The following is a 70445-nucleotide window of genomic DNA, read 5'->3' on the forward strand; positions in this document are numbered from 1 at the left end:
TTTTTGTGATACTTATTAACCGTCAAAAATACTATTTATTTTGACACTTATTGACCATAAAAAATTCTCACCAAAATTTTTTTAACAAAGAATGAGATGAGATCTTAAAACTAAAGAATAAACTGAGATTTTGAAGATGAAGAATGAGTAGTATGATCCCAAACTAAGAACAACAGTGTGATGCCAAAATTATTGACGGAGCTTAACGAAAAAAAAAAGAATAATGGAGTATGTTGAAAACAAATAAGTGTCAAAATTGAGGAATAATTTTCTACAATCAAATTATAAATATAAAAACATAAAAAATTTGGCATTTGTGATATTTGTCAAAAATATATATTAATTTTTATACTTAACTATGGCTGTTAAAAAAAATCATGTTAGAATAGCTCTCTTTTCTTGTAGTGACCTTACCTCTAGTCGTATAGCGAAGGTTAATCAAGGTTACGACAATTCTAAAGCTTATACTTATTTATATATAGAAGAGAATACTATATTGTAGAAGCTTGATGAAGGATTAAGCTCAAAGACAGAATTACAGAAGCGTGAGACGTTCACATAAAGCTAACGCATAAGATACAAGGTATATGTATGAGAGAATAAAACATATATAAATATAAGAATATAATAATCATAGAGAACTAGCCGCAGCTTGCGGAGTTTAAGCCGACTAGTTACAAATAGAAAGATACAGAGTTTTAGAATTAAAACAACTTATATAACATATCTCTCAAATAAGCCTCTAAGGCCATAAAGATAAATATATAAAAGGTGAGAGAATACTATGATGAAAGTAAAATAGAAATAAACAAGGAACGAACCATACTCCGCTCTGTCACCATATCCACAATCTCACCGAAGTAGATTACGACCTGCATCTGAAAAACAACAACAAAGTATGGAATGAGAACCGGGGGTTCTCAATATGGTAACAGTGCCCAATGATGTAAGATGTAAGGCTCCGGGACGCCGAAGGCAATCCTAGAACTTCACATCACATCCGGATATTCAAACTTAGAACGAAATAAATAAATTAAGCCATAAACCATAAACAGGGTTATCTAAACTTAGGATAATTCTAACTAATACTAATCACACCGCTGTATCCCACAGCCTTCACCACCCTAACCTCCGTGCGATCCCATTGCCACCGCCTACCTAACCTCCTCAGCACCAAACAATCACAATTAATGCAAGCAAGTAAAACGCAGATAGTTTTCATATACAGCAAGTAATTCAAGAAGCAAATAGGCATGTTATACAATTAGGAAAACTCAAGTAATCAAAGCAAACAAGCATATAGAAGATGCATATGATGAATGTCTATCCTATTAGCTCGTGATATCACTTGTCGGTCCGTAAATGCCAACCCGACACATCCTCCCGGATGTAGCATTTTCTGCCACGCTAGGGATATAGTGCCCTGCACACTCATGCAGCAGCTCTTCTGCTATGCCAGGGATATAATGCCATGCACACTCATGCAGCAGCTCTTCTGCTTCGCTAGGGATATAATGCCCTTCACACTCATGTAGTAGGGACTCTACTACGCCAGGGATATAGGCCCCGCACACTTCATGCAGCAGAGAAGGAAATAACCATAACAAACATTCAACAAGTCATGCGACAGAAACATCTACCACGCCAGAGATATAGGCTCTGCACACTCTCAACAACAACTAGTCATGCAGCAGAACAATCTGCTACGCCGGAAATATAGGCTCCGCACACTATCAATAACAACTGGTCATGCAGCAGAACAATCTGCCACGCCGGAGATATAGGCTCCGCACACTACCAACAATCCAATAACTTCATCCTCAAATCATCACTAGACATCACCATTTCTCATTTCAAATCACTTTCAACAACATCTACTCATGCAGCAGAGAAACCTGCTACACCAGGGTTATAGGCCCTGCACACTTTTTTTCCATATCCATCATCAGTTCTTAATTCCATTTCGGATTCATTAGTTCATCAATTTCTCAATTTGTTGTCAGTACTCACCAAGTTGACTACACTTCCTTCTCCTTCAACCAAACTCATCATCAGTACACCAAAAACCTAAACTTCCGTTCGCTAACTTTTTATCAAATTACCAAGTTAAAATCACCTAGGACCTTCTCAACGTTTTGATATTCAAAAACGAACCAAAAGTCTTAAATAAGTGTCACAGAAATTTACAAGTCAAATTCTCCGTCTCTAGACTCAAATCGAAAGTATCCTATAGATTCAAACCCAGTTGAAATAGTTTAGTTGAATACAATAAAAAAAGCAAAACCATTTCTCTTGCAAAAACTGATTTTAAGTTTGAAATCTCTGCACCAAGACAGCAAGCTACCCTGCTCTTAGAAAATCCACCAAAAATCATATTTTTATTTGATGAATCTGAAATTTTTCAGAAATAAACTAGGCTCATAGATCTTTAAATCAGTTAAAGTCTCATAGAAAAATCATTTTTTTGGAGAGAGTTATACTGATTACAAGTTTACTTTCAAAAACTAGTTTTGCTGTCAAAATAGATAAGAGCTCTATTTTTAAAACGAACACAACTCCTTCCACAAAATTTATAATAGTCTGAAATTTTGAAACAAATAAGAAAATAGTCCAAGTCTCAATGTCCTTTTAGTCCCACTCAAAATTATGGTCAGGATTGGGAGATATAGGCTCGGAAAGTTGCTGATTTGATTATGTAGCAGCAGAAAATCAGTTTTAAAGTAACAAACTTCAAAAATTTATATCTCCTAATCCAACCGTTAAACTTTAACCAAAGTTTCCAGAACTTTTATACACATCACAAGGATTTGAGAAAAATTAATTCCATTCAATTGTGAAGGTTAGATCGTTTCCAAAAGCGTCCGTAGCTACTGCCAGAAAATAGATTATGCAAAATTTTGTCAAACCTCAACTTTCAAAATATTTCAACCAAAATCAGACCAAAACCATACCAACTCCAATTTACCTCATAACTCACCCTTTGTGTCACAACCTACCATTCATACCAAAGTTTTTATTCACCCTTCAATATCCTCAACCTCAAATATCAAATATATAACACTATAATCATTCCTCCACCAACCACATTCATCAATTTCCATTGTCAAATACATAACAATACATTCATTTTTCAAATCAACACATTAATCAAATTCCATTCCACCATTTCCAACAATTATCATAATCAATTTCGATCTCAACCATCAATACCATACTATCAACATCAACATTTCAATTCATCAAAAATCCAATCATCAATTTTTCTCAACAACATCATAATTACACACCAATACATACAATTCATAAAATCTTCATCCCACTTCACCTACCTCATACATAATCCAACCCACCATCAATACTCATTGACAAAAATAATTCCCAAAATCATCATCAATCACAATAATCCAATATAACTAACAATTAACGTCAATTCACATATAATTATTCATACGCCAACAACATTCAATCCTATCTTAGGGTCAACTAGCCTAAGTGTCCAGAAACATTACATATTACATAAAGAAAACCGAAACCATATCTTGTCCGATTTCCAAATGCTACAAATACCAAAATGAAGCCACCAAACTTGATCCAAAGCCTCGATCAACTCCAACAAACACCAAAGCTCAAACTAACAACACATATATCACTAAAATAAAAATCTAAAGTATACAAAACAACTAAACACAAGGATTTAGTGGAACCTTACCTTATCCAATGTGAGTAGGGATAAAATCCAACAATTATTCGCTATTAGAGATCACCTAAACAAGCAAAATTACAAAATCTACTCAAAATCCATAACCAAAATCGTGCAGAAACTTAGGGTAGAAAAATGGGAAGTGAGCTTCGAGTTCTTACCAGAAAAACTTAGATAGAAAGGAAGAGCTCATCGAGAGCTTCGCGTGGCCGTAAACGGCTCGTCAATCGGAGCTCCGGATAAAAAGTTATGGCTCCCGGAAGGTGGAGGTGAATAGTAACCACTCCCCTCTTCTCCTCTCATCTCAAAACCGCGGCTCTCTCTCATTTGGGGGAAGAAATGAGCTTATATATGTTGGGCCTTGGGCCCGGTTTGGGTCCGGTCCAACCCGTTAGCATTTTTAGTCCGTTTGGACCACTTTGAGCCAAAACCTTTAAGATTAGTGCCGGTTTTAAATTCTAAATTATTTTTGTCCTTTCAAAACAATAAATCAATCTTCAAAATATTATTTTCCAAAATATGCGGCACTGGACAGACTAAAGTCGGTACTGCCAGCTTAAGCGCCAGTATGCATTTTTTTACAAAAACTTTTCGAAAGAAAAACATTTTTTAACTCAGAATAATTCACTGAAATCAAATTTCACATTTATATTTTCAAATTAGAACTTCTAAATTTTGAATCCATCTCGAGCACTTAAGATTATTATTTTTATTAAGATGGTTTTGCGTGAAAAACCCCGATTCTTACAATAAGTGGTTTCATGATAGAAAAGATGGGATTGTTAGAAAGTACAAAAAAACTTTTAAATACTCAATATTAGAGGTGTAGACTAATTAGTTAGTTAATCTAGTTAGCAAGTTTGTTAGAATATATATATTAACCAATTCTGTTATAACCATTTTTCTTTTAGATTATTCTGTTAGTTTCAGTTTTCTATAAATAGTCTATTGTATTTTATCTTAACCTTTAAATTTCGTAATACATAGTTTTAAGAGTGATTAATGAAGTTCATTCTATTAGTTCTTCTTTTTCAAGTTTATTCTACTTCTATGTTTCTTGGGCTTAAGTTTCTTTCTTTGATTTATGTAATATTCTGAATACCTGAGGATATCAATATCCTTTCATGATATCAAGAACCTAATCTTCCTTTTTTTTTCGATTATATCACAACTCAATTCTTCTTTTCATCTTTCTTTGCCAATAATCTTCGTCATCCACTATAGAAATTGTTTTTTCTGATTTAATAACCAAGAAAACCTTCTCTCCCATAATTGATAAGCTCACCGAAGATAATTTTTTAACATGGAGGTACAATACTATGCTCACTATTTAAATGCTTATCATAGAGGATCATCTCAATCTATCAAAGGTGCCACTGCAATTCATTATTGATGAAACAACGAAAATTATCTCTGAATCAGAAACTTTCAAGACATGGAAGTTTCAAGATCTCACTCTCTCCACTTGGATTCTTGTATCAATGTCGACCTCTATCAAAAATAAGGTGATCAACTGTTTAGTATCCACATGAAATCTGGTTCAAGAGCGAACATCACTTTACTGCTATATTATCAACAAGGATCTAAAGTTTGAAATCTCAATTGAAGTCAATAAAAAAGACTGATACAACTACTGAGTAACTAGAAAGAATTCACAAGATAGTTGAGCCTTTGTTTGCAATAGGCTATGAAATCAAGGAAGATGATCAAATACAAGCTATATTAGATGCTTTATCTCAGGAGTATACTGGTTACATTACATCTTTATATTAAGATTGAGATCTTTTAAAATCATGGAAACTGAATCATTTCTTTTAGCATATGAAGATATGTTTGAAAGATTCAAATATTCTTTTAGTCACATTCCAGTGGCCAATCTTGTTCGATCTCAGTTTTCACAATCATTCAATAGAGGTAGTTCATTTAGAAGAGATTGTGGAGGTCGTACTATGGATAAAGGAGGCAGATTTTAATTTAGCACATTAAAACCACAACGCCAGCTCTGTGGCTGCCTTGGACATGTGGTGTGGAACTATTAGCATAGGTTTGATGCATTTTTTATCATAACAGCTAACAATAATGTTTCATCAATGTAAATTTCTTACAATAATGCACAACCTCCACCACCTCCTTCTAATTTTTACCAACCACAAGCATATATCTCTACTTCTTCATCTGTTAGTGAGGCTCATGGTTCCCAGATTCACGATCTAGTTATCACATCACCAATAAGCCTCAAAATCTGCTAATCTCATTATCTTCTCAAGACCAAGATCTAGTTATCCACCTTCCAAGCACCATTGCTCTACAAATCAACTAAAGAAAAATTTGTTTTAAATATGTGCACATAAAAAGTAAGCTCACAAAGTTTACCAAGAGGAGTCCACTCATCATACCAAATAGTAGGGGTGTTCATGGTTCAGTTTTTTCATAAACTGAACTGAAACTGCACTAAACCATTTTAAATAGTTTAGAAACTGAACCAAACTACTTTGTCAAATAAGAAACTAGCTTTAAACCAGTTTACAATATAGTGCACCAGTTTAAACCAGTTCATAAAAATAAAACTAGTTTTAATAGAAAAAACCAGTTTAAACTGATTTATAGGCTAAAACTAGTTCTAACTTTTAATATATATAAAATTAGTTACACTTTCTCTCTCCCTCTCTCTCTCTCTCTCCTTTTCTCCCTCTCTCTCTCTCTCCCTACTCTCTCTCCCTTCTCTCCCTCTCCCTCTCTCTCTCCCCCTCTCCCTCTCTCTCTCCCTACTTCTCTCCCTCTTTCCCCCCTCTCTCTCTCTTCTTCTCTCCATCTCTCTCCCTTCTTTCTCTCTCTCTCTCCCTCCTCTCTCTTCTTCTCTCCCTCTTCCTCTCTCTCTCTTCTTCTCTCCCTCTCTCTCCCTCCTCTCTCTTTTCCTTTTTCTCTCTCTCTCTCTCTCTCTCCCTCTCTATCCCTTTCTTTCATTCTCTCTCTCCCCTATCCATTTTCTTCTCTCTCTCTCTCCCTCTTCTCTTTTTCTCTCCCCTCCTCTCTCTCTTTCTTACCCTCTCTCTCTTAAAATATATAAAATTAGATTTTACATTCTCTTTCTTACCCTCTCTCTACTTCTCCCCCTCGCTCTCTTCTCTCTCTCTCTTTCTCTCTCTCCCTTCTCTCCCTTTTTCTATTTTCTTCCCCTCTTCCTCTCTTTCTCCTCTTCTCTCCCCCTCTCTCCCTCCTTTCTCTCTCTCTCTCTCTCACCTTCTCTCCCTTTCTCTCTCTCTTTCCCCTGTCACTCTTTCTCTTCTCTCTCTCTCTCCCCCCTTCTTTCTCCCCTTCTCCTCTCTTTCTCTCTCTCTCTCTCTCTCTCTCTCTCTCTCTCTCTCCCTTTTCCTTTTCCCTATCTCCTCCTCTCTCTTTTTATCTTCATCTCTCTCCCCTGCCCCTCTTTTTCCCCTCCCCTTTCTTTCTCTCTCCCTTTTCTCCCTCTATCCCTTTCTCTCACTCTCTCTCATATCCCTCTTCCTCTCTATCTCTCTCTTCCTCTCTCTCCTTCCCTCTTCCCCTCCTCTCTCTCTCCCTCTCTCTTTCTCTCTATCTCTCTCACTTTCTTTCCCTTTCTCTCTTTCTTGCGCTATTTCTCCCCCTCTTTTCTCTCTCTTTCTCTCTCTCCTCCTCCTCCTCTCTCTCTTTTTTCTATCTATCCTTCTTTCCTCTTTTTTCTCTTTTCTCTTTCTCTCATTCTCTCTCTTGTTTTGGAAAAAAGAGGGGGAGAGAGAAGGTTGAGAGAGAAAGAGAAAAAAGAGATAGAAAGGGAAGAACGAGAAGAAAGAGAGAGAGAGAGGGGAGGGAGAAGAAAGAAAGAGAAGAAGAAAGAGAAAGAAGGGAAGGGAGAGAGAGAAATAGGAAAGAGAAAGAGAAAAAAGGAAAGAGAGAGAGAGAGAGAGAGAGAGAGAGAGAGAGAAAAAGAGGAAGAGAAAAGGAAGGAAGAGAGAGAGGATAGAGAAAAACAAAAGGGGAGAGAAAAAGAGAGAGAAAGGGGGAAGAGAGAGAAAGAGAGAGGGAGAGAGAGAGAGAGAAGGAGAGCGATGGAGAGGAGAGAAAAAGGAAAGAGAAGGAGAGAGAGGGAGAGGAAATGGAGAGAGAGAGGATGGGAAGAAAGAGGAGAAAGAGAGAGAGAGGAGGAAGAGGAGAGAGAGAAAGAAAAGGGGAGAGTAAGGAACAGGAGGGAGAGAGAGATAGGAAGAGAGAAGGGAGGAGAGAGAGAGGGATAAAGAGAGAGAGAGAGAGAGACGAAGAGAGATGGGGGGAGAGAGAGAGAAAGAAAGGGAAAGAGAAAGGAAAAAGAGGGAGAGAGAGAGAGAGAGAAGAGAAGGAGAAAGAGGAAGAGAGAGAGAGAAAAAGGAGAGAGAGAAGGGGAAGAGAGGAAAAGGAGAGAGAGAGTGAGAGAGAGAAGGGGGAGAGAGAGAGAGAAGGGAGGGGAGGAGGAGAGAGAAGGAGGAAGAGAGAGACGAAGAGAGATGGAGGGGGAGAGAGAGAAAGAAAGGGGAAGAGATAGGGAAAGGAGGGAGAGAGAGAAAGAGAGGAGAGAGAGAAAGAGGAGGGGAGAGAGAGAGATAGAGAGAGAGAGAGGGGAGGGGAGGAGGAGAGAGAGAAGGAGAGAGAGAGAAAGAGAGAGAGAGAGAGAGAAGGGAGAGAAGGGAGAGAGGAGGGGAGAAAGAGGAGAAAGAGAAGAAGGGGAGACAGAGAGTGAAGGGAGAGAGAGAAAGAGTATGTAAAAACTAATTTTAGAGTTTAAATAAAACTAATTTTTATTTGGTTTAAAACTAAACTGAGCCATAAAAACTGGTTTTTAATAAACTGATTTTCATAAAAACTATGGTTTCAATTTAGTTTCAATTCAGTTCAGTGAAACCAATTTTTTTACACATCCATACCAAATAGATTGTTGCATATTCCCCACATTCCATCTAATTCCTTCCTTTAAAATATCATAAGCTTTAATAATCTTCTTCCAAGTAGCCGATAGAGGAATAACGAATGAAAATGCTATTTATCCACAATACACTTGAATTAATATTTTTCATTGTCTAGCTTTTCTCTTTTTTTTTTTTATTTAAGCCTAATTATTCTTTTGATTTTTATAATTTTATCAAATTTTTAATTAAATTTTTATAATTTAAAAGTTATAATTTAAATTTTGTAGATAAAAATTTTTAATTAGATTTTTAAGCTCTTTAGAATATTTGTTTTTATATATGATATATAAAAATTAAAACACATATTTTACAATAATTATGTATTTTTTATAAAGGAAAAACTAATAAAAATTTAATTATAAATGTGTATTTAATATAAGGACTTAATTATAAATTTTTAAATTATAGATACTTAATTAAAATTTTAATAAAATTATAAATATTAATAAAATAATTAAATTTTTTTGGAGTATAAGCACTCTTCAAAAAAATAATTAATTTTTGGAGTGAAGTGATGATTATTATTTTATTGATTACTTTCTTAGGTGTAGTTCTTTTGCAAAAATGTTATCTAAACAATTGTTGTTTAAAAGTATAGGTCATTTTCTTTTAATATTTCAATATATATATATATATTATTCAGTGTGGCATAAGCTATTTCTTCACATAGTCATGCGTCCACTTAGGAACTGATTTGGGCCTAGTGTTATTACTTCTCATTTCTGGCTCATTTTCCTCATGAACAGCTGCAACTATTGCTTTTTCTATTGGGTTTGTAGAAGAGGCAGTAATATCACTTAGGCTTACAATCATCCTTTCTTCCAAAATGACTTTGCCCTCAAGGTCAATCTCTAAAAATATAAGTTGTAGTTCTTAAAGATCAACCCAAGTGGCTTCCTCACGTGCGGTCAGATGTGGAATTAGAAGTGTGCAACATCCCACTGTGGATGCAGCTGTTTAAGCTTTTCAAAAACCACCTGAAACCTATCGAGGACCTCTTGTACCTCCTGTGGGGGCTGGGCAGCCGCCTCCCCGCAAGTTGCACCTTCTTCGAGCAACTTTAAATGATAGAAGGTCGCAGCGGGTTCTGTGTGAACCAACTTCTGGATTACTGAGACATTCGAATTGCAACAAGCATTCTGCTTACAACTTAATAGGAAGGCCATCGATTGTAAACTCCAAAGTAAGCAGCCTGTAGTGAGTAGTGACATATCCAAGACACAATTAACCAGTCAACTCCTTGTAACTCCAAAATATGTGTCTACAGTGAATTGAAATCCTTGCATTGCCAAAGAAATTCCCACACATTAGGCCTTGTACCCAATCTCATCTCCATTCCCCACCAGCACCTGTAACGAGGTAACTTGATGAACTGGTAACTTCAATTTCTTAGCAATGTTAGCCTTCACAAAATCGTAGGTGCTACTCCATCAATTAACACTATCAAGGTTTGCCCCTTATAGGTTCCTTTTAGTCGAAAGGTCGTAGGCTGGTACTATCCCACCATGGCACTAAAACTGATTTTCGGCTGTAGTAGCTGCACCATAACAGAGCTTATAGGTTCCTCCGATTCCACTAACTATGGGTTTGGTCTTTTCAAAATCTCTTCCATGTCCTCATTCCCAAGTAGGAGATAACAAGACAACTTACAACGGTGTCCGAGTGAGAACTTATCATCATAATAGTAACAACTAACTAAGTCCATTCTCCTTCTTTGCCTTGATCTTAGAGACATATAATCTCTTGAAAGGGGGTATGGGTGGTGGTAAGGACCTTAACGGGGGGTTGATATTTTTTTATGGTAAGATTTTTGTTTTGTTGGCTTATGGTCGAGGGGAGGGATAAAATTCTTTTGTAGTTGTTCTGTGTAGTTTGGTGTTTTTATTCATGTAGTTTGGGTAGTTACACTGCAGTAGCATATGTAGTTGGTTTAGTCAGTAATAATTTACATTTCAAATAGTCTTGCAATCTAGCAGTGAATAAAGAGATTAGCCATTTTTCACTTAAATCTGTGACCTGATTAGATAAATCTTCAAATTAATTGTGGTACTCAGTAACAATAGTGGTCTGTTTCAATTCTTTCAAAACTATTTTAGGGGCATAAAACAAATTCTGCCCAAAATATAATTGTAATGCATCTAAGAATGAGTTCCAATTGTATGAAATGTTATTATTAACCCCTCATCTATATCATGTGTATGCAGGGCCAGTTAGGTGGAAGGAAATCACACACATATGCATGTCCATGGGCACATCATACCATTCAAAGTATTCTCACACTTTAAACACCTATTCATTAACCCCTTCACCATCAAAAAGAGGGAGTTTATCCTTGATACCTTTCACAAGTGGATTGTTGTCGGATACACGAAGGGCATTTTCCGGCATGAATGAACGGCTAGCTGGCTCAAACTTTGGCTATTTCATCTCCAGAGCCTCTTTCAGTAAGCTACAGATCTCTTGCAGCAATTCTTCCATTGCAACTACACGATTGTTGGTAGTTTTGACATGACTGCCGATCTCAATTTGGTCACACTGAAGGGCAATAATCTCCTCCCGGGAGCGGCTGATTCAGCAGGATCCACCATGGCGAAAACTCTCAATAAAAGCATCAAATGTTAGTCTTCAAAATCAAGTGATTATAATGCAACAAAATAGCAAGAATGGATAGAAGTGTGTATTATTGAATTTAGTAAAAGAGTGTAAAAGAAGGAAAAGAAAGGAGTATGGATAATCCCCTCCTTCGAGTCAGGGATGGAAACTTCTCGTATACGACTCCATATTTCACCAATTGCTTAACAAACTATGCAGGAATCTCTTTCCCCGTATACTCTATAACTAACTATTAAAAAATATGATTCAGTATGGCATAAATTATTTTTTCATATAGTCCTACATTCACTTAGGAACTAATTTCAGTTTAGTGTTCTTGTTTCTTATTTCTTTTTTATTGACTTTTTCTTGAACAGCTCCAACTATTGCTTTTCCTATTGGACTTATAAAAGAGGCAGTAATATCACTTAAACTAATATTAACAATAATTATTAAATTAACATCTATCTATAAGCGATTTTTTTTCATATAATAAGAGATTTTTTATTCTAATTGATAAATTCAATTAATAAAAAATATTTACAAGACTAAATGTCCAAAATTCAAAAATAAATAGATAGAGAATAGCATTTCCATGGCTATCAAATATTTTTTAGCATTTTTTTCATCTATATCAAAATTTGAGAAATTATTTTGATAATTTTAATTTTTAGGTAGATAAAGTTAACCAACATAATTAGATATGGTAAATCAACAAGATTTATATTTTGTATAAAAATCACATATGTCAATTTATGGGCAATTTACACATATAAAATGATTGAAGAGAACGTATACGCAAATACAACATTGGCAATTTCCAGACGCAAATGAAACAAACGCAACTATATATAATCTGCTACACCCTGCAGCGGAACTTAATTGCACGTAATCCGCTACAGGTTATCGCGGATTACGTTGAGGGCGGAGTTACTCATAAACCGCTACACCCTGTAGCGGTTTATGACCAAATGGCGTTTCTGCATAATCCGCTACACCCTGTAGCGGATTATGAGTATAGTGGTGTGTCTATATATACCGCGTGAGGCTGTAGCGGAAATCATTTGAGTTATTTTGGAAAGAAAGTTAGAGAGAGAAAGTAGAGAGAAGGGAGAGAAAATTCAAATTCTTGAGTAGTTTGGAAGAATGGAGGATGAACGGCGGTTGTACCAGCTCGACGGCGTTGCTCACGTAGCCGGAACCATCGATGCAGAGGTAAGTGTCTGTATTTCTAAACACTATTTTAATAAATGTATATTTTATTCAATATTAAGGAAGTAATTCATTAATTAGATAGATAGAGACTTAGTTTAGGTTTTGGTTTAAAAATGAAAATTTGAAATATAAACTTTGACATTTAACATTTAATAGTCAAGGTAGAGAGGTAAATTAGTAATTTCAAAACCCAAGTAGCTTAAGACTAGAAATACAAGCTATAGTTTGGTTGGTGATGTTATTGTTAGAAATTAAGCCGGTGTTCTTTATTTCTGAAAATGCAGCCAACCCGATGTGTGTATAGCGTCCGTAGGCAACAGAATATGCCGTTACATGATAGGATCATACCTTACTTAGAGAGGGCTGGATTGTACCACCTGGCTAGGCTGAACGCGTATTGGTTCTGGTTGGATGAACCTCTGGTCAGCGCATTTATCGAGAGGTGGCGGCCTGAGACCCACACTTTCCATATGCCATTCGGAAAGTGTACTATCACGCTCCAGGATGTGGCATACCAGTTTGGGCTGCCCGTGGATGGCCAGGCTGTTTCCGGGTGCATGATAGACTTCCACATGCACATCGAGGGGGTCAGACTGGCATGGGAGTGGTTCGAGGAGTTATTTGGTGAGCTTCCGCCACCGGATAAGAGAAAGTTATACACAGTCCACTTCACATGGTTTCATGAACGGTTCAGGGTGTTACCAGCGGATGCTTTGGAGGAGACCGTGCGCATATATGCACGCGCGTATATTATGATGCTTCTGTCGACACAGCTGTTCATGGACAAGAGTGCGAATCGAGTCCACCTTCGCTGGTTGCCTTTTGTGGTGAGACTTGATGATATGAGCAGCTATAGCTGGGGCGCCGCTGCATTGGCGTGGCTGTACCGATGCATGTGCAGGGTGACGAACAGAAACGTCACCAACTTGGCTGGACCCCTACAGTTGCTACAGTCATGGATCTTTTGGCGGTTCCCCACGCTGAGGCCGCCGGGTTTTGATGCTTTCTCTTTTCCATTGGCATCCAGGTATACTTTAATTCATTCTTTCTTTCAAGTTCATTACGTTCTATATTTGAAATTACATACTTACGTGCTATTTCTGCAACTCAGATGGGCCACATATTTGTCCTCTTCTGATGGAAAGGAACGGCGGATTATACAGTATCGTCTGGCATTGGATCGACTGACTCATCGAGATGTAAGTATTTTATTTTTGTTTGTTGTTATTTTAATTCTTTTTTTCACACTTATATGTATACATTGGTATAATGCTGACCTTGCCTCCTGTCTATCAGATTGTGTGGGAGCCTTATGGTTCACTGGACGTACTGGCAGTCATCCATCCGGAGATACTGACCGAGGAGCACATCCGGTTATGGCGGGCTGTCACCAGCCTGATCTACTTTGCAGTTATTGAGTGGCATCAGGTAGACAGGGTCTTCCCACAGCTAGGGGGCGTACAGCATTTGCCTGAGCCAGTGCTCAACATAGAGTATCTTCATAGTAAGGACGGCAGGGGTGGAGATAGATGGTTTCCCACTTACTATAGGACATGGCGTCAGCATTGGGATGAGCGAGTTCGTTCTGTGTTGAGTGTCCAGAGAGTTCCTGATCCTGGTCCATCCCCTAAGTACCTGGACTGGTGGCACCATGTTGCACATAGGATTCTGTCACCAGGGATTGTTTTCGCCGACCCCAGGCCGACCCAGGTTCCGGACGATGCTATACTCAGAGGGTCGTCGCAGGCGCCGACTAGAGTGCCAGCATTCGATATGCCGGATAACAGACGTTTGGAGCGGAGACGACGCATCGGTACACGTGCCACTGATCGTGACTGGCGCTGGCTAGACGACATGATGCAGGAGGAGCAGGTTGGTGGTGATGACGAAGGCCAGGCAGATCATCGCCTTCGTCGATCTTCTGCTAGACTACGGGCTGCTCGTGGTGGAGGAGCACCTCCCGTCCACCACGATGACGAGGCAGGATCGTCCCGTCGGCACCCTACAGACACTCATGTTGGTGGCACCGCGGAGGCTAGTATGGGTGGTACACCTTTTACCCACGTATCTAGCTCTCAGGTACTACATGGGTGTAGCACACAGCTGTTAGCCGATCTTGCTACCACTTCTTTCACCATGGATTTGGACGATCAGTTGGGTAGACCCCAGTTCTATGCGGATTTTGCTGAGATCATACGGGGTGACGACGTTCATCAGTACCAGAGCCCGATTCCAGGCGGCCCTTCAGACCCTACGGAGTATAGGCCACAGCCAGCGGATACGCCTGAAAACCTGGTCCCTGAGACCCAGGTTCCTGAGACCCAGCTTCCGGTCGACTTGAATGAGCCCGCAGGCAGCCCGTACGACACTTGGTTCGGGATGGGGGGTCGCCACCATCTGCATTTGGAGTTGGGGCACAGGAGGCTCCGCCGGGAGATCGGCGAGCGGCTAGGGTTAGGTGTCCAACTCGATGTGGCACAGGCTCGCACCTACTTGGTCCATTCGGAGGCGACCATGATGTTGACGGTGACCAACAGTAGCGTCCGATTCTCTTAATTTCCGACAGTTATCCATGTATGAATTATGACTTATTTATTTTCTGTTAGGGTTAACGACTTGTGACAGTTATATTTGTATTAGTTATGTAGTTATACCTGTATTATTTTTGTACGAGTTACTGCGAATGACGATTATATTTTGTATCAATTCGTGCATTTTGTATCATGGGTTTTAAACCCTAACATATAAACACCACTATACTCATAATCCGCTACATGGTGTAGCGGATTATGCAGAAACGCCATTTGGTCATAAACCGCTACAGGGTGTTGCGGTTTATGAGTAACCCCGCCCTCAACATAATCCGCGATACCCTGTAACGGATTACGTGCAATTAAGTTCCGCTGCAGGGTGTAGCGGATTATATATAGTTGCGTTTGTTGCATTTGCGTCTAAAAATTGCCAATATTGTATTTGCGTAAACGTTTTCTTCAATCATTTTATTTGCGTAAATTGCCCTCAATTTATTATTGAAAGATTATTTTTTATAAATTAATCTCCAACAAATATAATTAAAAATTAAATTAATTTTTATTTGTTTGATGATAACACATGTTATAAATTATAAGTAAGTGTTTTTTTTAAATTTTATGAAAATAAAGAGAAAATAGAAAAAAATAATTTTTTTTATAAAATCTTAAAAACAAAAATATTTAAAATAAAAACACAAACTAACACACAATTTAAATTTACATAATGACAATTTTGCCCTTATGACCCCCCCCCCCCTCTGTCTCTCTCTCCAGCTAACAAGAAACAAACAAAAGCTCTTTAAAAATAATCTTTTTTTTCATGGAATTTGGGAAACAAAGCATTCATTCATTCATTTATTCATTCAAAGAGTCTCTTTTCACTTTGAGTTTGCATCATCACCATAATCATTATCTCACTTCTTCTTCTTCTTCTTCTTCTTCAAGTACAACACCACCACTGGTAAAAAAGTCTCTCCCTTTCTTCTCTCTGATATTATTGTTATTATTATTTGGTTAAGCTTTTTGAAGATTATTTATCAATAATAATAGCTTACCATACTTTATTTTCTTTATGAAACAGGCTTTGATTGATTATATATGAATGAATCTCCATGGATTGTGTTTTTGCCTCCATTGAGTCCTCTGTCTTCACCTGACACACTCTTCACATTCATTATCTTAACCCATTTTCCATTTCACGTGCTCCCTTCTGACACTTCTTTTCTACTCTCTTTCTTTCTTTTTTTCCTTTTCCCCTTTAATCTTTTTCTCATAATTATTGTCTCACTGATTGCAAAAAATAATTAAAAAAAAGGGTCTTGCTTCAGCTTCAGTAGGGATAATAGTATTATAGACAGTAGTAACTATTACTTACTTGTGTTTTGTTCTTTTTGAAGGCTCTTCAATGGTGTTCCTTCTTTTTGTTAACTTTACTCCACTGCTGAAGTAGTAGCTATTGCAAGTTGAGACTTTTTTTTTTTCTTTTGTTTCTGTTTTGAGTTTGAGTCAGAGTCTGTTACAGTGTTTTTAACTGCATCAATTGAGGTGGTTATACTTGCACTCTGATTCTTGCACTCTTTGTGTTTGTGTAATTGCCTCTGTGTGTGTGTGTGTGTGTGGCTGTGTGCTTATTCATGTTATGGAGTCTTGGAGTTATGTTTCTGAAGAGAAGGGTTATGTCTCAAACGATGCGATTTCCCCTCCCAACAGTGTTGGGAGGAACAGCAAAGGTTCCTTCTTGGGTTGGGAACTGAAAACCCCAGGTGGTTTTTCCATTGAGAATCAAGGTTTTGAGGAATTGGGGTTCCCAGGGATGAAACAATTGCCCCAAGATCCTAATCCAATTAGTAGTGTTCATAGCAGAAAGATTGATAATGACCCTGCTATGGCTACCCCAAACGCATTCTCTTCAAGAGATGATTTCAATTCCAAGATTTCAGCCTCTTTGGGGGACTCTAATGGTGGTGGCTGTGATTCACTTATTGACTTGAAGCTTGGTAGGTTTCCTGATCATGGTGATGTTGGTGTGGTGGTGCCAGCATTCTCCAAAGGGGCCCCTATTTTGTCGTCATCGGAGTCGTCCACGCCGCCGAAGAGGGTTCGAGCTTCTGGGATTCACTCTCAGACAGCATACTGCCAGGTCTATGGATGCAACAAGGATCTGAGTGGTTGCAAGGACTACCATAAGAGGCACAAAGTTTGTGAGGTTCATTCCAAGACTTCCAAAGTTATTGTCAATGGTATTGAACAAAGGTTTTGTCAGCAATGTAGTAGGTAGGCTGGTCAAGCTTTTCTTTCTTTTACATCTTTTGAATTTGTTGGCTCTTTTTTGTCTCCTAATTACATGTCATGTGTGTTTAAGAAGCTTTTATCTGCTCTTTTTAGCTTTTCATCCAAATTCTCTTCCTGTCTTTAGCTATGTTCTTCAAATCTGCATTATTATTTGGAGGGAAATAAAAATGGGGATTGGTTCTCACCAATTGTCTTATAGTCCAATTTAGGTGCTACTTTGTTTTCTGAAAAGGAAGAAACCACACTCTATGAATATTCTTACTAGGGGTGAGTTTTGTATGTTGGTAAAATTGGGGGAGAAACTTTAATGGATGAGATTTGTGTGCAATTGTACACATAATTCGCATCCATGAAAATTGCTGCATAACTTCTCCTTTGCCAAAATTTCTGCTTTGAGTTTTCTAAAAAAGGACAAAGTTTTGAAATAAGAAGCTTTAATATTATGATATATAGCGCTCCTGTAATGTTTAGCTTACTATCCAGGTTTCATTTGCTGGCTGAATTTGATGATGGTAAGCGTAGCTGTCGTAAACGCCTTGCAGGCCATAACGAGCGGCGGAGAAAACCACAAGTTGGTATACACTCTGGAAAGCCTGGGAGGTTGCTTCAGCCATATGGTGGTAATAACATGTTCTGGATTCCTTCATTATAAGAACACTTTTCTCCCTCTCTAACATTAACCTTCCTATTTCTGCATGCATATTCATTGATTACTTTATTAATTCATATTTTGCCTTTTCAACAGCTTTCTCTAATATGTCCATTCAGTGAAAAAGAAAAAATGAGTAAACCTTGGTTCACTATTAAGGAAATGTAGGCTAAGGTTTCCCAAGTTTCTATCTGATACTACGATCTTAATTTTCTATATTGACTAATGAGCTGCTTCATTTTCTTTGAGTTGTTCATAACCAAAATCTGGCTCGTGACATTTTCGATAACTAATTCTCTATCCTAACCTTTTCTTTAATTCCGCAGTCATCTTTTATTCTTAAATTTACTTGATTTGTAAATTTCTTAGAGATCCTGTGGTGCTTTTGCAGAAAGCAGATTCCAGGGAAACATGCTAACATCAGCATCTTTCATCTGCCAAGAGATACTCCCCGCTGGGGCCTTATCTTCTGAGAGATATGGAACAGGTGACTGGTGGAGACCTATAAAAACCGAAGACGGCTCTGGTTTTAGGCATCTTTCTTCTGTTCCTATCTCTAATGGACACCCTCAGTCACGACCTCTGTTTCCTTCATATAATGAGAAGCAATTTCCCTTTCTTCATGAAAATAATGATGCTACATCTGCTGGGGGTAGCATCTTCTGTGAAAATAATAGCTCATATCCACCTGCCATAGGAGGCCCGAACTCGGGGTCACAATCATTATTCCAGGACACGTCCATAGGAGGTGAGGACTTCAATGTTTTCGATACAGAATCGGCTGTTCAAGGACTATCGGGAATTTCAGACTCTGGTTGTGCTCTCTCTCTTCTGTCATCTCAATCACAAAACTCTTCAAGCCAGTCATCTGGAATTCCCATGGCTCGATCAATGGTCATTCGGAGCAGCCATAGCAGTAGCCATTATGCCATGAGCCAGGTCTCTGAAAAGATGATAGGAATAACTTCGCAAGCTTCGAGTGGAGTCTCCGATAGGTTTCCATCCGAGTTGAATCCTGCAGATGGAAGTCCTCTTAGCTCTGTGCTGATATCTGACACCAATGACATTGTCAACTTTGAAATGGCAGATGGAATATTCCATGGTTCAGATTTCGTGAATGTGAAAGATCGTCTCTCATGTGATGATGTCCCGACTATCGACTTGCTTCAACTGTCTTCGCAGCTTCAGCGAGTTGAGAGTGAGAGACAATCCTTGCAGGTGAAGCAAGAAAATGATTCATCGGTCTCTCTCCGGATTACTTAAGTTCCTTTCAAGAAGGTACTTTTCCCCTTTCATATTGATCGTTGAATTGTCTCTCTATGCAGTATACTTTAGCAGTTAACTGCCGGCGAAAATGCAACTTGGCATAGCTCATATTCACTACTTAATAGCTTAAGATCATGTTTCTTCCAAACCAAATCAATCATTTTTATTCTTTTAAGGGGAATAAAGTCTCATGTTATTGAGCTCATTGATAAGTTGATTCTCGAACGGAAAATGTGTTGCTCACTCCGTCTACCTTAAGTGTCATTTCTGGTATGTATTAGATAGAATCGAAATACATTCCAGAAATGACACTTCAAAACGGACCAAGGGAGTACCACTCAGAAGTCAGAACCATTAGATATCTCTGGCTAATTTTAATTGTTTTTCAAAAAATAATCAGATCAGTTTTTGAAAAACAAAATCCTGATTTAAAAAAAAATTAAGCTAATTTTTATAGAAACATGCAATGAGAATATAGATTTTGCTGTTTCCATGCATTCTGAATATCTTAACTAAATATTGATACAGGAGACAAAGTTGTGATTGTGCAGCATGTGATCAAAGACACAGAAAGACAGCAATGGCAGTGCAAGTGCCTACCATAACTCAACTATTTATTTGGACAGAATAGTCCTTCTCAGTCTGAAAAAAATATATATATATATGTATCTAATAACAATGTGAATATGTAATAAATAAACCAAAGAAGCCTGAGATGTATCAAATTAAAGTGTGCCTTCTCAATCCAGGCACACTTGAATTTCTTCATGAGTATTAGTTTCTGTATGAATCTAATTTTTGCTCTTAGTAGTGACATTAGGTGGACACATAACGACACACAATAGATGTAAAATTGGTTTTTAATGATAAAGGTGTGTATTTCTCTATTAGTGTTTTTGCAGTCAAACAAATTATATGTATTCATGGATATCTATGTATGAGTTTGTGTTTTTATTATGTTGAGAGAACAAATAAACACCACCTTAGCCATAAGTCCATTACAATGATGGTCATAAAATAAAGTGGAAATATTTCAAATTTTTTTTTTCTTAAATTGATTTTGTATGGTGTGAGATCACACATTGAGAGGATTCATTTTCCAAATAAAGCACTAGTCACTAGAATCAAGCAGAGAGGGAGGAAAAAAACAAAAAACAATGAGTCATCATCTTGTTTTCTTTAAGCCAAGCAATAATGCTAACCATGAACATCTAATTGGAAAAATCTGAAGAAAGTTTCTTACACACAACTAGACACTATTCAGTTCAAAAGGATCAATAGTTGTTTCCTTTAAACATAGTTGAGTTCAAATCTTGTGAAAGAGTTTTATTGTATTATTATAGGGAAAGAATGGTATATATTCTATGTCAATGTTCAGCAATAATTTTATCAAGGTAGTTTCTGTCGGTTGACAAAGGCACGGCTAGATAAAATAAAATGAGAAAGGACAAATGCGAAGCATTCATTTACTTTATAAAATAGATATATTATTTAAATTGTCTATGAAACATCAAAGTCGTTGTAGTATAGTGGTGAGTATTCCCGCCTGTCACGCGGGTGACCCGGGTTCGATCCCCGGCAACGGCGCGCTTTTTTATATTCCAAGGCTTTGGGCTTTTTTTGGGGACATTTTACGAGCGTAAACTAAATTGTAATGGACTCCTCCAGCAATAATTAGGTTTCGGTAGCATAACATGGCCGACATCTATGCTATTAAAAAAAAATAAATTACTTTTACCAAAATAAATAAATAAATTACTACACCACAAATGAAAAATACAGATTATTAGTTATACCTCTAGTTTATGGGTTGTATTATCAAATGTTCATGTTGATATTACATTCTACCATGAGAGAAAATGATACTCCTATTTCAATTGATCAATCTCAAATTAAAAAAAAATAGCCCTCCTGTTGCAAATATAATACTTAAAATTGAGGCACGTGCATTTGTCGGAGTTTTTGGTTGGAATAACTATAACAATGTTAAATAATCTTTTTAGATAATGTTTTGAATGATCGTACACCAAAAAGTATATTCCATTAATATCGGTAACACTTGTATTATGAGACATTGTCATATACAATTTTCGGTAAAAGCCAAAAATACAATAAAATTTAACCTTAGAAATAACAAAGAAACATAAATTTGTTAATAAACTACATGAGCTTGCAAGTACTGTTCTTCAGGTCATTGGTGTATGAGGTACAATTTGGTCTCCACCTATGTTATAGTATTTAGCAGCAGCAAGTAATACAAAACTGGCAACACTAATTTTAACCAAAGACATAGGATTGAACCCATTCTTTTTGCTCCTATCTAATTCCATATCTGAATCAAAATGTTTAGGAAAAGCTTGAGATGAGGTCTTCATAAAAGATGAGTATGAATCAATTTCAGCTTTTGTTAGTGCTGGGTTTACAGAATCTTTCACTATCTGGAAATGACGATCGCATACAACGGTGGCGGATATGTCTTCCCTTAGAGCCACAATTCCAGCTTCCCTGCATAACCCCTCCAGTTCAGCTCCTGTAAAGAGTTCAGTGTCTTCTGCTAGTAGTCTGAGATTGACGTCACTCGCGGTTTTCATATTACGCGTATGGACACAAAGTATCTCATATCGAGCCTCCAAATCAGGCGGTGGCACATAAAGAACCTGCCATTGCAGATACATGAATCAATGAGAGAATATCTTGACAACCCTTTTCAAGTTGCTATCAGTGTCAACAGTTTGAGAATACTTTTTTTTTTTAATGAAGTAAAGTTGCTGATTTCATGAAATTCTTTCATCATTTTGCATTGTACACACGCTTGTATCTTCCAACTGTGTATGATTCAGCTACAGACATGAGTTTAATTGTAATGGTACAAATACGATTCTAAATACAACCTCATACCAGATCAAAACGTCCTGGACGCATGAGTGCAGCGTCAATCGCGTAAGGGCGATTTGTTGCTGCCAGAACAAGAATTCCCTGGAAACAGAAATTACAGAGATATACTTAAATGGAAATGCGCTTACTACCAATTTCTTGAATCCAGTCTTATGCTTACTTCTTTTTTTTATTTAATTTGAAACAGTTAAGTTGTTTTTGTGACTTCAAGCTCACAGATTCAAACCGAGAAATCAATTATTGATGCCATTATCATGTTAAATTGCCTACATTATACCCTTTGGGTGCATCCCGTTTCCTGTACTTGCTAACTCAGGATCCTTGAGCATCGAGCTTTCTTTTTTTATTTTTTTATTTATTATCATTTTGATAAAAGAATCTAAGGTATAAAAAGAATATTTAAATTAAAAAAAAAAAAAAGAAATACAAGTGTGAGACTAAAATGTCCTCCCTATAGCCAACAGCAACGAGACATATGGTAAACTTACTTTAGCTTCTTCTAAGCCATCAATCTCAGTCAACAAAGTGGATAAAAGCCTCTCACCAACTGTCGCACTATTGCTTGAACTATCACCTCTGCAATTAGGAGATAAATTACGAAAATAACTCATTATGCACTATAAGCATAACAAAAGAGAAACCAAACAAATTTTTTGTACAGGGTGGTAGATGTTAAATCCAATATTGAGCTTTAAAAGCACCAAATGTTAAACATAAAACATACCAAAACGCAAAAACATTTTAGAGTTCAATGCAATCAACATTACAGGAGGGTAGATGTTAAATGCAATGGGGCTGATCACTGAGATCCACCTCAGAGGAGCTGGTTCAGCATAACAAATTTGTGCAGAGCAACATTTTCTTTCAGCCAAAACAATTTAAAATTGATTATGATATGATTTCAGAATAAGATGCATGGAAACATGTCAATGATTCTTTGCATGACCTCCCACATGCATTTAATCCTCATACAAAAAAAAATGGTTACTTACCGTTTTGTAGCTACAACATCAGCCTCATCAAAGAATATTATACTGGGTGCCGCGAGTCGGGCTCTCTGAAATGTGTTACGGAGCAGAGCTTCCCCCTCTCCAACATACATTGAATACAATTCTGCACCACTAGTTCAGCATTTTTTACTTCAAAATTTGTCCATAATTTGGAAATCAGAGTTAAGATGGTATTTCCATAACTGAAATCAGAGATAAGGATGTTGTAGAACTGCAACATATTTCCAAAACAGTAATGGTAGAGAGACAAAAAAAAAAGAAGCCAGAACTTACCTTATTTATGATTCATTAATTGTTACAATAATTAATGAATGCTAAATAAGACAAGTTTTGACTGTTTTTGGTCATCAAACATTTCCGTTTCGAAAATAACAGCCAAATATATGGTTGGATTACTTTATTCATTTATGAAAGAATATATATTTGACATAAAATATGTGTTTCTTACCTCAGAGCATGGCACACTCTTGTTTGGCCTCAAAACTAGGATTGTTCAGTTTAAGTTCTTAACAACAAGTGGGTGTAACTGACCCCAGCAATGGAAATCCAGAGGAAAAATATATTTCAGCCAAACTTATTTTGTTGGATTTCAAACCAAAGTTATCACTTTCGCAAGGCAAGCATGATTATACAAGTCTTCTAGGAAAACAAGTATGCTAGCATAATTTAGATTCTCAAGCTGAAAACGACAGCATCATATTTGGGAGAATATATGAACAACTTGTGTGTGGAATTTGTCAAGCATCATGACAATAACATGTCCCTACACAAGGAGATTTGTGGTTTTTTTCCTGAAATGACACTCTGATATTGTGATTCCTAAGGAGAGGAAGAGAAAATCATTCCTTCTTAGGCATAAAATTAAGTAATAATCAATCCAAGACTTATATACTGAATACCACAAGGATAAACCCTATGTAGAAAATTAAATTATTCAAACCTCAAAGAAAAGAAAGAAGCTTGGGCAGCATGAGCAGCAGCTTTAGCAAGGGTTGTTTTTGAGCATCCTGGAGGTCCATGGAGAAGAATTCCACGTACGGGAGATATTCCCAATCTTGAAAATGCATCAGAATGCTTAATAGGCCATTCGACAGCTTGCTGAAGTTTTTTCTGCACAAGGATAATTATAAACATGAATAATCTTGAGTTTCTCAATGTAAAATCAAATGTTAAGTTTACAAACCTTCAAATCTTTTAATCCCCCAATGTCTTCCCAAGTCACTTTGGGAACTTCAACAGTAACACCTCTTGTTATACTTGGACCAACAATGGACCTTGCGTTTTGCCAATCTTCCATTGTTAAACTGAAATTAATAGCATCTTCATTTGTATTTGACCTTTTAATTGCAAACATGGTAGCTTCACGACACAATGCCTCCAAATCAGCTCCAACATATCCATTGCATGATGCAGCAATGATTTTTATGTTAACATTGGGATCCAATGGAATCTTTTTTGTATACAGCTGGAAAAAAGTAAAAATAAAGAACAAATATATTCATGCTCTGAAATACTTACCAAACAAGAATTCTAGGTAGCAAGCATAATGATAGAAGGCAAACTGAAGGATTGCTTTCTTGCTAAGTAATTGGTGTTAGAAACTATAGTTACCAGGAAAAAGAATGAAGAGTAACATTATTATCCACAACCAAACCATCCCAAATGTTTAAGTTGGCAGGAGACTCCCCCCCCCCCCCCCCTTTTTTTTTTAATATTACATTTTTTATTATATGATTACATTAAGTTTATCAAGATGCAAAGAATATCCATACCAAAAGCTAGGTTGGACAAGAGAAAATATTTCCAAGAACACCACGATAAAGAATAAAGCTGTCAATAAAATATATCTTTCCAATCTTTCAACATATCAAAGAGACAAATTCCTCCAGAAAGAGATCATGCGCTTTCAGATCCCTCAAGAAGGGCCAAACACCAAACCTTGTCCCACAAAACCTGCTTCTTTAAGAAAATATTGTTTAAGTTATGAGAATAATGGTCCAAACAAATACTCTAAAAACAAGCATATATAGCACATTTTGACAAAAAAATCGCTTTCTTCCTTTTTCCTGAGACCAGTAAAACCACTCAACACTAAACCGGAACTGATTGAACTACTAAGGTATAGAGCACACCCAACAGTCACCAAAGAAATTCCATAAGGACTCAGGTGGCAGCTAACGAGTCATGAATGGTTTTATATCTATTAATATATCCCTCATGAATTCCCAAATCATCTTAATAGTGCATAAATGTTTCCTGTCTCTAACAATTACCTTAAGAATTTGAAAGCGATCTTCTTCATTTGGAACAGTAACTTCAATTTCAGCATCAAAACGTCCGGATCTTCTTAGAGCGGGGTCAATTGCATCCACTCTGTCTATGCAGAAACCAGACACACCAAATTCAATGGAGAGAAAGTGAATAAATAACCAGCAACTAAGCACCAAAAAAGCAGAGAATAGAGAATCAAAGATATGAAAAACTATCACATGACTGAAAACCACTCTTAATAATATACATGCATCCCCTGTAATTTCTGTTTCTTCTTTAGTTCTTTTCCTTCTGATATAATTCAATTTTCATTTTCATGAAATAATAAATAATCTACTGGAAGATGAAAGACAACCTGTTAGTTGATGCAACCACAACGACTCCTGCTGTAGAAGACGTGGGTTTATTAGAGTCCATGAGTGTAAAGAGTTGTGAGGCAACTCGGACATCTTGCTCCCTTCTGCATGTAGACAATTTGATTAATGGCCTCAATAAGCTTCCCACATATATCTTTATATATTCAAAAGAATTCACTAAAGAAACAGTACTACATATTTCATTCATAATATTTCAGGATCTTAAAATTTTATCTAGTCAACATAGTAAAAGTCTTAATCAAACTAATTGAAATCAAAATACACAATGAGCCATTCATATGGGGAAAAATTGCTGTGCCCCATTGATTACAAAAAGAGAAGAAAGGAAATTAAAACATAGTGATTGATAAAGACTTAGAGAAAGAAGTATAGTTTCATCATTCAAATGGTATCAAAATGAAATTTATGAACTAGTTAACTATTCTACAGAACAAAAATATATCATTCTAACTCACATCAATGTAAAAAATTGGGGCAATATATAACTGACTGAAAAAAAAATCACGACTAGCTAAAAGATAATAACGAATTCAATGGACATATACTATAAATAGACTCAAGAGTTCACTGTTAAAATCCAGTATCATATAATATTGCATTCAATAGTAAATTGATCTTTAAATGAAGTAAGACCTAAGACAAATCACAGTAATATTCATCACAAAAGTCGTCAACTGTCACATACTTAGAATCTCGACGGGGACAGAGTGCATCTATTTCATCTATAAAGATAACTGATGACTTGCCCAAAGCTACTTGAGATGCTGCCTCAGCAAAAGCCTCTCGGAGAATTTTCTCACTTTCACCGGCATGTGCTCTGTGCACCATGTGCGGACTGCAGAGGACATAAACAGACAAGCAACCAACTCAGATCAAAGAATTTTGATACCAAAACCCACGAACCTGTAAATCCAAGACAGGTACCTAATAATTTTCAAATGCGCCCCACATTCCCGAACCACTGCTCGAACCAAACTCGTCTGCAATTGGGCACACATTCAGGCATATATAAATAGCAAATTCTAAATTTATCATGCAAAGCAAAATGCTAAGTTTGACTTATAGCGCAACCACATTATATTAGGACATGGCAAAAACATGTTATTTACACCGAAGTAGTCCCTGACAAAAGATAGATGCAACAAACTAGAATAAAGTTTAAATTAGAAAACCCCCAAACTGAAACCGTTGCTCATATAAACTAGAGAGAAAATCCAACGGAAGAAAGTAATTCACTGGCTCAAACTATAAACACTCTTTTCCAATTTTCATAGCAAACTCTGTCAACAATAGATCACACAAAAGAAGGAAGAAACAATATCTATTATTAATATCAATAGAGCTCTCACAAACTCAAATCCAAGTTGTAGAATCAATAAATGTCTCATGGATTTTTTTTTTTTTACCTTTCCAGTGCCTGGTGGGCCATAGAGCAGCAATCCCCGTGGCCACTGAGAATGTCGTTGGTGGTTAGAAAAAAGAAAAGAAAAGAAAACTGTGAATAAAGGAGGGAAATGAAAAGAAGTGAACTTTGAGGCCAAGGCTCTGCGCTTGTCGAGAAAATAGGCGCGGGAAGATGATGATTTCTCTGAGTGCTTGAAGAGGTTGGGCATTGCCACCAATGGCTTCCTCAGCACTCCACTGGTTGTTGCTGCTGCTTTCCATCTCAGAAACTATGTCAACAAATATTAACAATTTAGGGTAGGGGCATCAAAGTTGAAAATATATGAAAATTTCACACAGCAATTTAGTTAGGTATCAGTATTTTCACCAATTATCAACTAATTGTGGACTAAATTAGTTAGGCATATATTTCCACCGAAAAAATCCTAGAATTCTCAACAAATTCAATTCAATTCAAAGGTCCATTTTTCATCTCAGCAGAAAAAAGAAAAGGCTGTCACATTACAATACCTTACACACACTAAATTCACATCATCAAATTTTCATTTTTATTCTTTTTTTTTTTTCCTTACCATTATTCTGCCTTAGACTTATAACCTTTGACGCACACAGAAAACGTTCTCTTCTGACCAAAAAGAGCCCCACAACAAAGCTTTTAAAAGAAATCTTTTTTCACTTCCTTGGTTATGCAGTCATAGTTCCTTCATTCTTATACCCAAAATTATTCTTCCCTCCCAACTTTTCTGATTCTTCTTCTACATATTTACCAACACCAATCAACTAATTTAAAAAAAAAAAAAAGTAAATATGAAAGAAATAAAAACGGCTCACCAGATTGACCAGAATACGCAGAGAAAGCGAGAGAGGAATAGAGCGCCGCCGCGAAATGAAACAGAAAGCGCGCGAGGGTTTTGTGTTTTGATAACGAAGAAGAGGGGTTATGACATTTGATTTATTAACATTAAAATAATATTTATTAATTAAAGCAAGCAGGAAAGTCGTTGTAGTATAGTGGTGAGTATTCCCGCCTGTCACGCGGGTGACCCGGGTTCGATCCCCGGCAACGGCGTCCTTTTTAATCTTTTTTTTTTTCCTTTTCTTGGGATCAGGCTTTTTAAAAGGTCTTAGATCATTACATGAGACCTTTTATTTTATTGGGCTCAGGCCCGCTTTCCAAGGGGACCCAGAAGTGGGGTCTTCTGTATTTCACTTAATTGTAGGAATAAAGGTAGAATAGACGATGAGTAGTAGCCGCATATTTAAATAATGACCTTAATTAGTAGGTGCCGTCTTACCACAAAATGATGATGGTCCAAAACTCCAAATGAATATGATCAGATTTGCAATTTGTTAATGGCATATATCAGCTTTTGCTTTGAGCATTGGCATTGGTTTGCTGGCTTGGGCGGCACAAAAAACATGCAACTAAGAACATTGTATTATTGTAAACAATCTAACAACTTGTGTTTATAGATAATAACTAATTAATAACTGTCAACTTTAATAATAAAAAATATAATGGTATATTTTAAGCTAATATTTAATCTAATATATATATAATGGGAATCTGCGAAAAATTGGTGTTTAATTTTTTTTCTTAAAATATATTTCATTGAATATACAAAAATATTTTTTATTATACTAATAAAAATAACATGAATTAGGAGATATGCGATTTAGTAGCTTATTGCTTATTAATATACTAATAATTAATTGTCATCAAGTCCACAAAACGAGGGTTACACTAATAAATTAAGGTAAACAAAAGCTCTTACTGTTTTTTTTTTTTTTTTTTTTTTTGTGTTTGCTTTGTTAAAAAACTTTGTTATAAAAAACGGAATTAATAATCAAATCAATTTTTCAGGTGATATTCGTGATTTAATTTATTCAATTTGATCTTTTGTAGTTTATGTTGGTTCTAATTCTATTTTTATCAGAACTATTAATAGTGTATTAAGATGGATTTACAGTTATCTCACTAAAATTTTTAACTATTATCTAAAATGATAATTAAAACTTTTTACCTTAATTTGTTTCATAAGAAGTCTTTAAACCCTTAAAGTAAAATAAAGATTAGAATTTTAAATATTTTGTAAAGACTAAATTGAGATAAAAAATTTCAATTATTACTTAATAATTTTGTGACAAAAACAAGGTCTGAAATTAGGGTGAATCATAAATACTAAGTTGAGAAATTAAAATGAATAAGTGAATCAAATTTTTAGAGGCCACAAATATAAGTGTAACTTTAGAGACTAATCTAAATATAGAGTTAAGAATTTGACTAAGATTGATTTTTTGTAAAACTCAAATTTAAAACTATTAAAGGACACTCATCTTGATTCTATACACTTTTCATATCCAATAGCTCACAAAGGTGGACGATGTTTATGGATAAAATAAAGGAAGAGTTTTAAGTGTATCGAGAACATTGATGTTTCAGTTGTTTTAGTCATCAACATAAACGAGCACCACAAGCTGAATATTGTGATGACGGGAGACAAACAGTGAGTGATCGGAGGCACACTGCTGAAACCCGTATTAAAGGATGCACGGTGGGGCTACCAAACGGAGAAGAAGTTCTTGCCAATACAAAGGGAACGGTGACTCTTGATGGAGGGCTTAAATTGACCAATGTTTTATATGTGCCAAAACTAAGAAGCAATTTGATTTCAGTATCACAATTAACAAAGGATGCAAATTGTACTGTACTATTCACTCATGAGCTTTGTGCTATGCAGGACCTCATTTTGAGGATGCTGATTGGAGCGGGTGAACGAAGAGATGGGCTCTACATGTACTATGGTGTTCGCAAATTCACAGCATGTCAAACCCAAGAGAAGAGTAGTATTGATCTTTGGCACAAGCGAATGGGACATCCTTCCTATAAAGTGGTACAAATGTTGCCGAATTTGAATGATGGTTGTAAATTTTAAGAGAAGAATAAATTATGTGAAGTTTGTGAAAAATCTAAACAAACACGAGATAAATTTCCATCAAGTGATTTTCATGCAACACATCCTTTTGATTTAATACATTGTGATTTATGGGGACCCTATTGTACCCCCTCTTCTTGCGGAGCATCTTATTTTTTAACAATTGTTGATGATTATTCAAGAGCAGTTTGGATCTATTTGTTGTGTGAAAAGCGGGAGGTGTCAAGTGTGATGATTAATTTCTTTGCTCTCATTGAAAGGCAGTTTAATAAACAAGTCAAAGAAGTACGCAGTGATAATGGGACCGAGTTCATCTGTATGCGTCCATATTTTTTGCAGCATGGAATTGTTCATCAAACATCTTGCGCTGGGACACCCCAATAAAATGGAAGGGTGGAGAGAAAACATAGACATATTCTTAATGTAGCTCATGCACTGAGATTTCAAGGATCTTTGCCCATTCGATTCTGGGGAGAATGTGTTTTATCTGCGGGACACTTGATCAACCTAACACCATCATCTATTCTTAACGGGAAAACTCCTTTTGAAATGATACATGGAAAACCACCTGACTATAATCATCTTAGGATTTTTGGCTCATTGTGTTATGCGCACAATCAACAAACCAAGGGTGATAAATTTGCCAGCCGAACTCGTACATGCACATTTGTGGGATACCCATTTGGAAAGAAAGGATGGAAACTTTATGATATGGAAAGAAATATTTTCTTTATATCTCGTGATGTCAAATTTGTAGAAACTGAGTTCCCGTTTGCGAGTTTGGCCCAAGAAAATTTGGTTTCCACTTCTTTAGTGCATGAGGAGAATTTTTTGGAGTCCATTAATAATAAGCCCACAAAAATCAACGGTTAAAACAACTGGAATACCGATGTTTTCGGTACACTTAAAATTTTTCCTAAAATAAATTATCGGTTGCATTATTTATATCTTAAAACAACTTAGTTTCTATCCCTAGAGCATTTACTTGATGGTAGAGTCTATAATGTAGAATCTCTTTAAGTTCCTCATGTGTAGAACTGACATGGGTAGGCCTTACAAAGACACATGTCCTTCTGAACATCACTGCTATTTTCAAGCGACAATTCAAAACTCCTAGAAAAGAATGCTAGTCAGGTGATTAATAGATGCTATGTACAACAATTGCAATAATTTAAAAAGTAAAAACATTATTTCTTTTAGTTTTGAAAAATATTATATTTTTCCCAAAAAAAACAGTAAATTGTGAAAGACGTTCTATAACGAGAACGGCGTTTGGTTTCTCCTAACCCAATGTGCTTGATAACGAAAAAATCGAACGTGGTGATTTGAGGGATGTCCTCAATTGCAATAATTTGGGGTGAATCTTTTTTTTTTGTGCATGTATTTTATTGTTCTTCTAGATGGCGACAGGGGAGAAGGGAGGCTCGCCGAGAGTCAACCACCACGATTGATTTAAATTGGGGATTGGCAGAAAATGCAAAGGTTGAGCACCGTGACCTTTCAGCGATGAAGGTGGTTATGAAGATGGATGCAGCAGTTGTGAGCAAGACAGAGGTGAAGACGACAGAGGCAGCATCCGGCTTTAGTGTGCTGTCCGGTGTCAGCGATAGTGGTAGTTCTGATGAAGATAATGGGTAATGGAGCAGGCGGCCATGGTGGGCTACTGGGTTGGTTCCCCTCTCTACTCTCTTCCTATTTTATGGGTGTTGGTGACAATAGTGCAAGGTGACAGTAGTCGTATGGTGGTGGTGGTCGACTACTCTTTGCAAAATGTTTGGCAACTTATTGTGTACCGTTTTTAAACGAGGCCAATGGTTGAGATGATGCACAAATGTTTAACATTAAAATTTTATTTTCTCGGGTTCTTGAATTTTAATTCATTGATGTTGTGTTGTTAAAACGTGAATAAATCCATTAAAATGTGTGTTAGATATTTGAAAGTTAGATCTACTTATCCTCTGTTCTATACTTGAAGTTTTTTAATCTTTTCATTTTAAAAAGGTTAATATTAGGGAAAATCACCAAAATAAAATATTTGTGTTACAAAATTACCGAAATACAACTTTTGCAGTTTAGATACGAAAATGCAACTTTCTACAAAACTATGTAAATTACGGAAGGGGTCCCACGGTTTCAAAATACACATAAACCGCTGATGGAGTTCTGCAGTTTACGTTGATAACGAATTTGGCTAAAAACCGTGGTAGGAGTTCTACGATTTCTGTGTGAATGGGAAATAAGCATAAACCGTGGAAGGGGTCCAGCGGTTTATGTTTGCACCAAGTTTCACTATATATAATTAACCCAAATTTAGAAGTTATTCGCCATCATTTGGATATATTATTTGTTGCATTGCAAATATCTATTTAGGTTTATGATTGGCTTCAATTCTTTTTTCATCAAGTATTAATGGATTTATAAACATTTAATAACATGAATTTAGGTGTCTGAACTCTAATCTCATTGTATTTATTACAATGCAGGAAGGTGATTATGAGATGATATATATTAATAGAGCATTTAAAGTGGCTATTGCTCCTTTGTCTCTTTCTATGTTTGGAGATTATGATGATAATGATATTAATACTATTTGAAATAGAGAGCTTGTGATGGATTATTTGAGATTTAGATGCTCACAAGGAATTAAAGTAAGGTATTTTGTATAGAAATGATCAAATTATCTTCTTGTGAATATCGGCAAATGTAGCATCAAAGTTTTTTCTCTTATAAGTATATAAACATTTATTCCACATTTGAACCTAAAATGTTATCAAGTCATGATAGGCAATTCTGGAGAGAGAGAAAAAGGGGTAAATGACAAATTCGTCCCTGACCTTTTAAATCATGGACTTTTAACTCCCTCAGGATTGGAAAATACAAAACGACCCCTCATCAATCAAAACGCCGTACAAATCGGTCCTCCCGTTCAATTTGGTGTCCAACACGTAACGGATTCTGTTTACCTGGCGCCTATGTGGCGTGGATATGCGCACGTGTCTTCAGGATGGTGGTAACGGGGCTGACGTGGTGCTAGTGGAGAAATTAATGGGACATTGTAGTCCTTGGGCACTCGGACGACATCGTTTTTGGTTAATGTTTTGCAGTGGTGAGTGTGACTTATGAAATATGCCAGTGCTGCCCATATCAGTGACAAAGAATTACAAGAAGCCCTAGCACTACTAAGCTTTTCCCTCCAAAAAATACAACGCTTCGTCTCCGCATTGTCGTCGTTGCAGTTCCGTGGAGGAGTTCCATATTGAAGCTCTGTGGTTATACCTGCGTCTGCCGTAGAGAGTGGTAAGTGATTGTCATAGGTGATTAGTTGTGGGGTTAGTCATTTGCCATGTGTTAGTCATTTGCCATATGTTGTTTAGAAAGATTTTGGAGATTTAGATAATAAGGGGTGGTTTTGTGTTTTGTTGTGGATTGAAAAATTTTGCAGATGGTTGATGTCTTTGGTGTTCCCGTGTTCCATCATGGGGGTAACTTTTCACGGAGGGATAGCGGTGAGTTAGTGTATCTTAATGGTCAAGTTGAGAAGTTTCCTCTGATGGACTTGGATTTTGTCAATTTCGACGATCTGGTCACGATGTTTAAAGGACTGGGATATCAATCCTATAAGGAGGCTTACTGGTATGATCCAAAAAGTAAAGATATGAAGTCAGGGTTGCATGTATTGAGGGGGGACGCAGGGATCAACCAAATGCGACAGGCTAAGTTGAGGAACAAAGATACTGAAGAGTTTTACATTTTTTTGACCATCCTGTTGACGAACCTAAGATCGCAGATGATGATTTTGAGAAAAATACTGAGGTTGAGGAAGAAGTCGATCCAAATGACTTGGAGAAGTCGGATGGCTCGTCTACCGACGATGATAGTACTGACAGTGATGAAGATGAGCCGTATAAACCACCACCAGCTAGCTATGAAAGTGGGAGTGATACTGGTGAAGATGATGAGAACAGAAGGGTTAGAGCTGCCAAAGGGAAGAGGAAACATGTGTCTCCATCGTCAAGGAAAGGGGTTGATCCCAATGAGAAGCCAAAAAAACAAGCAACACATGAGTTTAAAAGGCAGAGATTTAAAGTAAGAAGGGTGGGCTCAGCTGGTGAAAGTTTCTCAATGTCTACTGGGCCTGCTAAACAGCACCGCACTAGTAGGCCTCGAAGTCAGCCCAACAGATATAGGCCTGCTAGGGAGCCCAGCATAAGGCCAGCCGTTTCAGATTATGTCAGTGATGTAGACACTGATAATGAAGACATTGTGTTTGAGTACGAGTTTGAAGAGCTGCATACCCCTGTCTCATCAGAGGATGAAGGGAACAAACCACACTGGCCTGAGTTTGATGAACACTATGGCTTTGGAGAAGACAAATTTGAGCTAGGCACAAGATTTGCTACAATAGAGAGGTTCAAAGAAGTTATGAAGGATTCGTTTATTGCTTAGGGGAGGGAGTTGGTCTGGATTAAAAATGATAAGGAAAGGGTTAGAGTTGGATGCAAAAATGAGAATTGTCCCTGGATTGCTCATCTGTCATACAATAAACAGCTGCAGTGTTTCCAAGTGAAAACCTATAGGAGTGAACATACATGCGCAAGAGATCTGGGAAGCAATGCGGCTGACCAACACTGGATCAGCAAAAAAGTAGAGAAAAGGATGACCACCCATCCCCATATGAACACACATGAGGCCATTAATTTTTTAAAAGAAGAGTTTGATCTAGTACTACACCCTAAAATGGTTTACAGAGCTGTGAGGGAAGCCAAAGACAGGATCATGGAAAACGAGGTAGAACAATATGGGAAGCTTAGAGACTATCTAATGGAGATACATAGAAGCAATCTAAGGTCTACTGCCTTGTTGGACGTTATTCCCCAGCCACAAGCACTCCCAACATTCGACAAAATGTATATATATTTCGATGCCTGCAAGAGGGGATTTAAGAGTGGATGCAGGCCGCTGATTCACTTGGATGGAGCATTCCTCAAGACCTATCATGGGGGCCAATTGTTGTTTGCTGTGGCACAGGACGCAAATAACCAGTTTTATGTCATTGCATTTGCTGTGGCAAGGTCTGAATCGAAAGAGTCATGGAAGTGGTTTTTGACCCTATTACAAGAGGACATTGGAGATGTACAACAACATGGTTGGAATTTTATGTCCGACATGCAAAAGGTTAGTAAGTCAGTTTCTGTACTTAATTTAAGTACATATAATGCAAAATGATGAAAGTCCTTCTTGAACCATTCTGTTTCAGGGACTGATGCCTGCATTGAAAGAGATAATGCCGAATGCACATGTGCACAATTGTGCCATGCACATGTGAAAGAATTTCATCAACCGTTTCAAGGGCTTATATATCAGGGAATTTGTGTGGGACTGTGCAAAATGCACAACTGTGGCTGAGTTCAAGACAATAATGGAGAGGCTGAAGGAAGTTAATCAGGATGCCTGGTCATACCTGATGAAATTTGAACCTGCAACATGGGTAAGGGCCTACTTCAGTCATGGTCCAAAAGTGGACAACCTAACTAACAATATGTGCGAGTCTTTCAACTCCAAGATCACCAAGTACTGGTGCAAGCCTATACTCACAATGTGCGAAGAAGTGCGCTGCTACCTCATGAGGCGTATGGTTCAGCACAAGAGACTGATAGATTGTCATCATGGAAAGCTTGCACCGGTTCAGGAGAAAAGGTTGAAGAGGCTTGTTAAGCCAAGTAACAAATGGACTGCGGAGTGGATTGGTGATAACGAGTGCAAGCGATTTGAGGTCACATACAAGGGATCTAAGTTGGATGTGGACCTGATTAAACATACATGTACATGTAACAGATGGTAATTAACTGGTCAGATCAGACTAGGCCTGCTGCACCTGTCATTAAGCAACCAATTGATCATCCAAAGGTACATAATAGGCAAAAGGACCCAACAGAAACTGTTATCGAAGGTGAAAAACTGAGGAGAAGTTTCTATGTGACCTGCAGCAAGTGTGGTCATACAGGGCACAACTATAAGACTTGCAAGGGTGCGCCATCCAACCCAAATTGGAAACCTAAGACCAGAAAACCAAAGAAGAAGACCCAAGACAACCTTTCTCTTGTGGTTATACCACTGTCACAATCAGCACCTGAGGCAGAGGTACTTGTCTGGACAAAGGATCTTTATGTCCCCCCGATAACATGTTTAAGGATTTAGTTGTCCATTTTAAAAGTGTTACAGGACCTGTTTGTATTTTTTAAATTTGCCTCATGGCTTTATTGTCTTTTTTTATGTTAGGGTGAGGAGCATGACTCAGCTACCCCCAACAAACCAAAACCATTCTACCACTTCCACAACTCAAGATGTGGCCCAGCAACAACCTGCTCCACAAGTTGCATCTGTGACCACTACTGCAGCCCCTGCAAGACAAGGTCAGGTTCCATTCAAACCTCCAGCTAGAGTTCCAGCAAGGCCATCCAACAAAACATTCAGACCGAAACAACCAATTAGAAGGAAGTGTGATGGCAAACAACAGGTTCAGAAATCACAGCAGCCAAGTGTGGAAGCAGTTGAAGGACCATCTGATGAGACTCTGGCTGCAGCAAGCAGTGGAACTAAAAGGATGTTTCAGTTCATCCCCACCCCAGGAGTCAACAATTCCAAAAAATAATGTTGATATTTTATGAGTCTGATGTAAAATTTGGATCAAACTTATTTTCATTTGTTATACATTGTGGTATCTTTTTGGCAAAACTATGATGCTAAGGTTGTGAGCTGTTATCAGACTGCATATCATGTTTTGTTAGGATTGTAATCCTTTAAACTTAAACTTTGGTTCAATGTTAAATGATCCAAACTATTTAATGTCTTTTTCATTCTAATCCCATCAACATCATATTACATATACCCACCCAACTCCAACATGTTACAGCAACAGCATATCATCATTCATCAAAGGATAATTTAATACAACACCTGTGTTCCAAAGGCATAATTTAAACTGCTTTTCCACTTTTCAGCCAAGTTTGGCAACAACAGAACCCAAAATTACACTAACCACAACAACAATAAGCAAATACAAATTAACATTCTTCTTCCTCTCTAGATGCAACAGCTTCTTCTCCAAATCAGTGAGTCTCTGTTCCACTACCTTCTTCCTAAGATACAGTTTCAGATCATCAACCTCGTTCTTAGTCATAAACTTGTCCAGAACTCTTACTGTTGAAACATGGTCATCCAGCCATAAGAAGAACTTACAGTGACTGGGATTTTTCAACTGCATCTTCATCATGGCAAAACAAAAAATCACCAACTTATAATCAAAATAACTTCTTCTTACGCCCGTATAATCAAAATCAATCAAATAAAACCACCAACTTACCTTAAAGAATGGGCATCCAAAGAACAATCTATTGGGGTTCATCGTCGTCCTCGATTTGTACAATATGGCGTACACTCCACATCTACACCTCAATGTCGTCTTTCTCCTCTGCAGCTTCCACGCATTTCACGGTCGACGGTAGTGGAACGCGTCTTGCGCTGGATGAAGCTCCATCGCTGGCCATTTACCACTCCGCAGTACCACCACCCCCAACCTCTCACACAAATCACAACGGCTATGGCGACAGGGTTCCATTTGAAGAAATAGGGCACACACCAAAAACGACGTCGTCTGAGTGTCCAAAGATTACAATGTCCCATTACTTTCTCCACTAGCACCACGTCAGCCCCGTTACCACCATCCTGAAGACATGTGCGCATATCCACGCCACATAGGCGCCAGGTAAACAGAATCTGTTACGTGTTGGACACCAAATTGAACGGGAGGACCGGTTTGTATGGCGTTTTGATTGGTGAGGGGTCGTTTTATATTTTTCAATCCTGAGGGAGTTAAAAGTCCACGATTTAAAAGGTCAGGGACGAATTTGTCCTTTACCCGAAAAAAAAGAGACAAATGTATTTTATAGTTTTTGGGTTTGGGTGAGATAATTGAAGGATCATGTGTGAATTATGACCTGTGAGTTAATACTTAATATTCATGAAGTTTTTTCTACTCTAATATTAGGATAGATTCATTGACATAGAAATTTGCTTCAAGGGGTGATCATCATCACCATTAACATGATATAGAGAAGTTAATCAATCAAGTTCACATTTATATAGTCATAAGATTTTTTACGATGAATGCATACAGGCAACATCATCACTCACTAGTCACCATGATTTATATGCAAACTTTTCAAAAGAATACAAACATTCTCATTTCTCCATAGCTTCATGCTATGCTCTTAACTAACTTCTCTCTCTGTATATTTATATGCTTCCATTATTATATTGCCATCAAAGATGAAAGGTATGTCTCTGATCTCTCCCACAACAAAATTTGTTCTTGTAAAAGAGTTAGTTAGAGTGTACTTATTCACACAGAAACCATGGAACTCCTACCACGGTTTCTAGCCAAATTCATTATCAACGTAAACCGCGAGACCCATCAGTGGTTTATGTGTATTTTGAAATCGTGGGACCCCTCCTGCGGTTTACATAGTTTTGTAGAAGGGGGATGCTCCCATAAAGACGCGTAAAATGTCTTTTTGTAAAGATGCTTACGTGTTGCATTATTGAATGTATTAATGAACCGGTTATTTTTAATTTTCTTAATAAATTAGAATAAAACTTTTTTTATAATAATAACAATAAACCCAATTTTTTTAGGGATATAATTGTATTTTTAAATTTTTAGGAATTTGAATGTTCGCAAAACAAAAAGTAAGGGATATATTTGTCTTTTTATACAAAAATTTAAAGATATTCGGTTTAGATTATGTAATTCAATTGGATTAAACCGAGTCTAATAGTTAAAATGCAGACACTTGGGTTTATTATTGTTGCTATAATAAACCGATTTTGTTCTGGTTTATTAAAAAATAATTATTAATCGGTTTAATGAAAATGTCCAATAATAACATGACACGTATAAACGTTTTTAAAAAAAGACATTTTTAGTGTCTTTATTAAAATGGTCTTCTTTATAAAAAGAAACAAGTTGGCCCAAGGAACAAATTTCTAAAGCCAAGTCAACACTCTCTTTGGTCAAACTCTATCACAAATACTTGATCCAAAACTTAGTGGCTGAAATTTGAGAAAGCAAAGACAAGCCAATCACAAGCCCATGAAACAAACTTGATGAATTAAAAGGAAGAGAACCAAAAGTTGCCCAAAGCCTTCAAGAACCCATACAGTGATCACAAAATCAAAGGGTCCCACTTTACAAAGTTATCATTCTTGGTTACTGAAAGCAAAAATTCAATTGAGTTTAATTTCATTAAAAGCATGATTCGGTTACTACACCCTTGGTAACTGAAACTCCAAATTTAATTCAATTTAATTTGCATTGATGGCATCCATTGAAAGTATTCTCTCTTCTCTCTCCTCTCTTCTTCGGTCACATCTATCCATCAGAGAAGAAGATTGAAGAAAAGTAAAGCCTCTGAAGAAAAGCCTATGAAGAAGGTTAAGAAAGATTGTTGCTACAGAAGGAAAGATTTGGAGAAAAGCTTCAAGATTTTGTTACTAAGAAAGGAAGAGATCGGCCTCGGTCAGGAAGCAAATCTACCTTGGTAAAAAGTTTATTTCCGTTTTTGTTCTACCAAGAAGAAGAAGCCTCTGAGTCTTAAGCTAGAAGAAGCAAAAATGGAAAGCTTGAAGCTGGCCTGGGTCAGACGCTCATCAACGATCAGAATCAAGGCTTAAAGCCAAAGAAAAGTTCAACGGCTCAGATTTAAGATGCATGAAGAAAAAGGTTGAAAGAGAAAATTGAAGGTAGGGTTGCATGTTTGATTTAGTCACTGCTTCCACCCCCTCTCACTCCTCTGTCACGCCGCTGCTGCATGTGTATTGGGAGAAGAGAACCAACATGTGTTGAAGAAGGTTTCAAGCCCTGGAAGCTTCACTCCTCTATAATAGGGGTGAACGGCTAAGGATTGAAGCAAGGAGTGAGAGCACACGTTTGGGTTCCCATAGCTCTTTGAGCTATTTATTCTTCTCCTTCATGGCTTTTATTGAATATTTCTTTTTCTCAGTTTAGTCTGTCTGTGTTTCATTGGTAAAAGGCAAAATGTGAGGTTTTGTAAGAAAAAGCCAATGAGTGGAAAAAGGTAGAGAGTTAAAGAAAAATCCATATTTATCTTAGAAATTCTTTGTATGTATTTCTGTTTTGTTGCCATGATGTTGAGGGGATTCCCTTACAAGTTGGGTTAGCACTTTGTGGTTGAAAGCTAGGTTTGAGTCCTAGTCAAGTTCAGGTTGAGTTAGAATCTAGACTTGTTCCCTTGCAAGTTGGGTGAGCACTTTGCTGTTGAAAGCTAGGGTGAGTCCTAGTCAAGTTCAGGTTGGGTTAGAATCTGGACTTGTCCCAGATAGGATTGGGTAGATCCTAGGGAGAATTGGTGAATGTAATCCTGTTGAAAGATAGTAAAATTCTATCACTGTTGTGATGGAGAGTGGATGTAGGCTGCATTGCACTTAGCAGCTGAACCAGGATACATCTTGGTGTGATTCTCTCTTCTCTGCTTCTTTTCTGTTTATGGTTATCAAGAGACGAAATGAAAAATGTCTCGCAACTTGTTACGAGACAAAACAAAAATGTCTCTCAACTTGTTACGAGACAAAAGTGAAAATATCTCCTGAAGTCAGTTGAAAAAGTACAAGGAATACTCTGAGAAAAAGGAAGCTAAGATTCAACCCCCCTTCTTTTAGCCACTGATTACCATCAGCTTTGTCATTATTGACCGCGTCCGGATGCTCTTGATCAGACTCAGATGCAATGTGTCCGTCTTCAGGCTGGTCGTATGCCATTGTGCGTTGATCTCTGAGTCCCCAACAACGGCGCCAATGTTTCGGGGGTTACCTGAAACCGGATGTGGATTGGGATTGCTTACGGGCCCAAATGTTCAGGGGAGTTGTCTTCGACTTGTCCTGCGTCAGAGAGCCACCGTCTGAGCTGTGTGTTTGGAAAGGTGGGGGGTGGTACCTTCAAGACACTCCGATGCCTAAGTCAGCAAAGGGTTAAGCAGGTTTAAGTGTATTAGAACTTCTGCTTTACCTGAGTGTGTGAGTACATTTATAGGACACGAACCAATAACCACCATTGAAGTGGTTCCACTTCTGATGGTGGATAACCGTCCCTTTATCTTAGAATTGTTGGGATCTCCCTTCTAGAAGTGGGAGAGAGATTTACAGAGGCAGTTATTCACTTAGAGTGTTAAGTGCCTACTTACGTCGAGCCCGACCTCTTGAAGGAGGTCGGACAAGCGGTGAAGGCCAATCTATTGGATTGGGCCTTTTAACTTGATTTGGGCCTGGCTTTGTTATTTGGGCTAGGGTATGAACAAATTTAAATCTCTTTTATTTTTAGATCTACACATAAAGAACTACAATACTATAAAATATCATTTTTTCTTCTCCAAATAAATTCGATCTCTTTTTTAATCAGAAGATATATCTATGAATAAAAAAATATTTTTGAAATATTCTTTTTCTATATCTGAAATATCTGAACTTACACCAACAAACTAGCATCACTTATAAAAAAAATAACCACACCACCAAAAAAAAAATCACACCACAAAAAAGATTATTAAAGCTTGAAAATGAAAGCAACACTAAAACAGTAAAATACTAAAGATAGAATTATGAAAAAAAGAAATGGTAGAAAAAAACAGAAAAAGAAGAAGAAAAAATGAAAGAGAGAGTTTAAGATGATAGAGGATAGAATGGAGGAAGAGAGACTATCAAATGGAGAAAGAGAAAGAAACGAGACAAGTGAAAAGTAGAGAGGAAAAGGAAGGTAGGGGAAGGAGAAGGAGAAGAAGAAGTGGGGAAGAAGAGAAAAATGAGAGAATGGAAAGCATCACCTTGCAATGTTGGTAATGGCAGCAACCCCCTCCCAACAATCGTAGCTACGTTAGAAAACCAAAGAGAAGAGAAAGCTAGCATTAAAGAGAAAAGAATGAAGATACATAGTTTGAATAATTACTCGAAGAATTTTTCAAATTTTGGTGGATAGTGTAAATAGTTCTTACTTCTTACTAAAATGATCCTTTAAGATAATTTAATTATAAAAATAATTATATTATGTATACAAAACGGTTAATTAACATTATTCATATAAAATACATGTTGTTGAAACTTAATATATATATATCCCTTTTCCTTAGGGGAAGTAGCATATCTTTCAGGAAAAAAATTCGGAAAAAACCAACCCTGAAAGCTATCTTGCCGAGACGTGAGGTGCAGGTGGTGATGATCACCCCGGGGTATGCGCCAAAGAAGAGCTTTCAGTCGCATATTGCGGTATCTACCCGTTCCAAAAGAAGGCAAGGCCAGAAGAGAAAGGAATTGCATAAATGACGAGCTTATATATATAAATTCATAATAATTGATTTTGTGGTTTTTTTTTTTACTTATAACATTTTTGAATACAAAATTACTGCCTTGATATGTTTATGTAGCATGCTTATAGTAAAACATTTATTTGACTTAAAAGTGATTAAGAAAAGTGTGAAATTCTTAAAAGTTTAAAAAATGACGAATTAAGTGACAAACATAGAATTGATTTGACCGTATCATAATTCGAGATATTTAATTTGTTTATAGAATTTAGAAATAAGTATTATTTTGGTTTTTAAAGTCTAAGATCAAAACTAAAATTATCTTTATTTTTTTATTTAAATAGTCCTCAACATTATATTTATTGTTAAAATTATCTTTTTGATAAATTTATTTTTGAGTAAAGTGACAATTAGGTTCCTGAATATTTTGATTTTATACTAATTAGTTCATAAAGGAAAAAAAAAAGTATTAATTTGATCCTCTAGGATAGCAAACGGTGGACACATGATGTCCTTCTATCAATTCATCAACTAAAATTTAACAATGATACTTATATGTACTGTTAATTACTTTGACGTGTCTATCTATGAAAGATAATCATGTAGATAACAACTTTTAGAGCGAAACTTCACTTGTTTTGATAGGATTTGTGATAAATAGAGAAGAGTTGATAAAAAGTATATAAAAACTCAAAAGATAATAAATATTTTACTGTCCAAAACTATATCGTTTTTCTACTCCTATGACAGTTATGAGATATGCACTATTGTAAATAACAAAATATATGAACAATTTTATTTTGTTTCGCACTACTCATTGGCAGAAGATATACATATCCACTACTGTTTGTTATTTTGGAGGACCTAATTGGTATTTTTTTTCTTCAAGGACTAATTAGTTGAAAGTCAATATCTTCAAGAATCTAATTGACACTTTACTCTTTATTCTTTATAAAATTTGATAATTAAAAAAAAAACACGCTCCTTTACGCCCTTCTTCTCATTGTCATCTTCAATCAGCCTCCATAATCTCAAGTCATCTTTTCCCACTTCCTTTTCGTATTTTCGCTCCTCTTAAGTCACTGTATTGCCGCTGGAGCTACCCCATTGCATCACTAAACTCTTTGCAATTTCTTCTTGCATATCTTCTATCGGTTCCCTCCACACTGTTTGGCTTTCCCTCTTTTCCCTTGTCGCACCACCGGCAACTTCTCCATGTGTTTTCAGTAGCACTACCCGCACCTCTCTTCCTCTCTCCTCCCTCTTCATTATGATGTCACTGATGTGCTGTCCCTGTCGTCATAGCTTTTTTGTATTGTGCCGCTACCTCAGTGATGTCCCTTGCCACCTCTATGCCACAACTTTTCCGTCTACGTTTGCTGCCACCACCACCATGCAACATCATTGTCACCGCCACCACGAGTAAGATAGGGTTCAAGTTCCTAATTTTCTGAAGTTAGGATTCAATGATTTCAAATTAGGATTCTCAATGTAGACTGAGTAATGTTATGTGTGTTTGTTTGTGTGCAGTAAAACATGAACAAAGAATTCCTGAAAAAAAAAACATGAAAAAAATAACTTTATGCTTTAAATGGTGATGATAGTGTGTGGTTCGGGCTCTTGATTGTTTATTTTGGGAGAAAATAAAATATTAAAAAATATTTTGAATGCAAGATTTTCTCTCTTTTTCTTTTGGTGGTGGTGTTGCTAAATTTGAAGAAATTATTTACTGAAGTTATTGAATGTGAAGAATTTAAAGTGTGGTCTTATTAGTGATAATGACTATAAAGAGGACAGCAATAGTGTGGTAGTAGACATGATGCCATTGAAACAAAACAAATGGTATTTCTCAAGGTTGCGAGAACCGGACCGGTTAATGAACCGGTGAGGTGACTGATTTATTGGTTTAGTGGTTCGACCGGAGTTCAACCGAAATTCAACCGATTTAATTAAATATTAAATAAAATTATTAAAAATTTAATATATAATTTTATATATTTAAATTTATTAATTTTTAAGTAAAAAATTTTTAATAGAATTTAAGATATAATAAAAATTGAAGATGAAAAGTTCATTGATATATTTAGATTGAATTAAATTTATTGATAACTTTAAAACAACTAACTGAGGCAGAATTTCCACTCAAACTGCAGAAAATTAAAGATCTTGCAGGCAACATTGTCAAGCCAAGGCTAATTATTCAACGTCAATTCTCTTATACAATTCAATTATCCCTTTTTGGGCTGCCAATATACAATTCAATTGAACAACACATTGATGAAATCTCTTATTGTGCAACAAGCCTCTTATAACTAACCAAACCCTAACTAGGTTCAACAAATTCAATGCTTTTTAACAACAAAAACTCAGAATACAGACAACTCAACCTCCAAATTCAGAAACAGAAAAACTAAGTGAAACAACTAAGTGAAACAATCCAAATTAAATTCAGACTCACATTAAGGAACAATCCAACTCAGAACACAATCCCAATTCAGAATCTAGTACAAAAAATCAACTCAGAAGCCAGAATCTTAGAAATCGAAACTAAAGAAGCAGCGGCTTACTGGAGACACGGCGAGGGAGGAACGACGGTGATAGTGAGCTCAGAAGAGGATCAGTTTTCTTTTTTTATTTTAATTAAAGTTTCAAAACCAGATCAATTTCAGTACTGCACCATTCAAACAAAACAAATCAAATTCAAAACAACACAATTTACACAAAAATGCATACATATATACACAAAATTGAATCAGAGGAAACAGATCTAGAAAGAAAAATAGAGGAACCGAATGAAGCCATTATGGACGAGGAAGTTGAAGGTGTGGTTGTCGCAGTTGTAGGTGAACTTGTTGTTGGAGGAAGGAAGCTTCTGGAGGCACTGGAACAACGGCGAGGTGAACAAGCACGTTGGCGACAGTGAGAAGAACAGGGCTGAGTAGACGTTCGCGATGCCAGAAGCTTCAGAGTTCAGAGTTCAAGATGACGACGCTGCTGGCAGCTGCTTCGATCCGCGACGGTGGCAGTTTCGCTGACAGAAGCTCCGATTCGGCATCAATTGTGGTAGTGATGGTGGAGTTTGTTGGAGGAAGTTAGAAGAGAAAATTAGGGTTGAGGAGGTGAGGTGAGGTGAATGGTGACTGGAGAAGGTGGCTGCTAGGGTTTGTTTCAATTTGTTTATCAGAAAGGAAAGGGGCTCGTGTTGCTGTTGCGTCGTTTTGGGCTTTTCGTTTTTATTTATTTATTTATTTATTTTTAAACGTTGACGTTTTTATGTTAAACAGTGAACCGGACCTTGGAAAAAAACCGGTCCGGTTCATCCGGTTTATCGGTTATCCACCGATTTGTCTGGTTTTTTACCGATTTTTTACAGGCCGATTTTTGAGGACGACCGGACCGGCTAGAGGATTGGTTCCCGATTAATTCGTTCGAACCGGCCGGTCCGGTCTAATTTTCAGAACCATGGTATTTCTATTATTTAAAAAAGAATAAATTACCATATGTACCCATAAAAGATGCAGACGCTGACAAATGTACCTATGTAGAAAAGAAACGATAGTTGTAACCATGGAAGATGCTTTTTGTATGACATAAGTATTCAAACTCTAAAAAATTATTCAAAAATCCCAAATTGTCCTTCTCTCCACCACTGCTACCATCATCCCCAAATTATTCATGGCGTGCTGCTACACCTCACCCTCCCCCAACGCCACTGCCACCGCTACCACTACCGGCACCACCACTGCCAAATATGAAGAAAATTATCATGTTTCCTAAGGTCTTGTTTGGAACAGGAGGATCCATCTTCTTGCAGAGATTCACCGCAATCGTGCTTAACAACGAGGAGTTAGGACTTAACCCTAGTGCAGAAGTTGTACACTTGCAAATTAGTGCTTCCACCGCTTCAAATCTTGTCAGATGAATCGGTGCAACCGTGGCTTTGAGGGCTTCGATTTTGGAAGCTTCGAACACGAACCTCTTGTAGACCGATTTTGGGAGACCAAAGTAGGGTTTCTCTTGGTAAACCGACAGGTCTCCTTGAGAGAAAATGGACATTCTAATGTCCAGTAAGGACGGAGAGGGTAATGGGTGGTTCTGATCTTGGTGGTGGTTGGTGATGGCTGCCCAGTCATTGACGAAGTTGATGAGAGTGGAAATGTTGCCGAGCTTGTGAGAGGCGCAGAGTGTGATTGCAATTCTTTCGTAATGGAAGCAGTTGATTTGAATGGCCATGATGGGATCATGCTCTGGGTTGTTCATATTGGTTCTGGCCAAATTGTGTGAAAATAGAGGAAACAGATTAACTTGGATTGGGTTATTAAGAAAGTGCTTGTTGCTGCCCACCATTGCTACTGTTGTTTTGTCTCTCTTGTTCTTCATCTTCTTCTTCTCCTTCTTTCGCAGCATCTCACTCCTCTACTTCTGTTACAGATTTAAGATTTCTATTGTTGTCTTTTCAAAGGAGTACCACACCTCCACTTAGTGTTTGGAGGAAATAGCAGCTAGTGTTAATGCAAAATTGAGAACGATGAGAGTTGTGAATAGAGAAATAGCGCCCAATGGTGACGGTGGCGGTAGCGGTGGGGAAGGAGAGGTGCAGCAGCACACCATGAATAATTGGGAATGATGATAGCAGTGGTGGAGGAAAGGGCAATTTGGGATTTTTAATAGTTTTTTAGAGTTTAAGTACTTCTATCATACGGAAGACATCTTTCATGGTTACTGTAAACCCCGGTTAAATTAGTAGATAATTAGTCAATAAATTAATTTTTAATAAGGAAGATTAGAAATGTGAATATTATATTAAATTAGGATAGAGCTCATCGAAACGAGAATTTTGACACCAATTTCGAAAAAATCGGTCCAAAATTAGACCGAACGGGCCGAACCGGTTAAACCGGGCCCAACCGGACCAGCCCTTTAAGTGAACCTACGTTCTTCTTCTCCCCATTTTTGGCAGCGTCGAAGAGCATCAGGGAGAAGAAAGGAAGAACGTCAAAATTGTTACGTTAACTTCCGATCCCCGTAACTTCTCCGTCCGAGCTCCAATCGCCGCACCGTTTGCGGCCACGCGTTCACCGCGTCAAGCTCTACATTTTTACCGGAACAATTTCATAGGTAACTTGCTATTTCACTCTCAGCTTCATCTTCCCCCAATTTTCGAATTTTAAGTGGGAATATTGAATTTCTTTGATTTCTGATGTTTTAGGATCCAATTAGCTTGAGAGAAACGTTCACTCTTGCTTCCTTTACCATACTGAGAACCTCCGGTTCTCATTCCATACTATGTTATTGTTTTTCAGATGCAGGTCGGGAGCCATCTCGTTAGGCGTCTGGACTCTTAAAGCGGAGGGGTTACTGGATAGTGTTGTTGTATAGTTTTGTTGTACAGTGATGTATATATATGTACTTAGCTTTCTCTCCGCATAACTTGTCCTTTTTGATCCTCTTAGAGGTTTATGGAGGGGCAGGATTGTGTGTATGTACTTTTGGGTTTTGGATATGTATGTATATATGTGTAAATATTCTCTGGCCAGTCTTGACTTCGCAGGCTGAGTTAGGAGCTTGTTATTTTGTATCTTTGGCACTCTATTCCTACTTCTGTTATCTTATGTTTGACAGTTACAGTTTTCTTAGCATGCAAGTTAACTCGTTCCTTGAGCGTTGCGCTTTTATCTCGCGATTTTTATTTTCCCTATCCTTCAAGGCTCCTAGCATATTATAACTCTTCTGCTATTATATGCACTTATTTTATTTTAGAGGTCGTAATACCACATCACCTCTGTTTTACGACTTAAGCGTAAAGCTTTGTGTGGTAGGGTGTTACAGTTACAAATATCGTTTCTTTTTTACATAGTTACATTGTGTTTGTATCTTTCATGGGTACATAAGTTAATTTCTTCTTTAAAAAATTATAGTGTTTAAAATGATGATTTTAACACTAAATATAAATATAAAGTTGAGGAAATTTTAAAATTAAAAAAGAAGTTAAGGATAATTTCAATTACACTCTAAACCAATACTTATTCCTAGAATTTACAAGCAACTCACAAGTAAAATTAAACACCACAAAACAATAACAAAGATTAATCTAATTAACAAACAATGTCAAAGTAATATGATTAACGTCCCTTACGTATTTCAAAGTTAACATAGTCTCACAACAACCACAACAATATATAATAAGCTACATGATTCCAATTTCACCCTCGAAGACAAATACATATTGAAAATTAAATATCAGACCACCCAGTTCTTCTTATTGTTATTATTCTAGGAACATTAAAACAAAAAGAAAGTAAAATGATTTACTGAGAACCATGCATATATCCTGATATATCCATTATTATTGTGCCTATAGAGCCGCAAGAATTTAAATGACAAATTAAAGCATATAACAATTCATTGATGATTATTGTAGTGACTATGCTGAACCATTAGACAAGATTATTGCAGCATCATCATGAAGCGGAAGTGAAAGTGAAAGCACTTGTGATTGTGATTGTGATGATGGTGGGTTGAGTTCATCCCAGCACTGAATCCACGTGACCATTGCATCTGAAAGTTTGTTGAAGTAATCATCAACTTTGCCGAGCTTGTCCCTTACTTGCTTTGAGAGCTCTATGTAACACTTCTGCGCCGTATCGCATTCTTTCGAAAGCGATACGGATTGAAAGAATGGGATCAACTCTTCTTGCCAAAAGATTCCCTTCAACTCCCTCTTGAGGTTCAAGAATGCATTGCTTGCTTTGCTGTGCCATATGTATGGAACACCCGTCTTCACCCCTATTCCCAAATGATCACTTATCACCTGCATTCGTCCGATCCATACAATAAATAAATTTGATAAAATTATAAAGACTATCAAAATAATTAAATCTAAAATACGAGTGAATATCCAATCGTTTTATGATAATTTTTTCGAAGAACTACGAGGCTCCAAACAAAAAAGTACTCTTTTTAGCCATTGATATTTAATTTTGTGATACTAGTTAGCCTTGTGTTAATAATTTTTCTTCAAAATATATTTACATAATACATTAATTACTAATATATCCTTTATTTAATTTTTATAAATAAAAATAATTTAAAAATTATTAATATTTCTTAATTTTACACAATAAATTTAGTTAATGTATTTAAAAAAGATAATAAAAAATAAAAATAAAAATTAAATGACATTGATAATTATTTTTAAAAGATAACAAAACTTTCGACAAAAAAAAATTGTTAATTCTAGTTGATTTTTAATGGACAAATCAACAGTTTAACATGTTATATAGGCTTATTTCGTTAATATCGATAAAAAATATTAATAGATGTGCGAATTAGTCTCATAAAAAAAATATCAGAGACGGAAAATAAGGATCTCGTTGTCTTTTCTCTAAAAAATACATACCTTGACACACCAACCAGCCCACATAGAAGCATAGCGTCCAGCGGGCTGAGAATCTCCCATAAGGCCGAAGTACATGGCAGGCCCAATTAATTCACGGTTGAATGCCAAATTCATACCACTCATTGGGAACAGCGCCCCCCTTGGAATTGTCATCACTGCATCTACGTACCTGTCATAGTCATCATCAAAATCATCACATTATATTTATATATAATAATATTAATTTACTAAAAAAAATGAACCTTTTGTTTCTGTCGAGAGGCTTGACAAGGTGAGTTGGGGCATCATAATCAGCAATGTTGAGCCAGAGGCCATGAGAAACTGCAGTTGGAACACCTTCACGGAGACTAAATGGGTATCCACGAACAAAATCTGCTCCTTCTCTGTACGGATCATACAGTGTGTTGAAGAAATATGGTGTTGATGGTGTCGCAAGGTTCTTTATGTGCTGCTCCAGGGCATTTATGTCTTTTCCTGATGGATCTTTAGCAACCTATACATATTACATATGCATGCATCAAATTCACCACCATTCAAAGTGTTTGAGTAATAAAACATGGAAACAATTATATATACAACCCTAAAATTAGTTATAAATATATATTATTTAATTATTTTTAATTTATATTTTTTATTTTAACGTATATCTTATACTAATAACTGATATTAGTGTACACCAAATGTTACCCTTATATATATTTTGTATAGTTCTTTGGTCTTTCAAAAATCGATTAGTAAGAAATCAACATGTTCATATCATATCCACTTTTAATTTACAAAGGAAAATTACACATCTATAGTTAGATTGCCAGTTAGAATAATATAGCTCCAGGGTGTAATAATAATTCATATTAAGAAAATTGTAGACAAAGTTGATATGGTATAGAAATTCTAAAAATATTTTAATACAAATTAAGTATAGAATTCAATTAGAGAATTAATTTTTGTTAGCAAGTATCAGCTAATTTTTTATATAAATAAAATCTAAATTATAAATCTTTCAAAAAATAAAAATTAAAAATAATTTTATAATAAAAAGCTAATTAATATTAACTAATTAAAAGTTAGTGTTTTTTACTTATTCTTAATTATATTTATATATAGAAGGTGAAAATCAAATGTATTTATTAACTTCGTAATTTAAGAAAAACAAAAAAAAATTGTTTAGAATTTAAAAGGATGTTTAAAATAAAGTATGGATTAAGAGGAAATTTGATTTTTCCTATAACTTAAGAAACAATAGTAATTAACAAAGCTTCTTTAGAATTTGAGTTGGTGGGAATATATATAGACTCACAAAGCAATCATCATCAATGGTGAAAATGTACTTCTTCTTGGAAACCAAGAAACCAAAGCAACGGCAAGCAGAGTCTTTGATGGAGATACAAGATGCCTTGGATCCCAAGATTCTATTAATATCGTTTCGGTTATAAAGCTCGTAGTTAAATCCTTGAGGCACCTTAATGACCTTGGAAGGATCACCGTCTTGGACGATGATGAGGTGGTAGGGCTCAAAGAAGGCCCTCCACTTCTCCAAAAAATCCACATTCCTTATAGTCGGAATCACGATGTCCACCTCGTCCTTCAGGGTCGAGGGGGGCGGCGAAGATGGTGGTGGTGTTGGTTCCAACATTGTTGTGGTTTCAATGGGTGAGAGTGAAAACATTGTTGAACTTGGGAGGAGGATGGTGTTGTTTTTGTTTAATAATGTTTTGTTGTGGTGGTGGATTTGAGGAGGCTTTTGTTTTTATTTTGAAGCATTGGGGACTTTGTGATTTCTTGTGTGAGACAAGAATTACTAAGAAAACAAACTTGTGAAACAATGTTTTTCTTTTATTAAAATTTTCTTGTTGTAGTTTTGATTTGGACATCAATTATTTGTGAGTCTTGTTGATCTCTTATTTATTTATTTTTATAATCGAACTTAAGAAATGTCTAAATTGAACATCAGATTTAATGTGTAAATAATATCATTTAAAATATTATTTGCACATTAAAAAATTAGTATATTTTTAAATGCTATCTTATCGCGATTAGGTTTAATTTTTTATTTTTGTTTCTCTCTAAAAATCCACTTCAATACTTTTGGAGCCATTTTTATAAATCCAAATAAGAGACCAAAGATTAAAGTTCATTTTTTATTGTAAAAAGGGAACGAACATATTTTTTTGCTTACACACTTTACTCCAGTATATTAAGTAATATTTGTCAAAATAGGAAAAAGATAAATTATTTTAAAAAAATATTTTTTTTTAAATTAAATTTTTAATATATCATATTGAAGATATTTCTTTATATTATTATTATTAAAAATATCTAATAAAAAATAAAAAATGGCTTTTTTAACATAATAAGCACTAGGGGTGTTCAAAACCGATCCGGACCGAACTAAACTGAAGAACCGAACCGAAAAAACCGAAACCAAATTAACCGAAAATCGAAAAAACCGAAAAAAATAATGTGTTGCTGTTTTTTTGCAGTTCGGTTCGGTTTTCAGTTCTCACCACCAAAACCCTAACCGAACCGAACCGAACTGGTTCTTCCCAAAACCCTAAAAATTAAAAACTACCTACCCCACTCCCCAGACGTGAAAGTGTGAGACGGCCACACCCCCACTCCCCCTGTCCCCCAAACACATCTTTCTCCTTCCCCAGATGGCCAAACCCATGCGCGACAGCGCGAGTCCCTCTCCAAATCCCTCTCCAAATCCCAGATCGGAGCCAGCCTGAGCCAGTGAGCCACCATATCTCGCCGTGCGGCCTGCGCACCCACTCACCCAGCCACGGAGACAGCCTGAGTCACCCACCTCGTTGAGAGTCGAAGCCTTCCTCAGTTCCTCCAAATCCCACCGCCGAAACAGAGGAGAACCCCCACCGCCGGTGCACGACCCAGCTTCCACCCAGTAGCGTTTCTGGAGCCACCTCCGACCTCGCCGCCTCCAGTCCACCCAGCAGCATTTCTGGAGCCCACCCACCTGGCCACCGATTGTCCGACTCAAGTGCATATGAAGCCCGAGCCATCTATTCAGGTAAACTTTGCTGATTTGTTGTTCAATTTAGGCCTAGGGTTATAACATGTCAGTTTATCAGTTTATTGTTTATTGCTGATTTATCAGTTTATTGTTTATTGCTGATTTATTGTTTATTGCTGATTTATCAGTCTATTGTTCAGTTTATCAGTCTATTGATTTATCAGTTTATCAGTCTATTGATTTATCAGTTTATCAGTTTATTGTTCAGTTTATCAGTTTATCAGTTATTCAGTGCTGGTTCTGTGCTTAATGATTTAAACTTCAGCTGCTTGTTTATTGCTGGTTCTGTGCTTGATTTATTGCTGGTTCTGTGCTTGTTTATTGCTGGTTCTGTGCTTGATTATCTGGTTTTGTTGAGTTTATTGCTTGTTTACTGCTGCTTAATGATCTAAACTTCAGCTGCTTGTTTCTGTGATTGATTTATTATTAAGATTATCTGGTTTTGATTTATTTTAATCTAGTTTTTATTAATATATATTATTTGTTATGATTGTTTCTTGTTTTATATATTTTGTAGAAGTTGCACCCACTCGTGATCCCAATGAAGAAGATTCTGGTGTTGAGTCTGATTGAGTACATCTTGTTAAGTTGTTATGGTAGGAATTGTTCTCCTCATATTATTATTATTATTATAATTATTATTGTTGTTGGTGTTCTTCTTGTTCCTATTATGTAACTGTTTTTTTTTTTTCAGGTTGGTTTGCATTAAGAAGTTTAATGACAATTTATTTTTATTTTCAGTTGTGTTGATTGTTGAACTATTAAACTTCTTTAATTGTCGTCTTTGAATTCTGTTGTCGTTATATTTCATTAGATCAAGACTTTGTTACCTATTGTGTATTTTGGTTTGTCGATTTCAATGTTATGACTTTGCATAATATATAGTATGGTAGAATTTTTTTTTATTTGATTGAAAAAACCGAACAAACCGAACCAAACTAAACCGATTTTAATTGGTTTGGTTTGGTTCGGATGAACTTGAAATAAAACTAAACCAAACCGAATCGCAGAATAATTAAACGATCGGATCGGATGACTTTTTCTTTAAAAACCGAACCAAACCGCACCGCAAACACCCCTAGTAAGCATTTTATTTATTTGAGCTCGTGCACTCAAGTTGAAGACGGGTTTGAGTTATTATTAGATTTTTTGAACAGGATTTGAGTTGTTTTATATTATATGTAACCAAGTTAGTGACAGAATACAAGGCCCAAGGGCATAATTGAGATCCATCAATTTTTATATATATACATTTTGTTGATCTAAAGTACAAATTGAGGCTGATTTTTTTTTATATGGAAAGAAATATAGAGTTTAGTGTTAAAATAAATATGTATAAAGTAATTATATTGATATGGTGTTAGTATAAAATGTAGGTAGCAATTTGTTTTCTTTAATTTTTTAAATTTAAAGTCTGCAAAATACAGGTTATGTTTGGTGTTTTTATTTTTTTTTTATTGAATGCAGGTTGTGTTTTATATTAGTTAAATTTTTTTTATTGAAAGCTGTAAAATATAGCTTACATTTTGTTTAAAACAAAATATTTTAACGAGAGTCTTGGTTATAAATACCATTGTCAATTTCTTTATTTTTGCAACTCTAAGCTCCATTCTTCTATCTTTTATATTTGTGAGTTTTTTTTACGGTTAGTAGTGTCAAAAAAGTTGGGTGAGGTAAAGTTGAGGTTATGGAAGGTATTATAAATTTGTGGGGGGTGTATTATAACAGTGAGATTATACCAAACACACGAAAGAGTGATTTTTATTTGTGAATATCCATTTTTCTTTGCTATTCCATACACAATAAATTTTGTAGAATTTCAAAATGGCCTTTGTGAGAACATACAAAGTCATATACTCATATTTTAAAATGCGCATGTGGTTCATTCACTTGGACTTCTGCATGCACAACTCTATTTGACAACCGTAGGTGATTTCTGTACTGTTGTGTGTACCACTTATAGTACATCAGAAGAGGATGGAAATTGACAATTTCGTCCCCTAGCTGCAGTGTATTATAAGGGGTCAGAAATTCACATGTTAACCCAAACCCTGTTCCTGTTGCTCCGATCATGGTTCTGTGTGCCGGTCAACGCCTACAATGAGCATCACCAATATGGAATGGTTCCTCCGGTCGAAGTTATTCAAACCCGAATTGACGTCTTACTCGGTCTGTTGGGTGCCACTCTATACATTCAAATGACAACGGAGACTTTGTGGAGCACACTACCAAAATTACGGATAGGCCGTCAGAAACCACCAATCTCATATATGGCCGCCATATAAACTAGACATTAGTAAATACGACGACGATAAGTTATATTATTAGACATAATAAGCTTCTTAGCAGAAATTGTTAAAACGTACATCATTGACCCCCATGTCATCTAGTTGTTGTCTAAAGTGCGTTGTAGACCTTCGCGTATATCTCATTAGCCAGCGCCAATGACTCCACCTAAATAAGTTTAGAATGGTTATAATCAATATAATAACAATAATAATAACAATAATATTAACAACAATAGTAAAAATAATAATGATGATAACCATTACCGTTTTGCAAGTGAAACACCAACAACGGCAAGCTCATTGCGGGAAATAGCTGCTAAAAAAGGCATACGCTCTCATGCCCAAATAAAAAGTAGAATAAGAGGGTAATCCATCTCTTTACATTGTATCATGATGCAAGACACAATGACCTGTACAAATGTGCCAGACTAGCTACCCCACAACTATAGAGTCGAATGCGGTGAAAATCTCGAAGAAGAAATAAAAATTCGAGTTTACAGAATTCATCGACTTGTCTGAAAATACAACCGTTCCAAGCATGAAGAAAATATAAGCCCGAACATACCACTCGATCGACTCCTGTGTATCTAACGATTCGATATCTCTGCATCGCCAAACCCCTGCAAGGTTTACCTTCCCCAATATGTGATGTCCAGACCGGGCGGCCTACCAAAAATAGCTAAGCAGTTTTCCACCAAGAACTCCTGACTGTTGTCCATTACTCCGTTCTACCCGTCACGAGCTCTCTATTAACCGGGAGGCCAAGTATATGTGTCACGTTTTAAAGTGTCACAGTCACTTTGCTGACTGAAAGATGAAACGTATGTGTTTCAGGCCTCCATTGTTCCACAAAAGCACTCAACAGTGCATATGTCCTCTCATTTCGCCTATTCGCGAAACATGGTAGAACCCAGTTGATACTAGAACCGTTGCAGCTATCTCGTTATAAGTTTTTGGCAGATCAATTTTTTTGGACAATAAATTTTTGATAACCTACAAAAAGAAAAATAACAATATTAATATATTAGTACTATTAAAATAAGGTGGAAACTCAGGTGCAGTCGACTTCACGTGAAGTTGATACCTGAGAATCGTTAGATGATTTGACTTATCCGACTAAATTTTCATCTAACGACTCTCAGATATCAAATTCACGTGAAGTCGACTTCACCTGAGTTTTCACCTTAAAATAATATTAACAGTAATAATAATAATAATAATAAGAATAGTAAGAGTAATGATAATAATAATTAATAATACATATTAAAAAATGAATAGTATATTTATAATAATAATTAACAATAACAACAATAATAATAATAATAATAGTCGTACATATTTATTCAACTATTAATAATAATAACAGTAAAAGTAACAATAATAATAATTAATAATATATTAAAGAATCATAATAATAAGAATATAATAATGATATAATAATATATTATTATTACATTATCTCGAATAATAATACATTAATAAATTATTATTAATAATATATTAATAAGGATAAATATCTTTTTTGGTTTATAACCTTTTATTCGAGGAACGACGCACACCTTAATCATACTTAAACTTCAACCAAACATTTATCCATTAAGAAAAATGGATAGATCGACCCATGCTACCGAATGACAAAAGGTTGACGTTGACGTATCAAGTAACAGTGCTACGTGGTACCCCAAATACGTTACAGGGACTAAAAATTTTCTCTCTGTCCCTTCATCTTCTTCCTTTTCCTTCTCCTCCGGTTCCTCCTCCTTTTTTTCTTTAAAATTTTAACCTATAATATAGCCAAGCTGACCATACCCTTGTGACTAACATAAATCCCAATCATATTCACTTACGATTATGATAATCATACAATCAATAATCAACACAACAAACACAATTAAGTTTACTACTTTCATCAAAATCGCATAACCTAGGATTTGAGAGAATGATACTTAATTTCACTAAAGATGCACTACTTCAAAGTAATTAGCTGGCAGAGATTGTGAGGTTGGGTAATGGTGGCTGGCGGTTTCTCTGGTACAGCTTCAACAACCAACAGTAGCAACGAAAGATGGCGGTAGTGGCGATTTGACAACTCAGAGACTGCGACATAGAAAAGCAAGATGCAGGGACAGCGACAGTAGCAATGGCATCGGTAACTCTGGCAGCATCAGTTTCGTGGAGTTAGAACGACAATTACAGTAGAACAAGACAGAACAAATGCAAGCTAGCTACGGCGCAGAAAAATTAGGAGCAGAAGAACAACGGCAAAAGCACACGTGGTAGAGATGGTTACAGTGCAGAGAGCACGGAAGTAACAGCGAAGGCTCATCCTCAAATCGGGGAAGACAACAGCAATGGAGTACTGAGGAAGAAGCAGGGCACGACATAGGAATAGGAAAGGAAGAGGAAGAAGAAAAGAGAAGTTAATTCGATGATGGTGGTGTCGCGGTGAAGCTTGACAATGATGGTGATGGAGATGATGGTGACTGGCCAAAGAGAAATGAGAAAAGGAAGAAGGAGAAAGGAGAGAAGAAGAGGAGAAGCAAAGAGGAGTTTTTTTTTTTGGGGAGGAAGTTTTTAGTCTCTATAACCATTTGGAGTTGACACATTGGCTTCAACCTGACACGTCACCTTTGCAACTGTTTGTCAATCAATAATAATGATTGATTTGTCCATTTTTCTTGATGAATAAGAGTCTAGTTGAGGTTTAAAGATGATTAAAGTGTGCTGTATCTCACAAAAAAAATGTCAAAAACCGAAAAAGATATTTATCCTATTAATAATAATAAATTATTATTATTATTATTATTATTATTATTATTATTATTATTATTATTATTATTATTATTCAGAATATAAATATATTCTGAATAATATATTAATAATAATAATAATAAAAATAATAATTAATATTAATACAAAAATATATCATCATCATCACAATAATAATAATAATAATAATAATAATAATAATAATAATAATAATAATAATAATAACTATAGTTCTACTTACTAATAAAAATAATAATATTTTATTAATTAATAATAATAATAATAATAAAATTAACAGTTAAATTATATATCAAAATCTACTAATAGCTCTAACAACAACACAAAAAATAAATTTATTCATAATTAAAATACAAAAAGTACTCATCTATTGAGAATGATCTAAATATTCAATAATATGTTCTTGAGATAATGTAAAATTATGAAATATTTTTCTCACTAATTTTACTCTTCACTCACTCAAGCTTCTTCTTCTACATGAATTTCTTTTTCCTTCTTTCAACTCACTCACTTTAAACTTTTTCTTCTTACACTATGTATGAAGTTTTATACAACTCTCTTCGCATTTAAATAAAAATCCTCTCAAGTACACGTGTGATGTGTCTAACATACGAGGAGTCTTCCTGTAAAACGCAGTTTTCACTTTGTATTGACCACCTGCAAAATGTAGGTTGCGTTTGGCGTGTTCCAACACAGTTAAAATTCAGCTATGGTCTGCATACAGGGAACAAGAAGAATACGTTTCGCCTTGTGATTGTGCCTCCCTGCAAATGCAGGTTGTGCTTGGCAGCAATTATTTCACTTTTTTTTTCTGCAAAACGTAAACTGCGTTTTGCAGACCTGTGAATTTGTAGATCCACATCTATGTATTATATATTATATACCAATATATTTAAATTACACCAATTTTTACTTATTATTAAATTAATTTCTGAGTCTTCCTATCTTTAATAAAAAAATTTAATTTTCAACAAACCAAAGAGCTTCATATATCAATTATCCTATTTAATTATTTATAAGCTTAGCTTTGTTGGAAAAAATTAACATTACATTTGTTTTCAATCAACTCCAAGGTTTACTCCCTATCAAATTTCTCCATTTCAGGTTCTCATATTTTATCATCATTTACCTATTGAAAAAACTTCAAGTATACCATTTATTGTTTTGGAAGATCAAAATTTTAAACGGAGTCCGATTTTTTGTAATTTATTTATCGCCTAATTTTGTTGTAATGTATAAGACTAACCTTATCATAAGAGAAAAAAAGATAAAATTGAGCATTTAGTGTCAAATGGCTCGGTATGATTGTGATGTTCTTACTTCTTATTCTTTCTTTAAAATGATGGACTTTGATTAAATTATAAAAAGAATTACATAGTGGTATTAATAATTTATGCAATGATTTATATACTATATAGTTAATATAATACTTTTGTAAAAGAAAACAAAAACAAGATTAACACAGAAGTAATTTTGTATGTGAAATAATTTATTTAAATATCATGATTTTTTTTAAATGTTAAGATAATCATAGTTAAGATAGTTAAATTTTATATGTTCATGAACTTTCAATATAGTTAAAATAGTCAATTTTTACAAATTTTTGGTTGTTAAAATAGCTAAATAAAAAATAATACTTCATTAAGATAATCATAAATTTTTTTTATATCATAAAAATAACAAAGTATTTTTAATAAATAAAAAATTGTTTTTATTTTTAAAATTTTAAATAATTTAATACCTCAATAATTTTTTTAAAAAATAGGATTAGTTTGTTACTTTATTTATAAGATATTAATTTGTTATTTTTTTATTTAAATAAAAAACATTTGTTTTCAATTTGCATTAAAAAATATTTATGTTTATGCATATTATTTGTTAATTTAACAACACAAGTTGTAAAATTAAGAAAGAAATAAGTATTCACAATCACAAAATACGAAATAATGAAACAAAAAGAATCACTCTTATTTTCGCAGGTTATTAGGCAAAATTATGGTAACAAATATTTAATTTTAATCATAAATATCAATAAAAAAATATTTTAGTTTTTATTCAATAAAATATAAAAAAATTTAAAAACTAATACAAATTTAAATTCAAATTAAAAAAAATTGTGTTTTTAAAAACCTATAAATTTAAACTATGAATTTTGATTTAGAAAAAATAGACCTAATATATAACCATCTATGGTAGCACATAAACTTAAACTTTAGAGATTTTAAAATTTGAAATAACAAATAATCATAATAAAACAACTTAAAAAAATCAACTAGATTTATACAATATGTGATTAAAAAATATTAAGAAATAAAATTAGTCAAATTATTACTATTATTTAGTTTTTAAAATAAATATGATGTAACAAATGTTTTGATATGACTATCTGGGCTAAGGATTCAATGGTCCCAGAACGTTTGGACCATTAAATTGTCTAAAAATAAAACATGTTTTTTAAATTTTTTAATAACTGCTAAATAGTCATTTTCTAATTTTAATTACAAATTAACCTCATATATTTTATTTAATTATAAAACGTATTTTTTATTTTATAAATTATTATTTTATCATTTATTTACTATATTTATTAATAATAAAAAATAAATACAAAAATGAATTAAATCTTTCATTAATCATAATAAATATTTTAACAATCCTAATCCATTAGAATTTTATTCTTGATTCGTTACCTCTACAAACGCTGGTGAAATCATGTTTTTTGATAATTCAATCGATTGAAATTGATACACAATAAAAATACACTACAGGTGAGAGGATACGCTGTAGAGGTGTCTTCCTAAGTCCTAACACAGTTCGTTGCTCCAGTTTTGTTTGTTCCACTCCTCTGCATTCCTTGGAACATACCCTCTCAAAAAAGTGCAGATAGGTGAAGTTTTAGTGGCGCAACTTGCATTGCAAACATTTCACACTTGCCATAAACACCGCACTTAGTGTTAATAACAGACCACATCATGGACCATTGCTTCTTTGAATAAACCAGTAGTATTCGTTTAAGTTTCCATCTCAGCACCCAACGCGCCAGAGAAACGGATCGGGGAGACTTCCTTCCCTGAGGTCACTAGAGACGGCGCCATGATGCTGTTTGGATACCCGAAAATGGTTGCAAAGTGCAAGAAAACGCTGGAGAAGGTGTCCAGGATATGTACGAAGCGATTTTGGAAAACTGGCCGCAGATCGAATCCATCTTAAAATTTGAATTTCAATCAATGGAATTTTGAAAAACTTAAAATTCAATCGATGATGTTTTATGTCTAATTTCAATTAATTGAATTTTGAAAAACTTAAAATTCAATCGATTATGTTTTATGTCCAATCGATTGAATTATCAAGAAACACGATTTCACATTAAGAATAAAATTCTAATTGATTAGGATTGCTAAAATATTTATTATAATTAATGAAAAATTTAATTCGTTTTTAATTATTAATAAACATGATAGATGAATGATAAATAATAATTTATAAAAAAATAAATTTTATAATTAAATAATATATAAAAAATTAATTTATAATTAAAATTAAATATGAACTATTTAGCAGTTATTAAAAAATTTAAAAAACATGTTTTACTATAGAATCATTTAATAATCCAAACGTTTTGGGACCATCGAATACGGTGCCGATTATCTGATAATTTAAATTCAAACTCTAAAAAAATTCTAAGTTTAAACTACTTTGTCCTATGTCACATGGAAGGCTATATCTTAAGTGTATTTTTTTAAAATCAAAAGTTTTGATAATGGTTTCTTAGTTGATAATAAATTAAATGATAAATTTTAATAAATTGTATAAAATCGTTAATCATTTAGATTTATATTTATAAATGTAGTAAAATACAACTTTTACTAAATTTGAATTAAAGCACAAAATTTAAATTCTTATTAATTTATTTTTCATATTTTATTTAAATTTAAATAGAGATATTTTTTATTAATATTTATATTTTTAAATTTATGAAGTAAAATAAATAATTAATTTAAATGTAAAAAATGTCAATGTTAATAAAAATCTCTTTTATCCTGATTTTACATGCATAACTTGTGAAAAATAAGTTAATTTTTTTGTTTTTTAATTTTGAAATAAGTATTTGTGAATTTTTTTTTTAATTTCACAGTATACACCTGCAAAATAAAACTATTTGCAAAAATAACACTACCTATAAAATAAACAAATAGTACGTCTAAAAGTAAATAATTAGTTGTTTCCAACACAAATTAGAAATTAATTTTTTATTTAAATAAAAAATTCTAATTTATATAGTATTCTAAAAGATTAAAAACTAATTTGTTGTTGTTGTAATTATTATTGTTAAAAACTGATTTGTCCAAAAAAATTTTTAAAAACTAATCAAAATATTTCACCTTATATATGTAATAATCTATTAGCCAACAACATACTCTTAAATAGAACTATATTTAACCAAATATCAATTTAATACTACTTTTAACATAAGCCAAATAGAAAAAATGCAACTCATAAACATAAAAGGTTAAAAAAAGTTTGATTTTGGATTCAGTGATCAGATTTATTCATATTACACTTATTTTAAATAAAGTACCTCTTATAAATTTTACTAACTTACTTTACTCTCTCTTTTTCAAATATTTAAAACTCCTAATGAATTAACTTTTTGTTCTTTTACAAAATATAATATTATTTTATTTTTTTAAAAGTTTAATTTTGATGTTGTGACCGTGTAATAGTCGTACAATTACATCGATCTTTTTAATTGACCATTCACACAACTAATAAAAATAGTAGTTATTTTTAATAATATAATATTACGTAATTAAATGCACGTATAAAATTATTTTGTAATAATAGTGCATCAAAATTAAAATTTTTAAATAAAAAAAATATAAACAAAATTAACTATCCTAGCATTATTTCTCATCGCCTTTTAAATAAATGAATCCAATAATACAACTTGCATACAAAATCTCAGTAATTAAATCAATAATATGTATTTGTATATATTTTTTCATATTAAATTATACATTTTTTTCATATAGATATTTAATTACCACAATAACTAAACTTATTTATAATAGTATACCAAATAATTTTTTATCAAATACTAAATACATATTTTTTACACAATAACTAATTTTTGGTGTATGAAGTATGAACAACATAATTAAAGATTAATACGAGATACAATAAAAAAACAAAAATAGAATAAACAAAAAATTTCTAACACTGAGTGCATTTCAGCCAAAGTCATATGGTTGGAAAAAAAAAAGGCTTTTTAAACTTGCAAGAGGAGTGGAGGACAAATTAAGAATTTCAACACAAAAAAAACTTAAGAAAGGAAGAGCTAGTTGTATGATCTACAAACACTCCAAATTTTCATGTGCATAATATGTTTCATCCTCAAATCTGAACCTTATGTATTATTTAATATTATATCTCAATGGTAATGATAATTGGAATCTCAGACTTCCAAAAAAGTACATGCCATACCTGAAATTTTTCTTTACCTATTTGTTCTGTATATAGACATAATAATAATAATAATAATAATAATAATAATAATAATTTATTCATATACATAAGTAGCGACCATCATATATATTTTAGATTCTGATAACTAAAAATAAATAAATAAATAAATGCAAGTTAAATGGAAAAAGATTTAAAGTTAAAAAGAAAACCCATAATTGTTTTAAGCATACATAATTGAGTCCAGATTTTGAATTCTATTTACTCAATGAGATTTAGTTTAACAAAAGTGAATCAAATTTTTAGTTAATTTTATACATAAAAGACACAGGTTTAAATTCTGAAAAATTCTTTTGAAAAAAAAGCATAATGCATATAATAAAACAGAATTTAAATTTAGGTTTTGTTATAAAGCAAAGACTGAAGAAAAGTGGCAAGCCATGAAGCATAAGCAACAAGTTGAAGAAAGTGATTTCGAATGAATGAAAATTCAGTGAAAACCTCAAGAAACTGAACTTGTTACCACCTGATGTGTCCTGAGGCAAACAGAAAAAACTCTCGCACCACTTATTTGCATACACACCAATATACATTACACAAAAAACTTCATGCTACCTTAATTAACTGGTGGCAAAATGATTAATTAAGAAGATGGAGACATAATATTTCAGATGAACATGATATCATAGTGACCTAACAACTACTAGCTACAATATAAATGATATATATATGTAAGTAACACTAGCACCTTTGCACACTAGGGAAAGTGTTAATTAACATTTTGAAACTTGAGTGAAGCTTTGATCTTTAAGCATGGAATTTGATAATGGTGACAAGCGGCGGCGAAGCTGCGAATTCCGAGAGCTCAAGGTGGTTATCTTGGCTGCTATATGCTTTATGATACTTTCTCAAGCAGGTATAATTAATTACTTGACTACATTATTATTCAAAATTGAAAATTGTTTAGCTGATAATAAAGGGTTAATTTAATTCTAACTTATGAAATCCTTGTTCATGTAGATGCATTTGATCCATTGGATCCAACTGGGAATGTGACAATAAGATGGGATATCATGTCCTGGACAACAGATGGCTATATGGTAACTTCTAAAATTATCATGATTTTAAAGAAATTACTCGTAATTTAATCACATAAAAAGACCAGAGTAAAACAATAACAAAGTCTTATACAGTTATACCACTAGTGCCGAATCAAATGGCACCATAGTAAATGTGTATAGCAATTAGCATATTATGAAAAATAAAAAGATTAAATTACTCTAGTCTCTATAGTTTTAACAAATTTGTAATTAAGTCCTTGTAATTTTAAAAACTTTTAACGGAGTCCCTACACTGTTTTAAATTTTATAATTAGGTCGTTAAAATGAACAAAATATTCCTCCTGAAATTGAAGATATCACATTTAAAAGACTAAATCTCTAAACTTGGACGTTTTTTTATTTTCATAATATTCTGTTAACTCTAACGTTTTTGACACGACAATGACTTAATTACAAAATTTAAAATAGTGTAAGAATCCAATTGGAAGCTTTTAAGTTAAAGGGACTTAATCATAAATTTGATGAAATAATAGGGATTGGCTAAGTAATTCAATCAACCAAACAAAATGTGTATACTAATGTTGTAGCTATTCAACTAATGCAGGCCACTGTGACAGTGTTCAACTTTCAACAATACAGGACAATCATGAACCCTGGATGGACAATAGGGTGGACATGGGCAAAGAAAGAGATAATATGGACAGTGATGGGAGCTCAAGCAACAGAACAAGGTGATTGTTCCAAGTTCAAGTTGAAGATCCCTCACAGCTGCAAGAGGAACCCTCAGGTTGTTGACTTAATGCCTGGAGCACCTTTCAACATGCAGTTCAATAACTGCTGCAAAGGTGGTGTCCTAACTTCTTGGGGTCAGGACCCTTCCGGTGCTGTCTCGGCTTTTCAGATAGGTGTAGGCCTCTCTGGCACCTCTAACAAGACAGTTAAGCTTCCCAAGAACTTCAAGCTTCTCGGTCCGGGGCCAGGCTATTCCTGTGGCCCTGCTAAGCTTGTGCCTGCCACTGTCATCCCAACCGATGATCGTAGGAGAAAAGCTCAAGCTTTGAGTATGAAACACACTAACTCTCATTAGTCCTAAACTATACTACTCCTTCCATCCTTAAATAACTGTCCACGTGCACAGAATAGTATGTATAGATAGTGTTTGCGAACAGTTATTTAAGAACGGAAGGAGTAAAAGCATTTTTAGTACCTAATGTTATTTGGTCTTTTTCTTTGGCTTCTGTGCAGTGTCTTGGAATGTGACATGCACTTATTCGCAGTTTCTAGCCTCCAAGAATCCAAGTTGTTGTGTTTCTTTGTCATCTTTCTATAGTGACAAAGTCACAGCTTGTCCAACCTGTGCTTGTGGTTGTCAAAATAATGATACCTGTGTCACGTAAGCCACTCTTGAAGATATGAACTTTTATTCTTCCACAGATAAGTTTTTTCGTGACATATTTGTGGATAATTTTAGTATTTCGCTCTAATTTTGGTTCCTTTTTGTTTGGGATGTCCAGGAAGGACTCAAAGTTACTACAAGAAGATGAGAGAGTAAAGACTAAGAAGAGTGATATGACACCAAAACCATTGCTACAATGCACACACCACCTTTGTCATGTGAGGGTGCATTGGCACATCAAAGACAACTACCAAGATTATTGGAGGGTCAAGATTGCCATCATCAACTTCGACTATCGACTCAATTACACTCTATGGAACCTTGTTATTCAACACCCCAATCTCAACAATGTCACACAAGTCTATAGCTTTGAATACATGCCACTTCTTCCCTATGAAGCCATAAGTAAGTTCTTTCAGAATCCACACGAAATATTTTAGTCTTTTTCATGCTATTAGGCCTTGTTCGCTAACTGTCTCAAACCTGCTTGACAAAGGAGTCTATGACCATTGTCTCTGTGTTTCTGTCTTTGTATTTTCTGTTCTGAAACAGTTACCAAACATAGCCTTAAGGTTGTTTCGCTAACCATGTGAATGCTGAATTGTGTGTATGCAGATGACACAGGAATGTTCTATGGTTTGAAGTACTACAATGATCTATTGATGGAAAATGGGCCTAAAGGGAATGTGCAATCTGAGATTCTTATGAAGAAGGACAAGAACACATTCACACTCAAGCATGGATGGGCATTTCCAAGGAGGGTCTACTTCAATGGTGAAGAATGCATGCTGCCACCTCCTGATTCATACCCTTTCTTGCCAAACTCTGCTCATAGACTACTGATTAGTGCTTCGTCGATAGTAGCCAGCACCATTTTCGCATCATTTTTTCATTTGGTTATGATTCTTTTATGAACAAGGGTGACAACTTAGTTAAGAAGCTTACAGAATATAGTGCTAATTTAGCAGGGGGATACACATGTGGTGAAAGTTTTTGTGAAGATTAATATATGTATTTGATCAAAATCTGCTAATTTTGGACTATTGGAAACAAGTTTTTTATCAAAATCTGCTTGAGTTAAGCATCTCAACACCAAGAAATCAATTGGATATTATATTATAGGAAAAAATAATCATCCAAGTAACTTAAAAGAATTATACAATACTTAAACCTATAAATACTGTGATGCATTCTAAGTCACCTTTTATTGCATCTCCTATGAAGATTATGTGAAAAAGAGAAGTCCTCAACACTCAGAAAGAAAGAGTGTATGAAGATTATGTGATTGATTAACTAATTCAGTGAGATTAGAGAAGCTAAAATGGCTATGATGAAAGTGCCTAGTAAAGAGAAAACTAGTCTTGAACTTGAATTTGGAAGCCAAGGATATGCATCAGGAGGAGGCATAACACAATTATCTCCATTGAAATAGATCCTTCTTGGGAAAGCCCATCCCTTATCAAAAGTGAAGGTTTCTTTGTCCTTTTTAAACAAGAGTTCTGATTGCACATTACCAAGGGGTCCAGCTGAAGATAGAAAATCATTGTAGAACTTCACTCCCCATAGCATAGCAGTATCATCTGTCAAAAAAATAAGATTAAGAAATCATTATTTAAATCATGAAATACTCTTCTAAAGTAAACTACCAATCTAGCCATTAAAGACTGAAATACTGAAAATATAGTCCTAAAAGAACCTAAAGAAGATCATGGTAGCCGACGAATTCCCCTAAACCCACGTAGGCACTACTGTCAACATAATCGAAATGGAGATGATTTTGTTTTTTGGGAGGGTGGATTTTTCAAACTAAGTGCATCTTTCTAGTGTCACAAGCTGCTTTAGATCTTAGACTAAATTGTTAGCATTCAATCTTTTCAGGCTTGTCTACTCAATCTTCCATATGAAAAAGATAATCCATGACCATAGTTATTAAAGTTAGAACTTACTTAAGCCTTCATAAGGCATTAGTGGCTTGTAATTAAAGCTGAAGTACTCAGTTAGATTATCAAAATTCGGGTGCTGCACGACAAGGTTCCATTGTGTGTAGTTCATTCTGTAGTTGAAATTTGTGATTGTGATCTTGATCCTCCAGTACTCCTTGTAATTTAGCTTCACATGCCAATGCACTCGAATCGGACACATGTGGCTGGAGCACTGGACAAGAGGCGTATCCGTAGGCTTCCCTGATACAACTGAAGCTAAATGTGTAGAGTCTGGACTGTAATGACATAAAACAAAAGATATTAGAATTGAGAAAATGGTAACAAACTTATTCTAAGCACATTTTGAAGAACTGCAGCAAGAAATAGAAGATTGTTTCAGTTTCAGATATCAGTGGAATGACTAAACGGTGACTTACTCTACGCAGCTTCCGGGCGCTGTTTTGTTCCGGCAGCCGCAGGTGCAAGTTGGACAGTTTACTATTGTGTCATTGTAGAAGGATGACAGGGAAACACAACAAGTTGGTGTCTTTTGAGCCAGGAATTGAGAGTATGTGCAGGTAACATTCCAAGTCACTGTTACAAAAAGAATTGCAATCTAAGTCTAAACAGAACCAGAAATTTCGCAATCATAGACACTTCTTAACAATGTACGAATCATTATGCATAAATAATCATTAGCTGTAACTTAATACTAATTATATCAGTTGAATCTAATAGCCACAAGTATGTAATTACAAAACTAAGTAACTTACTTAAGGCTTGGGTGGTTCTCCTTTTGTCACTAGTAACAAATTTAGTTGGCCTAACAATCTTTGCAGGGCCACAAGTGTATCCAGGACCAGGTGCCTTGAGGGTAAAGTTTCGCGGCAACTTGACCGTTCTGTTAGTTGTTCCGGCCGAACCAACGCTGACCTGGAATGAGCTAACAGCATTGCTGGGGTCCTGAGCCCACGAACTCAGGACACCCCCTTTGCAGCAATTGGCGATCTGTTGGTTGTAAGGAGTCCCCGGGAGCAAGTCAACGACTAGGGGGTCCTTTTTACAGCAATGTGGTTGGCCTGCTTTGAACTTTGAGCAGTCTCCTTGCTCTGTGGTCTGCCCTCCCATCATGTTCCATATTACTTCTTTCTTGGCCCACGACCACCCTAACGACCACCCCGGCGCCTGAATATGGCGATACTGTTGGAAATTGTACATTGATACCACAGCCTGCTCAATCCAAGGCAAGAGGATTGGATATGTAAGCCAATGTGCATTTGAATTCAAAGAAAATGAAAACAATTGCATTGTTCCTTAGAGGCATACTAGGCCCTGTATGATTTTCAAAATTTTGTAATGAAAAATTGAAAACATAAAACATTGAAAACGAAAATAGAAAAGGTTTTCTCAAACCAAACAAACCCTTGAATTGCTCATTGTTTAAGTTCAAGTAATAACATGTGGACAAAAACAGTTAACTACCACACTTTTTTGTTCAAGTTCTAAAGTGACAGTGCATAAAAATTAAATTCTAAAAGTTTTTTTTTTGTCGCACTTAATCGAGTTAACTTACAACATAGCCATCTGGAGTCCAGCTAATGACGTCCCATTTGATCGTTATGTTACCGGTTGGATCAAGTGCATCATAGGCATCTGTCACATGAAAAGAAAATAAAAAAAAAAAGAAAATATTAATGATGATTTCGTTATCAAATCAAAATTTCAGTATACCACTAAATTGTTTTCCCTAGTGGACATGAAAGAGTAAAATAGATTCATAAACAACATCACACTTCCTGCATGATACTCTGCTGAAAAATAAGTTGAATTACAAAATGCAGCAAGCTTAAAAACTATGAACCGACACAGGAGTCAGTATAGATTCTTAAAAAAAAAAAAATTAAGCAACAATAAAGATCCATGAATCCATGATCCGTTCATTTCAAATCTTGGCAGTGACAATAATGCCCTTCTTGAAGCTCCCATCATCAATTCAGTTAGTCAAGTTTTCAAAACAAAGTGGCTAGCGGGAAAAAAAAACACCAAAACAAAATCTTAGGGAAGTGGGACCCAACAAAAGCAAAGCAATTAAGCAAGAATGCAACCATTAGGAATTAATACTACACTTTTATGTAAATAAAATTTCGAAAACTAATTTAATACACGTTTATTTTTTTATTCTACCAACTTCTTCATTTCGTTGAAAAAGAAAACTGAAGAATGTGAAGCAAGGCAATGGCATTACCTGTAGAAGTGAATGTGAAGCAAGAGAGCAGTAACAGAAGTAATGCTGAGATTGACGACAACAACATAGACTCCATTAATTTTTTCTTGGTGCAGATTTGCGTAACTTCTTCAAAGATCTGCACCAAATTAAATATGGTATATACTATAGGCCTCTCTATATATATACATGTATGATGTATACACCAAAGTTTTTATGTTCTTAATTTGAAACGAACTTTGGCTCTCATGAAATGAAACTCTCTACGCACGTTTATAAGCATTCTTTCTTCGGATTGTTATTTATTTATTTTTTGCCAAGATCTGATGCGGATATTTCCAAAGCAAATATCTATAATACCCTTCTTATTAATTTTATGAAATTTATGTGATATCGTTACACCTATT

General features: G+C 35.3%; 7 protein-coding genes, 1 long non-coding RNA gene, 2 other non-coding genes and 2 pseudogenes across 14 annotated transcripts; 7 read left to right on the plus strand and 5 right to left on the minus strand.

Moving 5' to 3' along the window:
* Window positions 1-795: 795 nt before the first annotated feature.
* Window positions 796-3997, minus strand: LOC148581810 (uncharacterized). The gene is made up of 3 exons (XR_015902571.1): window positions 3862-3997; window positions 3710-3764; window positions 796-878 (listed from the first exon to the last, which is right to left on the minus strand). It is a non-coding gene; the product is annotated as an uncharacterized LOC148581810 (long non-coding RNA).
* Window positions 3998-12396: 8399 nt separating this feature from the next.
* Window positions 12397-14222, plus strand: LOC110268480 (serine/threonine-protein phosphatase 7 long form homolog). The gene is made up of 4 exons (XM_088493918.1): window positions 12397-12465; window positions 12750-13664; window positions 13762-14043; window positions 14130-14222. The coding sequence occupies exons 1-4, from the start codon at window positions 12397-12399 to the stop codon at window positions 14220-14222; spliced, it is 1359 nt and encodes a 452-aa protein (XP_088350044.1).
* Window positions 14223-14238: 16 nt separating this feature from the next.
* LOC148581811 (uncharacterized) lies at window positions 14239-14917 on the plus strand (annotated as a pseudogene).
* Window positions 14918-15782: 865 nt separating this feature from the next.
* On the plus strand, window positions 15783-20093 carry LOC107622689 (uncharacterized). Its single transcript, XM_016324670.3, has 5 exons — window positions 15783-15957; window positions 16078-17270; window positions 17772-17908; window positions 18329-19215; window positions 19732-20093. Exons 2-4 carry the CDS (start codon window positions 16636-16638, stop codon window positions 19198-19200), a joined length of 1644 nt encoding a protein of 547 aa, XP_016180156.1. The 5' UTR covers window positions 15783-15957; window positions 16078-16635; the 3' UTR covers window positions 19201-19215; window positions 19732-20093.
* Window positions 20094-20718: 625 nt separating this feature from the next.
* Window positions 20719-20790, plus strand: TRNAD-GUC (transfer RNA aspartic acid (anticodon GUC)). The gene has a single exon. It is a non-coding gene; the product is annotated as a tRNA-Asp (tRNA).
* Window positions 20791-21212: 422 nt separating this feature from the next.
* Window positions 21213-28074, minus strand: CDC48B (cell division cycle 48B). Of its 5 annotated transcripts, none has more exons than XM_088483539.1 (13): window positions 27992-28074; window positions 27287-27429; window positions 27163-27207; window positions 26681-26736; window positions 26442-26591; window positions 25735-25836; window positions 25382-25481; window positions 24292-24573; window positions 24049-24218; window positions 23091-23219; window positions 22587-22674; window positions 22102-22179; window positions 21213-21860 (listed from the first exon to the last, which is right to left on the minus strand). In XM_088483539.1, exons 2-13 carry the CDS (start codon window positions 27419-27421, stop codon window positions 21390-21392), a joined length of 1806 nt encoding a protein of 601 aa, XP_088339665.1. In that variant the 5' UTR covers window positions 27422-27429; window positions 27992-28074; the 3' UTR covers window positions 21213-21389. The 5 variants fall into 5 exon arrangements, with proteins under 5 accessions (XP_088339665.1, XP_088339662.1, XP_088339670.1 ...); XM_088483536.1 differs by having other exon boundaries at window positions 25735-25839; XM_088483544.1 differs by having other exon boundaries at window positions 25382-25485; window positions 25735-25839; window positions 27992-28064.
* An 83-nt stretch (window positions 28075-28157) lies between these two features.
* Window positions 28158-28229, plus strand: TRNAD-GUC (transfer RNA aspartic acid (anticodon GUC)). Its single transcript has one exon. It is a non-coding gene; the product is annotated as a tRNA-Asp (tRNA).
* Window positions 28230-33538: 5309 nt separating this feature from the next.
* On the plus strand, window positions 33539-34542 carry LOC148581812 (uncharacterized; annotated as a pseudogene).
* An 11618-nt stretch (window positions 34543-46160) lies between these two features.
* Window positions 46161-46727, minus strand: LOC107621129 (acyltransferase Pun1-like). Its single transcript, XM_016323166.1, has one exon. The coding sequence runs from the start codon at window positions 46725-46727 to the stop codon at window positions 46161-46163; it is 567 nt and encodes a 188-aa protein (XP_016178652.1).
* Window positions 46728-48668: 1941 nt separating this feature from the next.
* On the minus strand, window positions 48669-51566 carry LOC107621128 (UDP-arabinopyranose mutase 3-like). The gene is made up of 4 exons (XM_021114155.2): window positions 51164-51566; window positions 50109-50359; window positions 49867-50035; window positions 48669-49278 (listed from the first exon to the last, which is right to left on the minus strand). Exons 1-4 carry the CDS (start codon window positions 51530-51532, stop codon window positions 48892-48894), a joined length of 1176 nt encoding a protein of 391 aa, XP_020969814.1. The 5' UTR covers window positions 51533-51566; the 3' UTR covers window positions 48669-48891.
* Window positions 51567-64167: 12601 nt separating this feature from the next.
* LOC107623533 (COBRA-like protein 4) lies at window positions 64168-66959 on the plus strand. Its single transcript, XM_016325852.3, has 6 exons — window positions 64168-64351; window positions 64456-64535; window positions 65101-65557; window positions 65742-65889; window positions 66011-66297; window positions 66508-66959. Exons 1-6 carry the CDS (start codon window positions 64249-64251, stop codon window positions 66804-66806), a joined length of 1374 nt encoding a protein of 457 aa, XP_016181338.1. The 5' UTR covers window positions 64168-64248; the 3' UTR covers window positions 66807-66959.
* Window positions 66960-66989: 30 nt separating this feature from the next.
* On the minus strand, window positions 66990-70319 carry LOC107623535 (protein COBRA). Its single transcript, XM_016325853.3, has 6 exons — window positions 70060-70319; window positions 69388-69467; window positions 68588-69044; window positions 68252-68408; window positions 67839-68110; window positions 66990-67472 (listed from the first exon to the last, which is right to left on the minus strand). Exons 1-6 carry the CDS (start codon window positions 70133-70135, stop codon window positions 67186-67188), a joined length of 1329 nt encoding a protein of 442 aa, XP_016181339.1. The 5' UTR covers window positions 70136-70319; the 3' UTR covers window positions 66990-67185.
* Between the last annotated feature and the right edge of the window lie 126 nt (window positions 70320-70445).

Source organism: Arachis ipaensis, chromosome B10 (genome assembly GCF_059453495.1).
Source record: "Arachis ipaensis isolate K30076 ecotype BB chromosome B10, ASM5945349v1, whole genome shotgun sequence".
In the NCBI taxonomy this organism is placed as follows: Eukaryota; Viridiplantae; Streptophyta; class Magnoliopsida; order Fabales; family Fabaceae; genus Arachis; species Arachis ipaensis.

Bases quoted from the DNA above. Each gene is read 5' to 3' on its own strand.
- LOC110268480 (XM_088493918.1), top strand. From the start codon at position 12,397: ATGGAGGATGAACGGCGGTTGTACCAGCTCGACGGCGTTGCTCACGTA. The intron at 13,665-13,761 runs GTAAGTATTTTA...CCTGTCTATCAG, and splicing joins ATCGACTGACTCATCGAGAT to ATTGTGTGGGAGCCTTATGG. The intron at 14,044-14,129 runs GTTCGTTCTGTG...TGTTGCACATAG, and splicing joins GTCAGCATTGGGATGAGCGA to GATTCTGTCACCAGGGATTG.
- LOC107622689 (XM_016324670.3), top strand. From the start codon at position 16,636: ATGGAGTCTTGGAGTTATGTTTCTGAAGAGAAGGGTTATGTCTCAAAC. The intron at 17,271-17,771 runs GTAGGCTGGTCA...CTTACTATCCAG, and splicing joins TTTTGTCAGCAATGTAGTAG to GTTTCATTTGCTGGCTGAAT. The intron at 17,909-18,328 runs GTAATAACATGT...GTGCTTTTGCAG, and splicing joins GTTGCTTCAGCCATATGGTG to AAAGCAGATTCCAGGGAAAC.
- CDC48B (XM_088483536.1), bottom strand. From the start codon at position 27,421: ATGGAAAGCAGCAGCAACAACCAGTGGAGTGCTGAGGAAGCCATTGGT. The intron at 27,208-27,286 runs GTTCACTTCTTT...CGACATTCTCAG, and splicing joins CGCAGAGCCTTGGCCTCAAA to TGGCCACGGGGATTGCTGCT. The intron at 26,592-26,680 runs GTACCTGTCTTG...TGTCCTCTGCAG, and splicing joins GCGCATTTGAAAATTATTAG to TCCGCACATGGTGCACAGAG.
- LOC107621129 (XM_016323166.1), bottom strand. From the start codon at position 46,727: ATGAACAACCCAGAGCATGATCCCATCATGGCCATTCAAATCAACTGC.
- LOC107621128 (XM_021114155.2), bottom strand. From the start codon at position 51,532: ATGTTTTCACTCTCACCCATTGAAACCACAACAATGTTGGAACCAACA. The intron at 50,360-51,163 runs GTGAGTCTATAT...TAATATGTATAG, and splicing joins CCATTGATGATGATTGCTTT to GTTGCTAAAGATCCATCAGG. The intron at 50,036-50,108 runs GTTCATTTTTTT...TGACTATGACAG, and splicing joins CCTCTCGACAGAAACAAAAG to GTACGTAGATGCAGTGATGA.
- LOC107623533 (XM_016325852.3), top strand. From the start codon at position 64,249: ATGGAATTTGATAATGGTGACAAGCGGCGGCGAAGCTGCGAATTCCGA. The intron at 64,536-65,100 runs GTAACTTCTAAA...CAACTAATGCAG, and splicing joins GGACAACAGATGGCTATATG to GCCACTGTGACAGTGTTCAA. The intron at 65,890-66,010 runs GTAAGCCACTCT...TGGGATGTCCAG, and splicing joins AATAATGATACCTGTGTCAC to GAAGGACTCAAAGTTACTAC.
- LOC107623535 (XM_016325853.3), bottom strand. From the start codon at position 70,135: ATGGAGTCTATGTTGTTGTCGTCAATCTCAGCATTACTTCTGTTACTG. The intron at 68,111-68,251 runs GTAAGTCACCGT...ATGTCATTACAG, and splicing joins GCGCCCGGAAGCTGCGTAGA to TCCAGACTCTACACATTTAG. The intron at 67,473-67,838 runs GTAAGTTCTAAC...TTTTTTTGACAG, and splicing joins AATGCCTTATGAAGGCTTAA to ATGATACTGCTATGCTATGG.